This window comes from Coregonus lavaretus (genome assembly GCF_964263955.1).
Source record: "Coregonus lavaretus genome assembly, chromosome: 19".
NCBI lineage: Eukaryota > Metazoa > Chordata > Actinopteri > Salmoniformes > Salmonidae > Coregonus > Coregonus lavaretus.
This window is the reverse complement of record NC_140006.1, coordinates 42,375,789-42,445,648: the sequence shown is the minus strand read 5'-3', so window position 1 is coordinate 42,445,648 and position 69,860 is coordinate 42,375,789. Positions and strand designations below refer to the sequence as shown.

Here is a 69,860-nt window from a genome sequence, read left to right as displayed (position 1 = left end):
ATAAGCCTGGTCAAAAGCCAGGAGAGTGAGTCCATCATGGGCATAAAGTTCAATACTAGATTGAGATTTCAAGTTAGGATTGTGCTCATGCTGTATTTTGCATTGTCCTTTGCGAAAAAAATAATCGGTATACTCTGAACACATTGATAATATCAGATTAAAGATCAGAATTACATTTTATAACCTATACCTGACAGCCACGGTGATAGGTCTGGTAGGGGTAATACTTGTCTGATCAGCAGTGCAACAATATGGGACATGTGCTGAGGGTTAAAGCCACAGAAAATAGCTTTCAAGAACATTCCTATTGTGGATTTATTGTAGTCTAGTCTCGTTACAGCTTTAGCTGCTGGTTTGTTTCTGGGTGCTGAGATTAATTATAGTCGCATAACCTATTCCATGGAAGCCACACAAGCAAAGGTGTAGCCAGGACAAAAGCCCCTGGATGGAAAGACAACATACGGAACAGGGTTCTAGAAAACCCTGGATCACCTTTGGGGCTGCAAAGTCTCTACACTCTCTGGCTTTGGAGAGTCAATTCTTCCATATATTTGCTGCCATATATCTACAGTGACACATTGCAGAGTTACAGCATTCTTGTGTATGTGCGTGCGTGTGTGTGTGTGTGTGTGTGTGTGTGTGTGTGTGTGTGCGTGCGTGTGTGTTTGTGTGTGCGTGTCTGTTTGCATGTATGTGCGTGTGTGAACGATCGAGGTTGGATGGTATTTTCGGCCAATAATAGAAAACATACCGTTATACAGGCTGATTAGCATTACCAAACCTATATGGAAGTTTAGGGCTGACCTTTTTTGACTGGGTCTGTTTTTATTGATGCAATATGCCGGCATTTTTCCGAGCCGTAATGCAAAGTGCTCCAGCCTAGCGTGACCTGATTGTAGGTAACGACATGAGATGCTGTGTTTCCATTGATAACATATGGTGAAAACACTGTGGAATAACCTCTCCAGCTATGTGATTGTGTCTGTTGCACACTGCCAAAATGGTTCTGCCTCGAAAAACTAATTGCAGTGGCTGGAATTTAGTGACATTTACGGCCAGGGTTAATAGCATCAATGTTCATGGGCCAGGGTTAATAACATCAGTGTTCATGGGCCAGGGTTAATAGCATCAATGTTCATGGGCCAGGGTTAATAGCATCAATGTTCATGGGCCAGGGTTAATAGCATCAATGTTCATGGGCCAGGGTTAATAGCATCAATGTTCATGGGCCAGGGTTAATAGCATCAATGTTCATGGGCCAGGGTTAATAGCATCAATGTTCATGGGCCAGGGTTAATAGCATCAATGTTCATGGGCCAGGGTTAATAGCATCAATGTTCATGGGCCAGGGTTAATAGCATCAATGTTCATGGGCCAGGGTTAATAGCATCAATGTTCATGGGCCAGGGTTAATAGCATCAATGTTCATGGGCCAGGGTTAATAGCATCAATGTTCATGGGCCAGGGTTAATAGCATCAATGTTCATGGGCCAGGGTTAATAGCATCAATGTTCATGGGCCAGGGTTAATAGCATCAATGTTCATGGGCCAGGGTTAATAGCATCAATGTTCATGGGCCAGGGTTAATAGCATCAATGTTCATGGGCCAGGGTTAATAGCATCAATGTTCATGGGCCAGGGTTAATAGCATCAATGTTCATGGGCCAGGGTTAATAGCATCAATGTTCATGGGCCAGGGTTAATGGCATCAATGTTCATGGGCCAGGGTTAATAGCAGGCTTTATTAGAAGATTGCTTATTGGGAGCAACAAACGGTGAGCAGGCTTTATTTTATCTCTGTTATTTTACATCAATGTAGACCTTGTTGTACGGCTGCATCTCTATATCTTTCTTTCTGTCCCTCACTCACTTTCTCATTCCTCCTCTCTCTCTCTCTCTCTCTCTCTCTCTCTCTCTCTCTCTCTCTCTCTCTCTCTCTCTCTCTCTCTGTATCTCTCTCTCTCTCTCTCTGTATCTCTCTCTGTATATCTCTCTCTCTCTGTATTTCTCTCAATATATCTCAATTCAATTCAATTTAAGGGCTTTATTGGCATGGGAAACGTGTGTTAACATTGCCAAAGCAAGTGAAATAGATAATAAACAAAAGTGAAATAAACAATAAATATTAACAGTAAACATTACACTCAGAAGTTTCAAAAGAATAAAGACATTTCAAATGTCATATTATGTATATATACAGTGTTGTAACAATGTGCAAATAGTTAAAGTACAAATGGGAAAATAAATAAACATAAATATGGGTTGTAGTTACAATGGTGTTTGTTCTTCACTGGTTGCCCTTTTCTTGTGGCAACAGGTCACAAATCTTGCAGCTGTGATGGCTCTCTGTGTCTCTCTCTGTGTATCTCTCTCTCTCTCTCTACATTTACATTACATTTACATTTTTGTCATTTAGCAGACGCTCTTATCCAGAGCGACTTACAGTTAGTGAATACATATTTTTTTATACTGGCCCCCCGTGGGAAATGAACCCACAACCCTGGCGTTGCAAACGCCACGCTCTATCAACTGAGCTACATCCCTGCCGGCCATTCCCTCCCCTACCCTGGACGACGCTGGGCCAATTGTGCGCCGCCCATGAGTCTCCCGGTCGCGGCCGGCTGCGACAGAGCCTGGATACGAACCAGGATCTCTAGTGGCACAGTTAGCACTGCGATGCAGTGCCTTAGACCACTGCGCCACTCAGGAGCCTCACTGTATCTCTCTCTCTCTCTCTCTCTCTGTATCTCTCTCTGTATATCTCTCGATGTATCTCTCTCTCTGTGTGTGTCTCTCTCTCTCTCTCTGTGTCTCTCTCTGTATCTCTCTCTCTGTATCTCTCTCTCTCTCTCTCTCTCTCTCTGTGTATCTCTCTCTCTCTCTCTCTCTCTCTGTATCTCTCGCTCTGTATCTCTCTCTGTGTCTCTCTCTCGCTCTGTATCTCTCTCTCTCTGTGTGTCTCTCTCTCTCTCTGTGTGTGTCTCTCTCTGTATCTATCTCTCTCTCTCTCTGTATCTCTCTCTCACTCTCTCTGTATCTCTCTCTCTCTCTCTGTATCACTCTCTCTCTCTGTATCTCTCGCTCTGTATCTCTCTCTCTGTGTCTCTCTCTCGCTCTGTATCACTCTCTCTCTGTATCGCTCTCTCTCTCTCTGTGGTCTGTATATTTTATCATTTCATTGAGGATACCATCAACACCACAGGTCTTTCGGGGGTTGGAGGGTTTGTGTTTTGTCCTGAAGGTCATTCAATGTAATTAGAGAATCCAGTGGGTTCTGGTAATCTTTAATAGTTGATTCTAAGATTTGTATTTGATCATGTCTATGTTTTTGCTGTTAGTTCTTTGTTTTAGAGCTAAAAGGATTGAAGAAGTGTTTTATCCATACATCTCAGTTTTGGATAGATAACTCTTCGTGTTGTTGTTTGTTTAGTGTGTTCCAATTTTCCCAGAAGTAGTTAGATTCTATGGATTCTTCAATTACATTGAGCTGATTTCTGACGTGATGTTCCTTCTTTTTCCGTAGTGTATTTCTGTATTGTTTTAGTGATTCACCATTGTGAAGGCGTAGGCTCAGGTTTTCTGGGTCTCTATGTTTTTGGTTGGATAGGTTTCTCAATTTCTTTCTTAGGTTTTTGCATTCTTCATCAAACCATTTGTCATTGTTGTTACTTTTCTTCGGTTTTCTGTTAGAGATTTTTAGATTTGGAAGGGAAGCTGAGAGGTCAAATATACTGTTTAGGTTTTCTACTGCCAAGTTTACACCTTCACTATTACAGTGGAACGTTTTGTCCAGGAAGTTGTCTAAAAGGGATTGAATTTGTTGTTGCCTAATTGTTTTTTGGTAGGTTTCGACACTACTTTTCTTCCATTTAATATTATTCAGTTCCTTTGGCTTTGATGCCTCATGATTGAGTATTGCTCTGTTCAAGTAGACTGTGATTTTGCTGTGGTCTGATAGTGGTGTCAGTAGGCTGACTGTGAACGCTCTGAGAGACTCTGGGTTGAGGTCAGTGATGTCATGAGCCCTCTCACTCCACCGGGTTACCACCTTAATTTGTTTCCACTATCTTCCACTCTGCTCACCACTCTCTCTCTACTCAGCCTAACTAGCTCCACCTGTCCCTGCTCTGCTCGGCTCTAATTACTCTGCCAGCTGCGCTGCATTACCCACTAACCTCTCCCAGTATTTAAAGTCCTGTCTTTCAGCTCTCCTTTGTCAGATCGTCTGCAAAGCTCACACCCGGAACCTGTTTGCTCGCGCTTCTGGCTCACCCTTGTTTTGTGACCCCGGACCTGCCTGATTCTTGGATACTCTTCTGCCCCAGGAAAACCAGACCTGCTTTCTGCCATTACGACTCCTGACTACTCTTCGACCCCGGTAACTCTGACCAGCCTTCTGCCTTGCTACAACGTATTTGGATTTCCCTTGAACTGTACTTCTGCCTTGTTTCATCCGCCCCGTTGTGTCTGTGTTTCCTCCCCCCCAGGACTTCTGGACCACCAACCACCGGCGTCATCGGACGCATCGCTGCCACTGGGGGGGGGCACAGACCCAGCACATTGGACGGAATAACCCCTGGAGCCTTCACTCACTCCCTACTTCCCTTTTCCCTTAAGTTTTAATAAACTTTCTGGTGTGACGCAATTGTGGTCCTCTTGTCGTCTGTCTGAACCGTGACAGTACGATCTGACCATTATGGACTCAGCGCACACTTCCCCCGACATGGAAACCGAAGAACCTGAGCAACCCACCGCCATGCTACGCCTGGAACACACTGAGAGAGAGCTAGGCCGCATGAGCGGCGACATCACCTCTCTGCTTCAGGTCGGCCACCAACAGCATCAGCAGTTCCAGCAGCACCAGCAGCAGTCCCAGCAGCAGCAACAACAACTCGCCATGATCATCCAACTCCTCACCAACCTTACCCCAGCCAGTCTGCCCACCAGCCCTGCCTCCGAGTTACCTGCCCCGGTCATTGCAGCCGCTGCCCCGGAACCCAAGATTGGAAACCCCGAGCGGTTCAACGGCGATTCTACCCAGGTCCGGCCATTCCTGACTAGCTGCCGACTTCAGTTCTCCTTGCAGCCAAGGACCTTCGCCACGGAGGGGGCTAAGGTCGGGTATGCCATCACTCACCTGACGGGCCGAGCTCGACTCTGGGGAACAGCAGAGTTCGAACGTCAAACCCCCGCATGTGCAACCTTCGACCTGTTTGCTGAGGAGATGCTGAAGGTGTTTGACCTGGATTCACCAACCGCAGAGGCGTCTCGTGAACTGTTCAGTATTCGACAAGGCAGACGTACAGTCGCAGACCATTCCATCGACTTCCGAACCCTGGCAAGACGAAGTTCTTGGAACACACCATCGTTGGTGGACGCGTTCTTCCATAGCTTGGCTGACTATATCAAGGACGAGTTGGTCTCCCATGAACTGCCTTCCACTCTTGATGAAGCCATCGCACTGACTGTCCGGATCGACAGAAGGATACAGACCCGTCGTCGTGAGAGGGGGCGCCAAGGTCCACCAACTACCGGCATTCGGAGAGATCCGACTGGGCTCCTGTCAGCTACTGCCACTCACCCAAGTCAGCTTGATCAGTCTGAGCCTATGGAGATTGGGCGAGCCTCTCTCACTCCTGCAGAGCGCCAGCGCCGCTTCACCTCAAACCTCTGCCTCTATTGTGGAGGTGATGGACATCGTGTGGTAACCTGCCCTTTAAAAGCCGAAGCTCACCGGGCATAGGGGGAGTCCGGTTGAGCTCAATGACCATCCAGTCCTCCGACCGCAAACCCCTGCTGCAAGTTCACCTCCGCCTCTCTGACTCAACTCACACCCTGGCTGCTCTGGTGGATTCTGGCGCCGAAGCCAACATAATGGACATCAAGCTGGCACGCCAACTGGGACTGGAGAACCTCCGTTTGACACCTCCTATTCCTGCCCGGGCACTGGACGGACACTTACTCGGATCGGTCACTCATGTCACGGCCCCGGTCTTGATGGGTCTGTCCGGAAACCATCAAGAAACTATCCAGTTTCACCTGCTCCCCTCTCCAGGCCAACCCCTCATCCTGGGTTACCCATGGCTCCGCCGGCACAACCCTCAGCTCGACTGGGTGACCGGGGTGATCAGGGAGTGGGGAGAGGACTGCCACCGAACCTGCCTGCTTGCTGCCGCACTACCCCCTCGGTCAGTACCTACTAACTCCGCTCCTGACCTCTCCCATGTCCCAGAATGCTACCATGGTCTCAGAGAAGTGTTTAACAAAGCAAGAGCCACATCTCTGCCCCCTCACCGACCGTACGACTGTGCCATCGACCTCCTCCCTGGAACAGCCCCTCCAAGGGGCCGTCTTTATTCGTTGTCTGCTCCTGAAAGAAAGTCCATGGAGGATTACATCAATGACTCTCTGTCCACAGGATTGATCCGTTCATCTTCATCTCCGGCTGGTGCTGGCTTCTTCTTTGTGGGGAAGAGGGACGGATCTCTTCGCCCCTGCATCGACTACAGGGGACTCAACGACATCACAGTGAAAAACCGTTACCCTCTCCCTCTGCTCACCTCTGCTTTTGAGTTGCTCCAGGGAGCCACTGTTTTTACCAAGTTGGATCTCAGAAACGCTTACCACCTAGTGCGGATCCGGGAGGGAGATGAATGGAAGACCGCATTCAATACACCAACAGGCCACTACGAGTATCTGGTTATGCCTTTTGGCCTCACCAATGCTCCTGCTGTGTTCCAGGCTCTAGTGAATGATGTACTGCGGGACATGTTAAACAAGTTTGTCTTCGTTTACCTGGATGACATCTTAATCTACTCCAGAAACCTGTCTGAACACACCCGCCATGTCCAGCAAGTCCTTCATCGTCGGCAGAGAAATGTGAGTTTCACGTCAAGACAGTGGCCTTCCTGGGGTACATAGTGGCAGAGGGAAGTATCCAAATGGATCCTGCCAAAGTATCAGCAGTCACTTCATGGCCAGTTCCGGAGAACAGAAAGAAGCTGCAACAGTTTCTGGGGTTTGCTAACTTCTATAGAAAGTTTATCCGGAACTACAGTACCGTTGCTGCCCCTCTCACTGCTCTAACCAGCACCAAGCAACCCTTCACCTGGACCCCAGCAGCCGACAAGGCCTTCAGTACCCTCAAGGTAAGGTTCACCTCCGCTCCCATCCTCCAGATGCCTGATGTGGACCGGCAATTCATTGTGGAGGTGGACGCCTCGGATGTGGGAGTTGGTGCTGTGATTTCTCAGTGGGCTGCGGAGGATAGGAAGCTCCATCCCTGTGCCTTTTTCTCACGTCGGTTGTCCCCCTCTGAGTGCAATTACGACATAGGGAACCGAGAGCTGCTGGCTGTGAAGCTTGCCTTGGAGGAGTGGCGTCACTGGCTGGAGGGGTCCACCATTCCATTTCTCGTTTGGACCGATCATAAGAACTTGGAGTACATCCGCACGGCCAAACGGTTGAACTCCAGGCAGTCCCGCTGGGCCCTGTTCTTCACCAGGTTTAATTTCACTCTGTCATACCGGCCTGGATCACGCAACACCAAGCCAGACGCCCTCTCCCGTCAATTCCAGAAGGATGACAACCCCTCCAAGGATCCTGTGTCGATTCTGCCAAGTCCCTGCATCGTAGCAGCTCTGACCTGGGCTGTTGAGGAACAGGTGCTGGAAGCTCTCCGTAACCAGCCCGGTCCCAGCACTTGCCCAGCTGACCGCCTTTTTGTCCCCGAAAACCTGAGGTCCCAGGTCGTTCAGTGGGGACATGACTCCCGCCTAGCTTGTCACCCTGGCTCCACCCGCACTTACAACCTGCTCGCCCAGAGGTTCTGGTGGCCCTCTCTGAGAAAGGATGTACGGGAATTCGTCCAAGCCTGCCCCATCTGCAACCAACACAAGTCGTCCTGCCAGCCCCCAGCCGGATTGCTGCAGCCCCTGCCTGTGCCCAGACGTCCCTGGTCTCACATCGCCCTTGACTTTGTCACGGGGCTGCCCCCTTCAAGTGGCATGACCGTCATTCTCACCATAGTTGACCGATTCAGCAAGATGGCACACTTCATTCCCCTCCCCAAGCTCCCAACCGCCAAGGAGACCGCCCAGGTGGTCCTGGAACACGTCTTCCGGATCCACGGACTGCCAAAGGATGTAGTTTCTGACCGTGGTCCACAATTCTCCTCCGCTTTTTGGAAGGAGTTCTGTCACCTGCTGGGAGCCACAGTCAGTCTGACTTCCGGATTCCATCCCCAATCCAATGGGCAGTCAGAGCGGGCAAATCAGGAGCTCGAGAAGGCACTGCGATGCATGACTTCACGCAACCCCCACTCCTGGTCGCAGCAATTGACATGGGTGGAGTACGCACACAATTCTCTGACCTGCTCTGCCATCGGTATGTCCCCTTTCCAATGTGTTTATGGATACCAGCCTCCTCTATTTGCCAGCCAGGAAGGGGAGGTTACTTGCCCATCTGCACTTGCTTTTGCCCGTCGATGTCGCCGCACCTGGTCACAAGCCCGAGCCACACTCCTCAGATCCGTTGCCAGCTACACTACCGGGGCCAACCGTCGGAGAATCCCTGCTCCCACCTACCATGTTGGTCAAAGGGTGTGGTTGTCGTCAAGGAACCTGCCACTCAGGGTGGAGTCGCAAAAGCTGGCACCTCGGTTCATTGGCCCATTCCCTATCATAAGAGTGATTAGCCCAACTGCTGTCCGGCTCCAACTGCCTAATTCCATGAGGGTGCACCCCACTTTCCATGTGTCTAAGATTAAGCCCATTCATGAGAGTCCGCTGGTCCCTGCTGCGCCTTGTCCTCCTCCTCCACAGCTCGTCGATGGTGGTCTGGTTTACACCGTCCGCCGCCTGCTTCGGTCCAGACGGAGGGGTAGGGGTCTCCAGTACCTCATTGACTGGGAGGGCTATGGACCTGAGGAAAGGACCTGGGTGCCAGCTAGTCGGATTGTGGATAGGACTCTCATCACCGCCTTCCACCAACGGCATCCTGATCAACCTGCAATCCGTAGGGGCCGCCCCAGAGGGATCCCTAACCGTCCTGCCCGCTCGGCTTCCTGTCCTGTGCCTGATCCTGTCTCGGGACCTGTCCCATCTCCCGACCACGGCCCTCCGGCTTCCTCCGAGGATGAGGACGTTCGCTCGGACCGTTCGGAGGAGTTCTAGCCCTCCTCCGGCTCCCCTCCTCCCGCCCGGCGTGGTGTTGCTCTTGGGACTTCTGGGGCCGTCCCTTGGGGGGGGGGTTCTGTCATGAGCCCTCTCACTCCACCGGGTTACCACCTTAATTTGTTTCCACTATCTTCCACTCTGCTCACCACTCTCTCTCTACTCAGCCTAACTAGCTCCACCTGTCCCTGCTCTGCTCGGCTCTAATTACTCTGCCAGCTGCGCTGCATTACCCACTAACCTCTCCCAGTATTTAAAGTCCTGTCTTTCAGCTCTCCTTTGTCAGATCGTCTGCAAAGCTCACACCCGGAACCTGTTTGCTCGCGCTTCTGGCTCACCCTTGTTTTGTGACCCCGGACCTGCCTGATTCTTGGATACTCTTCTGCCCCAGGAAAACCAGACCTGCTTTCTGCCATTACGACTCCTGACTACTCTTCGACCCCGGTAACTCTGACCAGCCTTCTGCCTTGCTACAACGTATTTGGATTTCCCTTGAACTGTACTTCTGCCTTGTTTCATCCGCCCCGTTGTGTCTGTGTTTCCTCCCCCCCAGGACTTCTGGACCACCAACCACCGGCGTCATCGGACGCATCGCTGCCACTGGGGGGGGGCACAGACCCAGCACATTGGACGGAATAACCCCTGGAGCCTTCACTCACTCCCTACTTCCCTTTTCCCTTAAGTTTTAATAAACTTTCTGGTGTGACGCAATTGTGGTCCTCTTGTCGTCTGTCTGAACCGTGACAAGTGATAAAGTAGTCTACAGTACTACTGCCAAGAGATGAGCTATAGGTGTACCTACCATCTCTCTCTCTCTCTCTCGTTCTCTCTCTCTCGTTCTCTCTCTCTCTCGTTCTCTCTCTCTCTCTCTCTCTCTCTCTCTCTCTCCTGTCCTTCTCTCTGTCTCTCTCTCTCTACCTCTCTCTCTCTCTCTCCTGTCCTGCTCTCTCTCTCTCTCTCTCTCTCTTTTCTCTCTCTCGCTCTATATCTCTCTGTCTCTCTCTCTCTCTCTGTCTCTCTCTCTCTCCTGTCCTTCTCTCTGTCTCTCTCTCTCTACCTCTCTCTCTCTCCTGTCCTGCTCTCTCTCTCTCTCTCTCTCTTTTCTCTCTCTCGCTCTATATCTCTCTGTCTCTCTCTCTCTCTCTGTCTCTCTCTCTCTCTCTCTCTCTCGTGTGGGAAATATGTGTCTCTAATATGGTCATATATTTGGCAGGAGGTTAGGAAGTGCAGCTCAGTTTCCACCTCATTTTGTGGGCAGTGTGCACATAGCCTCTCTTCTCTTGAGAGCCATGTCTGCCCACGTTTGCCATTCTCTCTCAATTAAATTTCAATTCAATTTAAGGGCTTTATTGGAATGGGAAATGTATGTCCTGCTCTCTCTCTCTCTCTCTCCTGCTCTCTCTCTCTCTCTCCTGCTCTCTCTCTCTCTCTCTCCTGCTCTCTCTCTCTCTCTCTCTCTCTCTCTCTCTCTCTCTCTCTCTCTCTCTCTCTCTCTCTCCCGTGTCCTTCCCTCTCTCTCCCGTCTCTCTCTCTCCCGTCTCTCTCTCTCTCTCTCTCTCTCTCTCTCTCTCTCTCTCTCTCCCCTCCCCCCAGAGGTGAATGCAGACTATGGAGCTATTACTGAAATCCACATCGGTGAGATGTTATGTTTTCCCCATCCCTTACCCTGGAAAAGGTATCAACTCCTTACCCCCAATAAGATCCAGACACAGAATGAAAAAACAAGCAGGATCTGAACCAGAAACGAACTGGACCCAGAAATCGACCCGGACATTTCTAACACATCGGCCCATTTTTAGACAGGCCCAAATATGTTCCAGCCCATCTGGCATTTGCCCGAACTGCCATATGGCCAGTTCGTTTCTGGTTTGAACACCACAAATTCTATTTACAAACCAGATTATTCAATCAGTATGTGGTCCCCAGAGCTATAGAGGAAGCCAAGGAAAGCCAACGAGGTTTGAACAGCCAGATATTGTTTTTCCCATTTCTCAAGATCCCTTGGATGTGTTTGATGTCGGTGTGTGTGTGTGTGTGTGTGTGTGTGAGAGAGAGAGATAGAAAGTGTGTGTGTTCCATTTCATCCTAACTTAAAATGCATTTCCCAGAAGGAATAATAGAAACAATGGGTATCTGATCTTTGTTCACGGTCACAGGTCTGATCCTTGCTCATGGTCACAGGTCTGATCCTTGATCACGGTCACAGGTCTGATCCTTGATCACGGTCACAGGTCTGATCCTTGCTCATGGTCACAGGTCTGATCCTTGCTCATGGTCACAGGTCTGATCCTTGCTCATGGTCACAGGTCTGATCCTTGCTCATGGTCACAGGTCTGATCCTTGCTCATGGTCACAGGTCTGATCCTTGCTCACGGTCACAGGTCTGATCCTTGTTCACAGTCACAGGTCTGATCCTTGTTCACGGTCACAGGTCTGATCCTTGCTCACGGTGTTCACGGTCACAGGTCTGATCCTTGTTTATGGTCACAGGTCTGATCCTTGTTCACGGTCACAGGTCTGATCCTTGTTCACGGTCACAGGTCTGATCCTTGTTTATGGTCACAGGTCTGATCCTTGTTTATGGTCACAGGTCTGATCCTTGTTTATGGTCACAGGTCTGATCCTTGTTCATTGTCACAGGTCTGATCCTTGTTCATGATCACAGGTGCATTAGTAGGTTTCAAACAGCAAGATCATGAGAAGAATAGATACCCACATACTTGAATAGATACCCACATATTTGAATGGATACCCGCATATTTGAATAGATACCCACATATTTGAATGGATACCCGCATATTTGAATGGATACCCGCATATTTGAATGGATACCCGCATATTTGAATAGATACTCGCATATTTGAATGGATACCTGCATATTTGAATAGATACCCGCATATTTGAATAGATAGTTGTATTTTTTAATAGATAACCACATATTTGAATAGATAGTTGTATTTTTTAATAGATAACCACATATTTGAATGGATACCTGCATATTTGAATAGACACCCGCATATTTGAATAGATATTTGATGTCATGGTTCAGGTTTGACTGAGTTAAGTGTTTTTTATTACCGGCTGCTGGAGTTACAGTATATCATATTTCATGTGTAGTCATGTGACTCCCGAGTGGCGCAGTGGTCTAAGGCACTGCATCGCAGTGCTAGCTGTGCCACTAGAGATCCTGGTTCGAGTCCAGGCTCTGTCGCAGCCGGCCGCGACCGGGAGACCCATGGGCGGCGCACAATTGGTCCAGCGTCGTCCAAGGTAGGGGAGGGTTTGGCCGGCAGGGATGTGGGTTCGTTTACCACGGGGGGCCAGTGTGAATAAAAACAAAAAACATGTATGCATTCACTAACTGTAAGTCGCTCTGGATAAGAGCGTCTGCTAAAATGACTAAAATGTCAAATGTAGTCTATCTGACCAGATTCCAAACCAGGATGTGACAAAACCAGGATGAGTTAGTCCCAAGTACTATTGATTACTGTATGGATGCCACAAGACTGACCGAGAGGAGATATTAGAGAGGACGAACTAGTTGGGGATGACATGTGAAGTGCACCGACATACTGTAGCTGTAGGGAAACTTCAGCGTGAAGGAGGATGTAGTGTGCCCTTTATAGTAGTTAATAATGTAGTACTAATCTATTTTTTTCTCAAACAGCCCTAAAGATTAGTAGAAATAAAGTAGTCAAAAGTTTAGCATTTGGTCGCATATTCCTAGCACACAATGACTACATCAAGCTTGTGACTCTACAGACTTGTTGGATGCATTTGCAGTTCGTTTAAGGTTGTGTTTAAGACTATTTTGTACTCAATAGAAATGAATGGTAAATAATGTATTGTGTAATTTTGGAGTCACTTTTACTGTAAATAAGAATATAATATGTTTCTAAACACTTATACATTAATGTGGATGCTACCATGATTACGAATAATCCTGAATAAATCGTGAGGGTCAAAGATCATACCCCCAAGACATGCTAAAAAGGTTAGCATGTCTTGGGGGTATGATCTTTGAGTCTAAAAGGAAGAGCCAGGAGATAGGAGGAGCCACCCAGACCCCGACCTACCTGGAGGTGGCTCCATACTGCAGGGACCCCAAAGAGTGCCATCGCTGTTCCTGCTGGTTGGTGAGTACACAGACAATTGGCCAGTGTTAACTAGTGTTGATCTTTCAGTGTAACATGATTCAGGTGTTAAATTAACTTTGCAAGTGTTAAATTAACACTCAGTGGTTGTGATGAGTGTGACGGAAGGAGTCAGGCACAGGAGGGTAATCACCGAATACAGTGTTTTATTCCTTCGTTACACAAAATACGCTGGAATAGCGACAAACGAAAAAGGCACAGGGGAAACGATCTACCCTGGCAATACACTGTAACGGTATCTCCATACAATGCATAGGCACAGGGGAAATATCTACCCTGGCAACAAAATGGTACGAGTAGCTCCACCGAGCTACACTACTCTCACATTCAAACAATCACCCACAAGGACAAGGGGGCAGAGGGAACACTTATACACAGACTAATGAGGGATAAGGACCAGGTGTGTGTGATTGATAAGACAAGACAAATGGAGTGATGATAAATGGATCGGCAGTAGCTAGAAAGCAGGTGACGCCGAACGCCGAAACCTGCCCGAACAAGGAGGGGAGGCAGCCTCGGCGGAGGTCATGACAGTGGTGTAAAATAACCACAGTGTTGGTGTTAATAACCAGAGATTAACCAAAACCACACCCATCATTATTATATTTCCCAGCATGCTCTAATGCAGGTTGATTTCCTGAATTGTTTGTTTCAATACGTATGTTTTTGCATGTAATTTGATTGATTACTCTTAAGCTACTCAAATATAAATAACATAAATGTTTCTAAACTAATACAAACTGTTAGTTGGACTTATTGCACCTGTTACTGCGATGTTCCAGTTTAGATGGTTTAGTTAGTCTCATATCTAATTATTTCCAAAACTGGCAGTCATTCTGAATGCAGGTTGTGGGTGAATAAAAATGTATAATGTTGAATATCCCCACTCTGGCTGGATTCCAATAGGAATTATACGTCACTTGTGGCTTTCAGACCTGTGACTTGCAGACCTGATGTTGCCTGTAAACCATGAGTTTCAGGTCACTGTATTAGGGTAAAACTAGACTCCTCAAAATAATTATTGTACAATACAATACAATAAAATTCGAGCACACAGCCATGCAATCTCCATAGACAAACATTGGCAGTAGAATGGCCTTACTGAAGAGCTTAGTGACTTTCAACGTGGCACCGTCATAGGATGCCACCTTTCCAACAAGTCAGTTCGTAAAATTTCTGGAATCATCCAGGAGCAACAACATCCAGGAGCAAAGTGGTAGGCCACACATGCTCACAGAACGGGACCGCTGAGTGCTGAAGCGTGTAGTGCTTAAAAATCGTCTGTCCTCAGTTGTAACACTCACTACCGAGTTCCAAACTGCCTCTGGAAGCAACGTCAGCACAAGAACTGTTCGTTGGGAGCTTCATGAAATGGGTTTCCATGGCCTAACAGCCGCACACAAGCCTAAGATCACCATGCGGAATACCAAGCGTTTGGCTGGAGTGGTGTAAAGTTTGTCGCCATTGGACTCTAGAGCAATGGAAACGCTTTCTCTGGAGCGATGAATTACGCTCTACCATATGGCAGTCCGACGGACAAATCTGAGTTTGGCGGATGCCAGGAGAACGCTACTTGCCCAAATGCATAGTGCCAACTGTAAAGTTTGGTGGAGGAGGAATAATGGTCTGGGGCTGTTTTTCAAGGCTTGGGCGAGGCCCCTTAGTTCCAGTGAAGGGAAATCTTAACGCTACAGCATACAATTACATTCTAGACGATTCTGTGCTTCCAACTTCGTGGCAACAGTTTGGGGAAGGCCCTTTCCTGTTTCAGCATGACAATGCCCCCGTGCACAACGCGAGGTCCATACAGAAATGGTTTGTCGAGATCGATGTGGAAGAACTTGACTGGCCTGCACATAGCCCTGACCTCAACCCCATCGAACACCTTTGGGATGAATCGGAACGCCGACTGCAAGCCAGGCCTAATCGCCCAACATCAGTGCCCGACCTCACTAATGTTCTTGTGGCTGAATGGAAGCAAGTCCTCACAGCAATGTTCCAACATCTAGTGGAAAGCCTTCCCAGAAGAGTGGAGGCTGTTATAGCAGCAAAGGGGGGGCCAACTCCATATTAATGCCCATGATTTTGGAATGAGATGTTCGACGGGCAGGTGTCCACATGCTTTTGGTCATGTAGTGTATGTAAATAAGGCTTTACACTAAGCAAAGTGTTAATTTAACACTGACAAGTGTGGACCCGTATAGACACTGGAGCAGTGTTACATTTAACACTCATAGTGTCGATTCAACACTGGATAATTTTCTGTGTAGGAGACAACCATATACCAAGAAACAATCAAGACAGCCATATTGAAGCTTGGGTAAGTTTAGTAGGCATGAATGTTTACAATATGGAGTCTGAATGACTGTAAGTGATCCAGACCAATACATGTAAACTGTAAGGTTGTGCAAATAAATGTTTAGGAACGTTACTTCATGTTTTAACTTATTTAGAATGCTTCTATGGTCATCTTTGGTGTTAAATCTAGCGTTGGTCTTGCCATACTTTAGGTGTTGATAACCTTTTCCTGTCCGATCCATGGCTGCAATCATTCTTACATTACACTCTGATATACACTGAGTGGACAAAACATTAGGAACACCTGCTCTTTCCATGACCCAGACTGACCAGGTGAATCCAGGTGAAAGCTATGATCCCTTAATGATGTCACTTGTTGAATCCACTTCAATGTAGATGAAGGGGAGGAGACAGACTAAATAATTATTTTTAAGCCTGGAGACAATTGAGACATGGGATTGTGTATGTGTGCAATTCAGAGGGTGAACGGGCAAGACAAAAGAATGGCCTTTGAACGGAGTATGGTAGTAGGTGCCAGGCTGTCACGGTCGTTGAGAGACGGGTCAGACCAAGGTGCAGCGTGGTTTGCGTACATGTTTATTAAGACGAATAAACACTTGACAAAATAACAAAACAACGAAAACGTGAAGTTCTACGGGCTATACACACAACAAGCCGAACAGGAACACACACAAGATCCCTCAACTAAGGTAGGCAACGAGACAACGAGCGACAGCTGCCTCTGATTGGGAATCACACCCGGCCAAACATAGAAATATCAACCTAGATCTACAACGTAGAAATACAATAACATAGATCTCAACAGAAACTCACACCCTGACCCAACCAACAACAGTTCTCTAGATCAGGGCGTGACACAGGCGCACCGGTTTGAGTGTGTCAAGAACTGCAACGCTGCTAAGTTTTTCACGCTCAACAGTTTCCTGTGTGCATCAAGAATGGTCCACCACCCAAAGGACATCCAGCAAACTTGACACAACTGTGGGAAGCAGTGAAGTCAACATGGGCCAGCATCCCTGTGGAACGCTTTCGACACCTTGTAGTCCATAACCCCAACGAATTGAGGCTGTTCTGAGGGCAAAAGGGGGTGCAACTAAATACTAGGAAGGTGTTCCTAATGTTTTGTACACTAGGTGTATCGTTTTAGCTCTGGTCAAAATCTAGTCGTCTAGTTAATTAACAACTCAATCAATAAAATCTAGGCAACCAAATGGTCTTCGTCAGAAAGCACTCGATTTCTCTGCTTTCATACTAATGTAAATATTCTCAGACAGATGATATGCTGTACTTTGGAGCCCACCTTCAGAGCTTTCCTACGGCCAGAAGCTAGTCTGGTGTATTTATCTTTTAGTATGTCTCTCCTTAAGGGGTTCAGGCAAAGGCTTTGCTATGTCATCTCTATAGACCACATCCGGTTGTAACTGGATAGAAAACAGGCAGTCTTTTGTGTCACATACAGAATAATTGTCACTTTTGGGACTATTCCATTGGTTCCATTGTGCCAGGCAAGCTCAATCAAGTGCAGTTTCTGCAAGAAAACAATGACTATTTGAACCCAGGTCTGGGCTGGACTGTGAATAGGATCACGGATAATGACAGGCGAGCTCATCATCCAGACATAAAGGATGGAAAATAAAAGGTTTGAATCCAGACTTCACCCTGTAACTGAGTTGGACTCCCTCTACTCTATCCGACGGTTTCTGTTTGATGTCATGTCATGTAGACTCCATCCATAGCCAGAAGTCATCAGTGGGGTGGGAGATATATGAGGCATGTCTATCTGCTATGAGTGGGAAGGCCTTGCCGTTTTGCTGTTTCTGTTTCATTTAGATATTTATGAGCGGATACAGACACACTCTTTTCTCTCTTCCAAAGTAAATGCTTGGTGCTATAATTTTCCAGAACAGACAAGATCATGTTACTATGAATCAGATATGGGAGTAAAGTATCTATTTTTCATACTGATGGTTCCACCTCTCCCACCTGTGAAAAGCACAAAAATAAAAGCTTAAACTGATCTGCAAAATGAAGACTGCCAGTGCTTAAGTTATGCAACGCGTGATCGAGATGGCAGGTATTTCAGGAATCCTACTTTGAGAAAACATTCTCTCTCTCTCTCTCTCTCTCTCTCTCTCTCTCTCTCTCTCTCTCTCTCTCTCTCTCTCTCTCTCTCTCTCTCTCTCTCTCTCTCTCTCTCTCTCTCTCTCTCTCTCTCTCTCTCTCTCTCTCTCTCTCTCTCTCTCTCTCTCTCTCTCTCTCTCTCTCTCTCTCTCTCTCTCTCTCTCTCTCTCTCTACCCACCCACCCACAAACTCACACTCCTCTCAATGATGGGAAACACAGCTGAGTTATTCTCTAGGGTTGTTCAGTTTTTGTAACTGTTGTTATCTAGTGTTGTTGACTCATTTATTATGGACCTGTAACGTGTTGTGGTAATCCCTTTAGGGCCCAGTGGAGTTGGTCTGGGTGAGCTGAAGAGGAGACTCCTGCTCTCGGACCCTGACCACTTTGGTGTTACTGTTCCACGTGAGTTAACCATGTTAGGGCCCAGAGTTTTTCCCAACCTGAACCATGTTTCTCTATACTGTTCCTAAGGCAAGGATCCAGGTTTGAATGGAGAGCTGATCCTAGAATGGTGTTTAGGCCAGGGTATTTTAAATGCGGGTCTATTTCTTCCCCGCAGTGTTTTTTTCTTCTTTCTTTTCTTTTTCTTACAACATTTTACTCCACAATATAATTTACAACGTTCTCCCTTTTAGACAAGATGGAGGGAGCAGGAGTCCGATAGGCTAGAGCATCACTTTGTCTCAAGGCAAACGTTTGAAATGGACGTTGTCAAAGTCAAAAGTAGATATTTCTTGATGGGAGAAAAGGTAGCCAAAGATCTTCACTGATGATGCTGTTCACGCATTCCAATAAATAGGCAGTGATCACCATATGGTTAAAGACAGGAGCAGTATCTTTTTGTTACTACATTAGTAAGGTATAACTTAACCCTGTTAAGTAAGGTGTTAAACTTCTTAGATGTAAAGTCCCCTAAACCTGCGTGGTTCTGATACTGGTTACGACCGACATTTCTGATCGAAACGGCTTGCATTGAGCGATAGCCCTGGTAGTATATTTTCTGAGCCAGTGTGATGCACATGCCTGCAATCCTTACATCGTAACGCAGCAGGAGAGAGTGGTTTCATCACTGTAGCACATTCAGAGATGGATTTATAGCCATGAATCTAAATTAATTCATAGATTTTAAACAAAAAACACTTTCTGTTTGTCATAGACGGACACGATTAATAAATGAGATAAAAGGTGAGTTCCTAACGGGTTCAGGAAGTCATGCTAGAGCTCTGTGAGACGTTTACAGTGACGTGGGCAGACGTTCTGATCAAGAGACCTTTAGAAAACATACACATTTGTAGGTGAAATCTTATAGTTAGTCGTTTTAAAATGTGCTTATACTATATTTAGAAAGCATATAAGTAACTTCAAGCCTTACTCATACAGTTTTGTTGAACAGGAAATACATCATATTTTTGTATCATATTTGTCCTGTGTACTTGAGCGTGTGTCCTCAAGAGTGACTACACCTCAGCCATTTGTAACTATTTTTTACCAGAAAAGGTGAGATTTTAACCTTAGAGCATGCAGCAATACTGTTTATGGCCCTCTCATGATAAATAATTACTTTTGGGGATTACGTAGATTACATTTAATGACATTTAGTTACATTTAACTGGTTTAACCAACAATGCATAATTGCATGCTAGGTGCAATGCTACCACGTGATGGGAAAGAATTTAAGCATCTTATTAGTTGGCATTCCATTTCACAAGATCCTAGGATAAGCCACATTCGGGCCTCTAGTCGTTGAACAATAAAGCACGCAGGTGGTTCTCATTTAAAGTGCAACATGGGAGATTAGATTAAATGCTACCTTTCCAAGATGTTTGGAACAGTCAGGCCTCCTGCTGTATGTTAGCCAGAGAGGACTAGTGATCCTGATATTCCAATGTTTTCATGGTATTACTATCCCTAATCCTGAACCAGGACAGGAGATTAAGAAAGGAGGGGAAATGTGGTAATGCCCTGAGACGGATTCCCATTTTCCCATCCTCTTTTAGTTACCACTGGCACTGTAGCATGTAACTATAAGGGTTGATAGTTCATTAAAACCAAACCTGGTAGCAAGCTTCAGGAAGCAATATGTTTTCCTAATCAGGAATTACATGTTATTAAACCTTAAAGGTACAGTACCAGTGTTCAAAGCTGTCATCAAGGCAAAGGGTGGCTATTTGAAGAATTTCAAATATAAAACATATTTTGATTTGTTTAAAACTTTTTGGTTACTACAGGATTCCATCCATATGTGTTATTTCATAGTTTTGATGTCTTCACTATTATTCTACAATGTAAAAAAAAAAAAAAGTAAAAAAAAAGAAAAACCCTTGAATGAGTAGGTGTGTCCAAACTTTTGACTGGTAGTATACATTCCGGAAGTTAAAGGGATAGTTCAGCGATTTTACATATTTTGTTTCTTTATCTTGAAAGTGGTCTATGGACAAGGAGTGACTGCAATCCACACTTGTTTCCATCAAACTAGCCACTTTTGCAATATTAGCATTTTGTCAATCAAGTCAATCTCCCCCATTTAGCATGCATAAAAGTATCCCTTTTAAAGTTGATATTTGTTTGTCTCAATTTTAAATAGTGGCCTATATCTGTCTGGTTTTGTGTCTTAGGTTTATAGAGTATGGGGAGTACAGAGGGAACTACTACGAGACCAGTCTGGAGTCGATGCACAAGGGGTGCTTCTGGATTTGCAGCCTTGTGTGAGTGACAGGCCAGCAGGCCAATCACAATCCAAGACCAGTAAATGACAGGTCAAGGAGCCAATGAATTTGATTTATTTGGTCTTCAGTTTTCAACACCACAGACAGCGTTCAAACCGTATGGTGTTTTAGTGAAGCCACCATCGATCGGGGAGCTACGTTTTAGCCCGAAGGAAAGCTACATTCTTCTCCACCGAAGAGGAGACAGTAATGTCGAGGCTGGATGAAACAGTTTTAATTAGTCCATTTTTGGGGGGTAACATTTTATAACAACATGCAGTAATAAACTATCATACTAATCATTATTTCATTACTGTTATTTCATTATAAATCATTACTTCTCTTGTCCTAGAAAGCTAGTTATTCACACATTTATAAACAACTTTTAAATGATTTATTAATCATTCATAAGATCCTTTATAAGATGTTAAGTATCCTTATAAACCACTTGCTAATCATAAGTCAAGTATTTTTGCAGTCCCTGATCTAAAGAGACTAGATCAGCAACAATGTGAGAGTAATGATTAATACACGGTGAGCAAACCGTTTGTAAATCCCTTAGAAATGTTTTATTAGTGAACGTTATTATAAAGTGTTAAAACATTTTAACCTGTGTTTGAATGGAATACTTACTTTATGTTTTTGCTGCAATGTAGTTTTCGTACGTTTCATCATTGAGGTGTAGGGGAACACTGAAAAAGGTCACCTGTTCTCACTTGTAGGGCACACACACACACACACACACACACACACACACACACACACACACACACACACACAGACACACACAGACACATACACACACACACACACACACACACACACACACAGACAAACACACACACACACACACACACACACAGACACACACACAGACACACACACACACACACACACACACACAGACACACACACAGACACACACACACACACACACACACACACACAGACACACACAGACACACACACACACACACACACACACAGACACACACACACACACTCACACACCATCAAACATGTTTGTGTCCCAGGTCTTGTAACATGGCAGCATGAGGTGGTGAGGTCACACTTGGTTGACCCTCTGACTTACATGTGACATTTAAGAGTAACCAGTGTCCAAAAGGTCACAAGTAAAATGGATGCTGGGTGGGCTGCATGTATGTTCCAGAAGAACATACCTGTTTGCCAGCATGGGTATGTGTGTGTGTGTGTGTGTGTGTGTGTGTGTGTGTGTGTGTGTGCTCGTGTTTGTGTGTATGGGTGGGGCAAGGGGCCTTGGTGGGTGTTGTCAGGTCACTCTCACAACTCCCATCTGCATTCTCATTCAGTTTGTGACCAATACACCCCTATTAAAACATAGGGTCACATCTGGGTTGGACCGGGGTCTAAGGTTGCCCAATGTCAAGCACCAGGGCCGATCACCATTTAACTATACATTATATGCCTCCATCCTTAACCCTTATGTGATGCTGGTATTTATTGGACACTGTAGTGCGAAGTTTCAACAGTGGCGGGTTTATTTCACAACTAACGGCAGGCTCACCTGACAGTGATAAAAGTAACGTTTTTTTGTTGGAAAGAACCATACTACCATTCTTCAAAATCATGAGCTACAATTGTTCTACAGGTGAGAATTCAGCTGTACACTTAGAAAAAAGGGTTCCAAATGGGTAGGACAACCCTTTTTGGTTCCAGGTAGAACTCTTTTGGGTTCCATGTAGAACTATTTTGGGTTCCATGTAGAACCCTCTGTAGAAAGGGTTCTACCTGGAATCAAAAAGGGTTCTTCAAAGGGTTCTCCTATGGGGACAGCCGAAGAAACCTTATTGATTCTAGGTAGCACCTTTTTTACTAAGAGTGTATAATTTATGAATTCAGAATTCACACATTTACTTCCTGTTTCTCACAGGAAGAGGACTTTGCCAGCAGCATAAAACCTTGCATCCCACTGCTGGCTTGCCTCTGAAGCTAAGCAGGGTTGGTCCCTGGATGGGAGACCAGATGCTGCTGGAAGTGGTGTTGGAGGGCCAGTAGGAGGCACTCTTTCCTCTGGTCTAAAAAAATATCCCAATGCCCCAGGGCAGTGATTAGGGACATTGCCATGTGTATGGTGCCGTCTTTTGGATGCGACGTTAAACGGGTGTCCTGACTCTCTGTGGTCACTAAAGATCACATGGCACTTATCGTAAGAGTAGGGGTGTTAACCCCTGTGTCCCGGCTAAATTCCCAATCTGGCCCTCATACCATCATGGCCACCAAATCCTCCCCAGCTTCCAATTGGCTCATTCATCCCTCCTCCTCTCCACTGTAACTATTCCCCATGTCGTTGCTGTAAATGAGAATGTGTTCTCAGTCAACTTACCTGGTAAAATAAGGGTTAATAATTTGAAGATACAGTGGGGAAAAAAAGTATTTAGTCAGCTACCAATTGTGCAAGTTCTCCCACTTAAAAAGATGAGAGAGGCCTGTAATTTGCATCATAGGTACATGTCAACTATGACAGACAAAATGAGGAAAAAAAATCCAGAAAATCACATTGTAGGATTTTTAATGAATTTATTTGCAAATTATGGTGGAAAATAAGTATTTGGTCAATAACAAAAGTTTCTCAATACTTTGTTATATACCCTTCGTTGGCAATGACACATGTCAAACGTTTTCTGTAAGTCTTCACAAGGTTTTCACACACTGTTGCTGGTATTTTGGCCCATTCCTCCATGCAGATCTCCTCTAGAGCAGTGATGTTTTGGGGCTGTCGCTGGGCAACACAGACTTTCAACTCCCTCCAAAGATTTTCTATGGGGTTGAGATCTGGAGACTGGCTAAGCCACTCCAGGACCTTGAAATGCTTCTTACGAAGCCACTCCTTCGTTGCCCGGGCGGTGTGTTTGGGATCATTGTCATGCTGAAAGACCCAGCCATGTTTCATCTTCAATGCCCTTGCTGATGGAAGGAGGTTTTCACTCAAAATCTCACGATACATGGCCCCATTCATTCTTTCCTTTACACGGATCAGTCGTCCTGGTCCCATTGCAGAAAAACAGCCCCAAAGCATGATGTTTCCACCCCCATGCTTCACAGTAGGTATGGTGTTCTTTGGATGCAACTCATCATTCTTTGTCCTCCAAACACGACAAGTTGAGTTTTTACCAAAAAGTTATATTTTGGTTTCATCTGACCATATGACATTCTCCCAATCCTCTTCTGGATCATCCAAATGCACTCTAGCAAACTTCAGATGGGCCTGGACATGTACTGGCTTAAGCAGGGGGACACATCTAGCACTGCAGGATTTGAGTCCCTGGCGGCGTAGTGTTTTACTGATGGTAGGCTTTGTTACTTTGGTCCCAGCTCTCTGCAGGTCATTCACTAGGTTCCCCCGTGTGGTTCTGGGATTTTTGCTCACCGTTCTTGTGATCATTTTGACCCCACGGGGTGAGATCTTGCGTGGAGCCCCAGATCGAGGGAGATTATCAGTGGTCTTGTATGTCTTCCATTTCCTAATAATTGCTCCCACAGTTGATTTCTTCAAACCAAGCTGCTTACCTATTGCAGATTCAGTCTTCCCAGCCTGGTGCAGGTCTACAATTTTGTTTCTGGTGTCCTTTGACAGCTCTTTGGTCTTGGCCATAGTGGAGTTTGGAGTGTGACTGTTTGAGGATGTGGACAGGTGTATTTTATACCGATAACAAGTTCAAACAGGTGCCATTAATACAGGTAACGAGTGGCGGACAGAGGAGCCTCTTAAAGAAGAAGTTACAGGTCTGTGAGAGCCAGAAATCTTGCTTGTTTGTAGGTGACCAAATACTTATTTTCCACCATAATTTGCAAATAAATTCATAAAAAATCCTACAATGTGATTTTCTGGATTTTTTTTTCTAATTTTGTCTGTCATAATTGACGTGTACCTATGATGAGAATTACAGGCCTCTCTCATCTTTTTAAGTGGGAGAACTTGCACAATTGGTGGCTGACTAAATACTTTTTTTCCCCACTGTATGATTGGCTCGGCAGAAGAAGAAACCAGATGGTTGGCTCGGCAGTAGCCATGGACAGCCAGTAAGGCCACCTATTGGAGGAGGTCATCAACGGTGACGACGCCATGGCATTCAACAAGCTGAAGGCGGAGCTGGAAAAGCTTGAGTCGGAGGAGCCTCAGTGGACCAGTCAGTCTGGACAGAACACAGAGCGCTTGTGCTGAACATTCTAAGAGCCTGGACATACATGTCTGATTCATTCTCTAGGATGGACCTGAAGCGTACTGCAGCTGGCTCTGATATTTTATTTTCACATTGTCCATTCCAGCACGGTTTCAGCTACTTTGATGGATGACTAGCCAGTACAACTACTAGGCTTAGCCCTGTAGTGGGAACCAGCCAACAGAGACTGATGAAACGCAGGGAGAGCGCATTGCGCATCCATTCTATCCTTCATAAGTAAAAAAAATAATACAATAAATAAAAATAAGACTGATAAATTGTAGATGGCCTCCAACTGTTGTTAATCAACATTGAGAGTGGTTACATTTATCCAGCCCCATTCCTCAGCTGTTTACCAAAAAAAGTGGCGGGGTGACCACTTTGTTGCTGTTTGAATCCTAGATTTGCACCTTTAAACTGGACTAAGACTCTCCTGACAAAACAAAGGACACATGTCATGGAACACAGTCACACCCCTGGAAGGAGTACAGAACTGTAAGGGGAAACACTCAAAGCAGAACAAATAATGTACCACATACTCTGATTCATTCGGCTAAATGTGAAATACTATAATGGTTATGTATGTGCAGTGTGTAGACAGCTTTCATAAGAAATAACTAGTCCAGCTTTACATTTACGTCATTTAGCAGACGCTCTTATCCAGAGCGACTTACAGTTAGTGAGTGCATACATTATTTTATTTTTCATACTGGCCCCCCGTGGGAATTGAACCCACAACCCTGGCGTTACAAACACCATGCTCTATCAACTGAGCTACATCCCTGCCGGGCATTCCCTCCCCTACCCTGGACGACGCTGGGCCAATTATGCGCCGCCCCATGGGTCTCCCGGTCGCGGCCGGCTACGACAGAGCCTGGATTCAAACCAGGATCTCTAGTGGCACAGCTAGCACTGCGATGCAGTGCCTTAGACCACTGCGCCACTCAGGAGGCATTAGTCACAGCTTCAGGTTAGTCACAGAGCATGGCTCTTAAAGAACTATAGGAATCCAGATCCCTATGACTCCTGTCTGACCATAGTATTTATACGGCCAAAACAGTGCTATCGGTCCCTGTCGCCTGTGTGCCAGATTTTATTTTCTTGAAGTTGGCATTTCTACGTTGGCAACAAGGGTCGAAACATTACAAATCTCCAAAAACTTGTGGCCACACAGACCTTCTCCCCGCCAAGTTACAAACACAAGCGTGTAATTACTTTGACAGCTGCACTACCTCAATTAAACTGTAATGTATCCCAGAGCAAATATTACCCAGAGACTCACTACATACAGTTGAATTCGGAAGTTTACATACACTTAGGTTGGAGACATTAAAACTCATTTTTCAACCACTCCACAAATTTCTTGTTAACAAACTATAGTTTTGGCAAGTCGGTTAGGACGTCTACTTTGTGCATGACACAATAAATTTTTCCAACAATTGTTTACAGACAGATTATTTCACTTATAATTCACTGTATCACAATTCCAGTGGGTCAGAAGTTTACATACACTAAGTTCACTGTGCCTTTAAACAGCTTGGAAAATTCCAGAAAATGATGTCATGGCTTTAGAAGCTTCTGATAGGCTAATTGACATAATTTGAGTCAATTGGAGGTGTACCTGTGGATGTATTTTAAGGCCTACCTTCAAACTCAGTGCCTCTTTGCTTGACATCATGGGAAAATCAAAAGAAATCAGCCAAGACCTCAGAAAAATAATGGTAGACCTCCACAAGTCTGGTTCATCCTTGGGAGCAATTTTCAAACGCCTGAAGGTACCACGTTCATTTGTACAAACAATAGTACGCAAGTATAAACACCATGGGACCACGCAGCCGTCATACCGCTCAGGAAGGAGACGTGTTCTGTCTCCTAGAGGATGAACGTACTTTGGTGCGAAAAGTGCAAATCAATCCCAGAACAACAGCAAAGGACCTTGTGAAGATGCTGGAGGAAACAGGTACAAAAGTATCTATATCCACAGTAAAACAAGTCCTATATCGACATAACCTGAAAGGTCACTCAGCAAGGAAGAAGCCACTGCTCCAAAACCACCATAAAAAAGCCAGACTACGGTTTGCAACTGCACATGGGGACAAAGATCGTACTTTTTGGAGAAATGTCCTCTGGTCTGATGAAACAAAAATAGAACTGTTTGGCCATAATGACCATCGTTATGTTTGGAGGAAAAAGGGGAAGGCTTGCAAGCCGAAGAACAACATCCCAACCGTGAAGCACGGGGGTGGCAGCATCATGCTGTGGGGGTACTTTGCTGCAGGAGGGACTGGTGCACTTCACAAAATAGATGGCATCATGAGGAAGGAAAATGATGTGGATATTGTTTTCACAGCTAATGATGGGAATGACATAGATCATACAACACGCCCAGTAAATCTTTATGTAATTCCATTTAATGAATGCATTCCTTTGAGTACAGGGGAATTTCCTTCCTCTTTTGGACTATGCAGTCAATTGGGTGTGAAAGAGCGTAAATGTGTCCATCATGTCTTCAAGAGGAAACCGGCGTGATGAGAAGTGAAGGTAGTTATGTGTTTCCCGGGGATTCAGGGCGCTAGAGCGTTATTAGAGAACACACTAAGAGACGAGGTGGAATTAGACTGAGCAGACCAAATCACTGACGTTACTTTACAGCAGGCTATAATTGGTCAAGCTCACTTGGGAGTTAGTAATTTATTAATTGTATTTGATTGTTTGATGAAAATATGGCTGAATCGTCCAGAAGCATTGAAATACATGTTTTAGAAAACATCTAAAAAATCATTATATTTTGACTTCTAGAGAAATACAACATATTATGAGTCTGTTTTCGGCACTTTCAGTAACATCACAATTAATAAACATTAAAAGCGTGGTCCAAGTTGTTTAACAGTATGGGTGGGTTCATTTAGGAAATGACATGCAAGGTCTAAGGGTGCATGAGGGGAGTAGAATTTTCAAAGAGAGAGGGAAGTTACGAGAGGAATACTTTATTCAGAGGTCATATCAATCCTGGAGTTTTAGGTTGGAAAATGGCAACTATTCCCATGGGCAATGATGTGTTAGTGTGAACTAGGGAACAAGTTGTTACAGGCTTTACTGTTGGACTGATTTGATTATGAAATAGTGGCTTATTGTTCATATTCGACTGTCCAATTCATGTAGACTTTAGGATGCTGTCTGTTGCGGCAAGACACCAGCCATGGATCCATCCAGCGTGGGCAATATACTTTTAAAAACCGCACCGAGCATCCACAGGCACCCTCTGACAAGAGTGTAACGATTCAATGAAAATCCTTCTATTCTGTGTTTACAGTGGCTTGCAGTTCACCTATGATCCATTTTAGAGAAGTACGATGAAGGAATGTCCAGGGTAACACTTCACTTAAAGCATCCAGGTATAATGCTTTATAACTTGTTATAAGCATGTATGAGCCTTTATAATGCCTCATAAAGTAGACTGATCATAATAACCATCGATTTGCACAATCAAATCGATTCACAACTTTAGTTAAATATACAGTTAAATATACACTGACATGATTGATTCCTAATTTGTAAACTAACAATATTTCACAAGCTAAACGTATACGATGTCATGTGGTTGTCCCACCTAGCTATCTTAAGATGAACGCACTAACTGTAAGTCGCTCTGGATAAGACCGTCTGCTTAATGACTAAAATGTCAAATGTAACAATTTTATTTGAGGATAGAAATCCTAAATATAGCTGCGAGCAGCCATGAACGGGGTTCACATGATGACAGAAAGGACAGAAGATCAGTTGGATAACAAAACAAGCGCTCTTAGCAATCAGTGAACGCATTACCATGCTTATCTCTCAATACCACAAGGATGACGCAAGTGAGGTTTAGGCTAGTGCTGTAAATTGGATGCAATAATGATAATGATGCAGGTAATCATTCTTAAAGTCATTACTTCATGTATTGAGTTTATATACCAACTCAGGGGTCAATTTGACTAATGGTTTATGGTAAGATTTGTTCAATATTTTCAGCATTAGTGTATTGGACTTTATTTTGTCTAAATCTGTTTGTGTAAATAAATCTCAGGTGGTACACTCAACATTAGAGTTCCAAAATACTTCAATACACTCTCACAGTGTCACGACTTCCGCCGAGGCTGCCTCCCCTCCTTGTTCGGGCAGGCTTCGGCGTTCGTCGTCACCGGCTTACTAACCACTGCCGCTCCATATATCATCATTCCATTTGTCTTGTCTTGTCAATTACACACACCTGGTTCATATCCCCTCATTAGTCCGTGTATAAGTGTTCCCTCTGCCCCCCTTGTCCTTGTGGGTGATTGTTTTATGTGAGTTGAGTGTAGCTCGGTGGAGCTACCCGTACCTTGTATTGCCGGGGTAGATTGTTCCCGTGCCTGTATTTTTGTTGGAGCTACCCGTACCTTGTATTGCCAGGGTAGATTATTCCCCTGTGCCTGTATTTTGTTGTCGCTATCCAGCGTATTTTGTGTAACGACAGAATAAACTCTGTATTCTGTGATTTACCCTCCTGCGCCTGACTCCTTCTAATCACACTCATCACACACAGCTGTAATACGCTGACCGTGCAAGCGGCAGGACTTCCGGGTTCTAATTTTCCCAAATAAAATATCCACTTTTCACTACGTGAAGGCCACATAATAGGGCAACAATATGTGATTATACAGATATACTAATCACAATATTTTACGTGGTTCGTTTGCATCATTTAAATCTAACATTAATTTGCATGAGACAAAGTCCACTTGATCAATAGTTATTGCTCTAGTATCCTATGGTGCCATTGGTGCCAATCACATCTATAGTGCCACCAACTGGTCTGGTGCAACCATCTGAGGTTGCAGTGACTTTACATTCACACAGCTTCATATACATAAGGTTTAAATACACACATTTCATGGCCCCATGTCCATCGGTTCAGTTTTTATAGCCCTGGTGTGATATGGTGCCATCTAGCGGTGTAGCGTAGCCGACTTTGAATGCAGCAACTAATCAATCTCAAATTCATTAGAGGCTAATTAATTGAGTCTACAGTATACAGTGAGGGAAAAAAAGTATTTGATCCCCTGCTGATTTTGTACGTTTGCCCACTGACAAAGACATGATCAGTCTATAATTTTAATAGTAGGTTTATTTGAACAGTGAGAGACAGAATAACAACAACAAAATTCCAGAAAAACGCATGTCAAAAATTGTATCAATTGATTTGCATTTTAATGAGGGAAATAAGTATTTGACCCCTCTGCAAAACATGACTTAGTACTTGGTGGCAAAACCCTTGTTGGCAATCACAGAGGTCAGACGTTTCTAGTAGTTGGCCACCAGGTTTGCACACATCTCAGGAGGGATTTTGTCCCACTCCTCTTTGCAGATCTTCTCCAAGTCATTAAGGTTTTGAGGCTGACGTTTGGCAACTCGAACCTTCAGCTCCCTCCACAGATTTTCTATGGAATTAAGGTCTGGAGACTGGCTAGGCCACTCCAGGACCTTAATGTGCTTCTTCTTGAGCCACTCCTTTGTTGCCTTGGCCGTGTGTTTTGGGTCATTGTCATGCTGGAATACCCATCCACGACCCATTTTCAATGCCCTGGCTGAGGGAAGGAGGTTCTCACCCAATATTTGACGGTACATGGCCCCGTCCATCGTCCCTTTGATACGGTGAAGTTGTCCTGTCCCCTTAGCAGAAAAACACCCCCAAAGCATAATGTTTCCACCTCCATGTTTGACGGTGGGGATGGTGTTCTTGAGGTCATAGGCAGCATTCCTCCTCCTCCAAACACGGCGAGTTGAGTTGATGCCAAAGAGCTCGATTTTGGTCTCATCTGACCACAACACTTTCACCCAGTTCTCCTCTGAATCATTCAGATGTTCATTGGCAAACTTCAGACGGGCCTGTATATGTGCTTTCTTGAGCAGGGGGACCTTGCGGGCGCTGCAGGATTTCAGTCCTTCACGGCGTAGTGTGTTACCAATTGTTTTCTTGGTGACTATGGTCCCAGCTGCCTTGAGATCATTGACAAGATCCTCCTGTGTAGTTCTGGGCTGATTCCTCACCGTTCTCATGATCATTGCAACTCCACGAGGTGAGATCTTGCATGGAGCCCCAGGCCAAGGGAGATTGACAGTTCTTTTGTGTTTCTTCCATTTGCGAATAATCGCACCAACTGTTGACACCTTCTCACCAAGCTGCTTGGCGATGGTCTTGTAGCCCATTCCAGCCTTGTGTAGGTCTACAATCTTGTCCCTGACATCCTTGGAGAGCTCTTGGTCTTGGCCATGGTGGAGAGTTTGGAATCTGATTGATTGATTGCTTCTGTGGACAGGTGTCTTTTATACAGGTAACAAGCTGAAATTAGGAGCACTCCCTTTAAGAGTGTGCTCCTACTCTCAGCTTGTTACCTGTATAAAAGACACCTGGGAGCCAGAAATCTTTCTGATTGAGAGGGGGTCAAATACTTATTTCCCTCATTAAAATGCAAATCAATTTATAACATTTTTTACATGCGTTTCTCTGGATTTTTTTGTTGTTATTCTGTCTCTCACTGTTCAAATAAACCTACCATTCAAATTATAGACTGATCATTTATTTGTCAGTGGGCAAACATACAAAATCAGCAGGGGATCAAATACTTTTTCCCTCACTGTATACCAAATCTGGAGTCAATCTGATTTATGGTTCATGAGAAGATTTTTGTAAGTATCTTTCCATTAGCATATGAGCTAACGTGCATCTATAGGTACAGTGCGGCCATATTTGAATGCAGCAACAATTTTGGAGTGGATTTACAGTGGTTTAAATATACATGTAAATAGACACATAAAATCTCATGTTTTATTTGTCAATAACTCAGCCATCTTTTGACCAATCCCTTAGCAAATTCAGTATAATTTGGTCCTATGGTTCATGAGAAGATTAGTTAAGTATTTCTAGCATATTAGCGTATGTGCTAATATGCCTCTACTGGTATAGTGTGGCCATCTTTGAATGCATCTATGTTATTTTCTCAAACTCTTTAGGGACTATTGTGATCAGTCCAAAGACCAAATTTGGAGTGAATCGGACAGACTTTTTATGATCATTTTAAGCATTAGCATTACATAGTCAAAGAAGTGAATTGTTAATAGTTTCCTTATTTTTAAGATATTAATGGCAAACTTAACATGGTTCATCATGGTAATGTCTGTGATGACCCTAAAAAGTTTCAAGTTGATAGGCAATTGTGAAGTGGATTTAAACGGACAAGTAAAATCTGATTTCCCAATTTATCGATAACTCAGCCATTTCTTAAACAATTTCTCAAACTAAGTTAAGAGCTGCACCATGGGCCTACATACCGCATTTGGTGTTATTTGGACATATGTTTTAATGAGAATACGTTTTTCAAAGGTTTTCCAACATTTCCAAGAAGGAGGAAAATCTATCCTGACGGACCTTATCGGTCCTTGAGGCAAATTTGTTCAGCATGAGGAAATACACCTACATACAACATTTCAAGTCTCTAGGTCAAACGGGGCGGCGGATATGAGGGTTTAAGCGAGACTGCTTCTAACAGCGCCACCTATAGGCCAATCGGCGCCATTCTTTTTGACCAAGTTACTCATGGCCTCTAGTTTCTGTGTGCCAAATTAGAAAAAAAAATAAGTGAATCTATGCTTGAGTTATTTGACCATGTTAAGGAAAAATTTTATCTGAGAATAACAAGCAAGCAGTAAAATCTGATTTAAAAAACAACACCTAATGGCACAATGTGGACTGTGAAGAGACACACACACACGCATACGCACACACACACTAACACTCTACACACACACACACTAACACTCTACACACTAAATGCTGTGGTATTGTGGATTTTATATTGTACATTTGTAATAAGAGAGTAATAATGTAATTATGTCTTGTTTGATGCATTGTGTTATGTATGATGTAGGCTTTGTTGTGTTTTATTGTGATGTAATTATTTTAACCCTGTTTGGACCCCCGGGATTCTAATATATACATACTAAAGCAATAGGTTTCACAGCAAGAATAGAGTGCAATTGGACATGTTACAATTTGATTCATTTTTAGAATTTACATTCAACTCACCCTGACCCTGTTGACACAATAATGGAACCGTGTCCGAGCAGGATAGGTCTGAAACGCTCTCAAAACACACCGGCGGTTCGAGAGAGAAGGGAAACCAACCTGATCCGTTTTATTGTTGAACATAACATTTCCAAGCTACCTAAACGAGACAAAGTCAATTCCCAATGTTTTTATTCTACAGGTCCCCAAGCTACTGAATGAAGAAAGAGCAGTCTAATGGATCACTGAGGGACATGACTTTATGAGCTGTGATGCCATGTCCTGTAATATTCTCAGACTACCGCTAAGGAATGCATGTGTGGAATTCATGGTACCTGATGGGAGATGCTGCATGTGTTTTTCCAGCTTTGAGACGTTCAAACCGAACCTCCCCTGTTGCTGCTGAATTCTGTGTGTGGTTGAGTGTCCTGGGAAGAGTACATTAGTGAACCTATATCTTGATGTGTGCTACTAAGCTGCCGTGTGTAGGACGAGTAGTGCAGAGACACTGACGTTGTAGCGTGTTGCTAATCTGGTGTTTAAAGGGGTTTACAACTACACTGAACAAAAATATAAACGCAACATGCAACAATTTCAAAGATTTTACTGAGTTACAGTTCATATAAGGAAATCTGTCAATTGAAATAAATTCATTAGGTCCTAATCTATGGATTTCACATGGCTAGGAATACAGATATGCATCTGTTGGCCTCAGGATCTCATCACAGTATCTCTGTGCATTCAAATTGCCATTGATAAAATGCAATTGTGTTCGTTGTCCGTAGCTTATGCCTGCCCATACCATAACCCCACCGCCACCATGGAGCACTCTGTCCACAACATTGACATCAGCAAACCGCTCACCCACACAACGCCATACACGTGGTCTGCGGTTGTGAGGCCGGTTGAGCGTACTGTCAAATTCTCTAAAACAACGTTGGGGGCGGCTTATGGTAGAGAAATGAACATAAAATTCTCTGGCAACAGCTCTTGTGGACATTCCTGCAGTCAGCATGCCAATTGCACGCTCCCTCAAAACTTGAGACATCTGTGTCATTGTGTTCTGTGACAAAACTGCACATTTCAGAGTGGCCTTTTATTGTCTCCAGCACAAGGTGCACCTGTGTAATGATCATGCTATTTATTTAATCAGCATTTATATTTTTTTCAGTGTATATTATAGCGTAAAACTGCAGTGGAAGGTATGCACTGTCTGCAATACAGACTCGAGATTGAGAACAACACATTCTCTCCTTGTGTTGGGAGTATTTGGAGGCACATATTTGACTGTTTTTCATTTGAGGGATTACTGTAAAAGTTAAGTGTCCAACATTGTGCTGGGCACAGAGCCTGAAGGTTGTCATAAAGTAACAGTCAAAAGTCTCTGTCAGTTTTTATCAGTCCCACAGCTGACTATCAATTATAGTGCTGTTTCATTTTTTTGCACACTTCCATATATATATTTTTCTCTCTCTGTGTCCTTCTCTCTCTCTCTCTGTGTCCTTCTCTCTCTCTCGGTCTGTGTCCTTCTCTCTCTCTCTCTCTCTCGGTCTGTGTCCTTCTCTCTCTCTCTCGGTCTGTGTCCTTCTCTCTCTCGGTCTGTGTCCTTCTCTCTCTCTCTCTCTCTCGGTCTGTGTCCTTCTCTCTCTCTCGCTCTCTCGGTCTGTGTCCTTCTCTCTCTCTCACTCTCTCGGTCTGTGTCCTCTCTCTCTCTCTCTCTCTCTCTCTCTCTCTCTCTCTCTCTCTCTCTCTCTCTCTCTCTCTCTCTCTCTCTCTCTCTCAGTTGTTTAGGGTGGGGTGCACTGATGTTGTAAAACAAAATATATTTTCAAATGTCTGGTAACACTTGAAGTTACTCTTATACCTGTCCACTGCTGTTACATAGTACTTTAGGAACAATCCCCTATTGGTCTTACCACAACCGCTCAACTCTATTGCTATGTAATTACTGTGGGACTATGTAACATGTTACAAGTTGTTACTAGTGCAATTACAGTGTTACTACACTTGATGTCAAGTTTTCTGTAAAATGGTTTGTTTTCTACTGCCTTCCTTTTGAATCCCTAACGTAACTAACTCACTCTTATGATGAGCTACGTTGACATCCAGTTATACACCCAGTTAGAGTTAATATAAAACACTGCGGTTTCAGTGGGCATTAGAAACCATGTCATTGCACCTATACATTTCCAGAATCCCTTGGTAAAAACGTATATTATCTGCTGACATGGCAGTTGTGGAAACGACACGGTTTCATGATCCTCATGAAGTAAATATCGGGGGCATGTGTCAGACAACTAAGCTATTCTCTAATTCATTAGAGGCTAATTCATTGAGTCTATATACCTCATCTGGAGTCAATCTGACTTATGGTTCATGAGAAGAAGATTTTTTAATGTATTTTTAGCATTAGCACATCTATAGGTACACTGCGGCCACATTTGAATGCAGCAAAAAATATTTATATATACACTACCGGTCAAAAGTTTTAGAACACCTACTCATTCAAGGGTTTTCCTTTATTTTTACTATTTTCTACATTGTAGAATAATAGTGAAGACATCAAAACTATGAAATAACACATATGGGATAATGTAGTAACCAAAAAAGTATTAAACAAATCAAAATATAAAATATAAAAATCAGATTCTTCAAATTGCCACCCTTTGCCTTGATGACAGCTTTGCACACTCTTGGCATTCTCTCAACCAGCTTCACCTGGAATGCTTTTCCAACAGTCTTGAAGAAGTTCCCACATATGCTGAGCACTTGTTGGCTGCTTTTCCTTCACTCTGCGGTCCGACTCATTCCAAACCATCTCAATTGGGTTGAGGTCGGGGGATTGTGGAGGCCAGGTCATCTGATGCAGCACTCCATCACTCTCCTACTTGGTAAAATAGCCCTTACACAGCCTGGAGGATGATAGTCCCACTAAGTCCCACTAAGCCCAAACCAGATGGGATGGCGTATCGCTGCAGAATGCTGTGGTAGCCATGCTGGTTAAGTGTGAATTGAATTCTAAATAAATCACAGACAGTGTCACCAGCAAAGCACCCCCACACCATAACACCTCCTCCTCCTCCATGCTTTACGGTGGGAAATACACATGCGGAGATCATCCGTTCACCCACACTACGTCTCACAAAGACACGGCGGTTGGAAACAAAAATCTCAAATTTGGACACCAGACCAAAGGACACATTTCCACCGGTCTAATGTAAATTGCTTGTGTTTCTTGGCACAAGCAAGTCTCTTCTTCTTATTGTGACACTCTGGCTCTATGGACGTTTAATATTGAGCCAGGGTTGTTAATTTTCATGTGTTTGGGTGTATTTCATTTGGTGGTGTTGGGGATGGGTGAGTTTCATTTTGTTTGTGTCATGTGGTGATTGGTCGATGACTCCCAATCGGAGGTAACGAGTGTCAGCTGTCGGCTCGTTATCTCTGATTGGGAGCCATATATATTCTGTGTGTTTTCTCCTTTGGGTTGTGGGTTATTGTTTCTTTGTTGCTGTTAGTCTTATTTCAGTATAGAACTTCACGTATCGTCTTTTGTTGTTTTTTCGTGGTTGCTTTATAATAAAGTCATCATGTTCACTCACAACGCTGCGCATTGGTCTCCTCCTTCAGACGATCGTGACAGAATAACCCACCACAAAAGGACCAAGCGGCGTAACAAGCGGCAACAGGACCTACCTACGCAGGATTTCTGGACGCCTCCTAAGGATTTTTGGACATGGGAGGAGATTCGGGCTGGAAAGGGTCCTTGGGCACAACCGGAGGAATATCACCGCCCTCGTGAAGAGCTGGAGGCAGCTGCAGCCGAGAGGAGGTGGTATGAGGAGGAATATCACCGCCCTCGTGAAGAGCTGGAGGCAGCTGCAGCCGAGAGGAGGTGGTATGAAGAGGAAGCGCGGAGTCGAGGCTGGAAGCCCGTGGTTACTCCCCAAAAATTTTTTTGGGGGGGGCACATGGCTTGGGCGCCTGGGCAGCAGGAGGCTGCCACAGGTAGAGCTGGAGAGAAGGCTATCGGATTACGGGAGCCATTGGCGAGTAGAGGGAGGGAAGTTGTTGTGGCACGGCATGAGAGACTGAAGTGTGTTCCCAGTCTGGTCCGGTCCGTTCTTGATCCCCAGTTAAGGCCAGTGGTGGGTGTTCCCGGTACGGACCGGTCTGTTCCTACTCCACGCACCAGGTCCACGATGTGCGTCGCCAGCCCGGCCCGGCCTGTTCCGGCCACTCGCACCAGGGATAAGGTGCGCGTCGCCAGCCCAGCCCGGCCTGTTCCTGCTCCACGCACGAATCCTACGGGGTGCGTCACCAGTCGGCCAGAGTCTGCCGTCTGCCCAACGGTGCCTGAACTGGCCGTCTGCCCAACGGCGCCTGAACTGCCCGTCGGCCCTATGGCGTCTGAACTGCCCGTCTGTCAAGCGCTGCATAAGCCGCCCGTCTGCCATGAGCCTTCAGAGCCGTCCGCCAGATCGGAGCCGCTAGTGCCTTCCGCCAGACAGGAGCCGCTAGAGCCTTCCGCCAGACAGAATCATACACCTGCTATGGAATCAGCAGGAGCCGACGCAACCCATACTAGACTGGAAGCTCAGGTTCGGGACCAGAAAGAGCAGCTCCTGCAGATGGGAGCCGCCCTGCTGGAGGTGATGACTGCAATCCGAGGCTGGGGTCCGCCTCCACCGCCAGCCTCCCAGCCAGCACCATCAGCCAGCCATGAGCAGCCAGATCTGTCAACCAGCCATGAGCAGCCAGATCCGTCAGCCAGCCATGAGCAGCCAGACCCGTCAGCCAGCCATGAGCAGCCAGATCCGTCAGCCAGCCATGAGCAGCCAGATCCGTCAGCCAGCCATGAGCAGCCAGATCCGTCAGCCAGCCATGAGCAGCCAGATCCGTCAGCCAGCCATGAGCAGCCAGACCCGTCAGCCAGCCATGAGCAGCCAGATCCGTCAGCCAGCCATGAGCAGCCAGATCCGTCAGCCAGCCATGAGCAGCCAGATCCGTCAGCCAGCCTTGAGCAGCCAGATCCGTCAGCCAGCCATGAGCAGCCAGATCCGTCAGCCAGCCATGAGCAGCCAGACCCGTCAGCCAGCCATGAGCAGCCAGACCCGTCAGCCAGCCATGAGCAGCCAGATCCGTCAGCCAGCCATGAGCAGCCAGATCCGTCAGCCAGCCAGGATCCGCCAGAGCCGTCCAGCCAGGATCCGCCAGAGCCGTCCAGCCAGGATCCGCCAGAGCCGTCCAGCCAGGATCCGCCAGAGCCGTCCAGCCAGGATCCGCCAGAGCCGTCCCGCCAGGATCCGCCAGAGCCGTCCAGCCTGGATCCGCCAGAGCCGTCCCGCCAGGATCCGCCAGAGCCGTCCCGCCAGGATCCGCCAGAGCCGTCCCGCCAGGATCCGCCAGAGTTGTCCCGCCAGGATCCGCCAGAGCCGTCCAGCCAGGATCCGCCAGAGCCGTCCCGCCAGGATCCGCCAGAGCCGTCCAGCCTGGATCCGCCAGAGCCGTCCCGCCAGGATCCGCCAGAGCCGTCCCGCCAGGATCCGCCAGAGCCGTCCCGCCAGGATCCGCCAGAGCCAGCCAGCCAGGATCCTCCATCTAGTCAGGTGCTGCCCCTTAGCCCGGTGCTGCCCATTAGTCCGGTGCTGCCCCTTAGTCCTGTACTGCCCTTTAGTCCGGTACTGCCCCGTAGTCCGGTGCTGCCCCTTGTCCCGGTGCTGCCCCTTATCCCGGTGCTGCCCCTTATCCCGGTGCTGCCCCTTAGGCCGATGCTGCCCCTTAGTCCGGGGTTGCCCCTTAGTCCAGGTGGGGTTAGGTGGAGGGTGGTCATTGGGAGGAGGCTACCGAAGCAGGTTGTGACTGTGGTGGGGTGGGGATCACGACCGGGGCCAGAGCCGCCACCATGGACAGACGCCCACCCAGACCCTCCCCTAGTCCTGATGTTGGTGCGCCCGGAGTTCGCACCTTTAGGGGGGGGTACTGTGACACTCTGGCTCTATGGACGTTTAATATTGAGCCAGGGTTGTTAATTTTCATGTGTTTGGGTGTATTTCATTTGGTGGTGTTGGGGATGGGTGAGTTTCATTTTGTTTGTGTCATGTGGTGATTGGTCGATGACTCCCAATCGGAGGTAACGAGTGTCAGCTGTCGGCTCGTTATCTCTGATTGGGAGCCATATATATTCTGTGTGTTTTCTCCTTTGGGTTGTGGGTTATTGTTTCTTTGTTGCTGTTAGTCTTATTTCAGTATAGAACTTCACGTATCGTCTTTTGTTGTTTTTTCGTGGTTGCTTTATAATAAAGTAATCATGTTCACTCACAACGCTGCGCATTGGTCTCCTCCTTCAGACGATCGTGACACTTATTGGTGTCATTTAGTAGTGGTTTCTTTGCATCAATTCGACCATGAAGGCCTGATTCACACAGTCTCCTCTGAACAGTTGATGTTGATATGTGTCTGTTACTTGAACTCTGTGAAGCATTTATTTGGGCTGCAATTTCTGAGGCTGGTAACTTTAATGAACTTATCCTCTGCAGCAGAGGTAAGTCTGGGTCTTCCGTTCCTGTGGCGGTCCTCATGAGAGCCAGTTTCATCATAGCGCTTAATGGTTTTTGCGACTGCACTTGAAGAAACTTTCAAAGTTCTTGAAATGTTCCGTATTGACTGAACTTCATGTCTTAAAGTAATGATGGACTGTCGTTTCTCTTTGCTTATTTGAGCTGTTCTTGCCATAATATGGACTTGGTCTTTTACCAAAAATCTTCTGTATACCTCCCCCCTACCTTGTCACAACACAACTGATTGGCTCAAACAAATTAAGAAGGAAAGAAATTCCACAAATTAACTTTTAAGAAGGCACACCTGTTAATTGAAAGGCATTCCAGGTGACTACCTCATGAAGCTGGTTGAGAGAATGCCAAGAGTGTGCAAAGCTGTCATCAAGGCAAAGGGTGGCTATTTGAAGAATCTCAAATATAAAATATATTTTGATTTGTTTAACACTTTTTTTGGTTTCTACATGATTCTATATGTGTTATTTCATCGTTTTGATGTCTTCACTGTTATTCTACAATGTAGAAAATAGTAAAAAATAAAGAAAAACCCTTGAATGAGTAGGTGTTCTAAAACCTTTGACCGGTAGTGTGTATATATATATATATCGGGTGCATGCTTCAGACGACCTAAGCATCAGAACATTGGGACATCAAATAGCCTACATTAACTCTTACAAACATAAAGAAAAAGCTCAAAAGTAAAGTGCCCAAAATGTGCTGATCCCAGTCACAATCCATACCCATTACTTCATCTATTGGCGTTCTTGTTACATATTATTATATTATTATTATTCCTAGTCTGGGTACTCCTGGAATAAAGTAAACAGCTCCCTCCACCGAGCAGAGAGATGTCTCCACTTTTAATTGGATGCTGAAAAGTGCTAGGGACAGCCAGTTAGACGCAAGAGAGCAGGTTACTTGAACTCCCCAAAGAAGCCTAAGCAGCTTCAACATGTTCATCCCATCCTCCTCTACAGACAACACCCTCTCATTGGTAAAGTCAAGACTGACATCAGTGTCTGGTTCCTAAAAGGTCTGGTTCTAAGGGCTCCTCCAGATGGGCTGTCGTTTGGCTCGATGGCTTAAGTTCTGAGCGCAGAGACTTTGGGTTACTTCTCTGCTCATATCCATCACAGTGTGGATGGGGAAGTTGCTGCACCTATTCGGATTTCAACTTCTGCAGTTGCGCCTGATGTTGTTTGGGCTAAAACAAGCAATCGAAAGATGAACATGATTGTTGTCAAGAGGTCAAATCAACACAATATTTTGGAGGAGCACAGGAGTGAGGAGGAGAGAAACAGTGTGGACTGTCTGGTAACAGATGGACAGTATACAGACTTACTATGCCAAGAGGCAATAGAAGACAACCCTGTTGTAGACAGGAGGTATGGGTAAGCACATTTTCTCTTATTTTTGTCAAATACAGCGCAACTTACTAAAGGTACAAGTAAAACCCACATTGATGAGATGCATTTTCAAACATCTTCAGTGCAGTCCCATATTTGCATTTTTTTTTAAATACAAAAAACAGTGTTGATATTTTATTAAGTATATAGAAAATTGGCTGTAATCTGTAATGCTGTGAAAATAGTGTCATATGTAAAATAAAAACTAAGATAGATATATAGTAACATGAATTATTCAGATTGAGGGGAAATGACATATATCATGATCAAACGTTTGAATTGATTGGGAGAACCAGGTTATATGTGCAGGACAAGAACACCTCTTTAATTAATAAGGAACCTGACCCACACATCCCCATCAGGGAGAGACAACTTTGGGAAGCTTCCGCAGCCCAACAGTGACACCTACAGATCATGTCACCAACAACACATCCTCATGATTAAATCCTGAAAGGGAAAACATTAACTATGACTGTATTACAGTAAAAGTTGCTTATTATGATTTGATTGGTATAAAAAGACCAATTAGGATTTCTCTCATTTTGATGCCAGATGGGCTGGTCCATTTTTTGCCCAGTTTGCCTGTCTACATTGGGGGTTTTACACAAAATGATCATTATTTGGCTAATAATGTGGGCCTGAAGAAAAAAAACGGGCCGGTGTGGAGGTCTTGATACGTAAAAATGTATGCACACATGACTGTAAGTCGCTTTGGATAAAAGCGTCTGCAAAATGGCATATTATTGTTATTATTATTATTATTGAGGATTATTTTTTTTGCCCGTGTAAAAAATGCCCGGGCTGATGTGTGGTCCTAGTCCGTCCCTGAACTATCAGGTTTAGCAACTCTATCCTTGCAATAAACTATGAAATGATGACAAGTCCTCTCCCATAAGAGAAGTATGCGTTGTTATATCATATATCACCTCACCACAGGTCTCGTCTGGGCGGGGTCAAAGTTCGCTACAAGCGGCAGGCACTGCAGGACATGGCGAGGCCGCTGAAGCAGTGGCTGTACACACACAGGGATAACCCCTACCCCACCAAGACAGAGAAGGTCCTGCTCGCCCTGGGGTCACACATGACTTTAGTACAGGTGAGCTGAGACATGACTTTAGTATAGGGGAGCTGAGACATGACTTTAGTATAGGGGAGCTGAGACATGACTTTAGTACAGGTGAGCTGAGACATGACTTTAGTATAGGGGAGCTGAGACATGACTTTAGTATAGGGGAACTGAGACATGACTTTAGTACAGGGGAACTGAGACATGACTTTAGTATAGGGGAGCTGAGACATGACTTTAGTACAGGGGAACTGAGATATGACTTTAGTACAGGGGAACTGAGATATGACTTTAGTATAGGGGAGCTGAGACATGACTTTAGTACAGGGGAACTGAGACATGACTTTAGTATAGGGGAGCTGAGACATGACTTTAGTACAGGGGAGCTGAGACATGACTTTAGTATAGGGGAGCTGAGACATGACTTTAGTACAGGGGAGCTGAGACATGACTTTAGTACAGGGGAGCTGAGACATGACTTTAGTATAGGGGAGCTGAGACATGACTTTAGTACAGGGGAGCTGAGACATGACTTTAGTACAGGGGAGCTGAGACATGACTTTAGTATAGGGGAGCTGAGACATGACTTTAGTACAGGTGAGCTGAGACATGACTTTAGTACAGGGGAGCTGAGACATGACTTTAGTATAGGGGAGCTGAGACATGACTTTAGTATAGGGGAGCTGAGACATGACTTTAGTATAGGGGAACTGAGACATGACTTTAGTATAGGGGAACTGAGACATGACTTTAGTACAGGGGAACTGAGACATGACTTTAGTATAGGGGAGCTGAGACATGACTTTAGTATAGGGGAGCTGAGACATGACTTTAGTATAGGGGAACTGAGACATGACTTTAGTATAGGGGAGCTGAGACATGACTTTAGTATAGGGGAGCTGAGACATGACTTTAGTATAGGGGAACTGAGACATGACTTTAGTATAGGGGAGCTGAGGCAAAGCCCTCAAAGCAGAGGTATGGGCTAGTAATTCATGGTTCTTATGGATTAACCATGGAAGTAGAAACCAGTCAGTGAAAAATGTAGCTGACCGGTTGAAGTTCTGAAATACACATAGAATTCCTGTTTTCCTTTCTTTATGTTTATGCTGCAGGTGTCTAACTGGTTTGCCAATGCCCGGCGGAGGCTGAAGAACACAGTGAGGCAGCCAGACCTGAGTTGGGCTCTACGGATCAAACTCTACAACAAATACATTCAGGGCAACGCTGAGAGACTGAGTGTCAGCAGTGATGACACCAACTCTGAGGGTAAGAGGGGCTGCGGGTAGACTAAGCAAAGGTTAGAGCTGGGGATGTAATTCCAACAAATATGCATCACACATAACAACACTGCAAGTGTGAAATCAACTCTAAAAGTGTTCATCGTAACACTCACAAACTAATGTCCCGTACCACACAGAGTTAATGTATTACTTTAGAAAATGTTAGGTTTTTAACACTTTTACAGAGTTTCTGCAACTCTGTAAAAAAAAAGTTGACAATTAACACTGGCAAATAATGTTATACAAAATCAACTGTCTGTGTAATTTTGTTAAGTAATAGAGTTGATTACCTTTTAACAAATAAAATCTTATTTTTCACATGCTTCGTAGACAACAGGTGTAGACTAACAGTGAAATGCTTACTTAAGAGTCCTTTTCCAACAATGCAGAGTTAAAGATAAGATAGAAAATAAATAAAGACCAGAGTGTCTTTGTGTCTGCAGAGAGTAAACTAAAAAAGTAATGTGAGATCTCAAAAATGGAAGAGACAAGTGGAAGGGGGGAAAAAGTAAGGAACTTGTCTGTCGGCCCTGCATTAAAGACCAAGATCGGTTAAAGAAAATTGTGATAAATAAAAAAGTATCCCAGTTTAATTTAAGGACCAAAAAATTGACAGCTGTGCCATATACAGTGAGGGAAAAAAGTATTTGATCCCCTGCTGATTTTGTACGTTTGCCCACTGACAAACACATGATCAGTCTATAATTTTAATGGTTGGTTTATTTGAACAGTGAGAGACAGAATAATAACAAAAAAATCCAAAACAACGCATGTCAAAAATGTTATAAATTTATTTGCATTTTAATGAGGGAAATAAGTATTTGACCCCTCTGCAAAACATGACTTAGTACTTGGTGGCAAAACCCTTGTTGGCAATCACAGAGGTCAGACGTTTCTTGTAGTTGGCCACCAGGTTTGCACACATCTCAGGAGGGATTTTGTCCCACTCCTCTTTGCAGATCTTCTCCAAGTCATTAAGGTTTCGAGGCTGACGTTTGGCAACTCGAACCTTCAGCTCCCTCCACAGATTTTCTATGGAATTAAGGTCTGGAGACTGGCTAGGCCACTCCAGGACCTTAATGTGCTTCTTCTTGAGCCGCTCCTTTGTTGCCTTGGCCGTGTGTTTTGGGTCATTGTCATGCTGGAAAACCCATCCACGACCCATTTTCAATGCCCTGGCTGAGGGAAGGAGCTTCTCACCCAAGATTTGACGGTACATGGCCCCGTCCATCGTCCCTTTGATGCGGTAAAGTTGTCCTGTCCCCTTAGCAGAAAAACACCCCCAAAGCATAATGTTTCCACCTCCATGTTTGACGGTGGGGATGGTGTTCTTGGGGTCATAGGCAACATTCCTCCTCCTCCAAACACGGCGAGTTGAGTTGATGCCAAAGAGCTCGATTTTGGTCTCATCTGACCACAACACTTTCACCCAGTTCTCCTCTGAATCATTCAGATGTTCATTGGCAAACTTCAGACGGGCATGTATATGTGCTTTCTTGAGCAGGGGGACCTTGCGGGCGCTGCAGGATTTCAGTCCTTCACGGCGTAGTGTGTTACCAATTGTTTTCTTGGTGACTATGGTCCCAGCTGCCTTGAGATCATTGACAAGATCCTCCTGTGTAGTTCTGGGCTGATTCCTCACCGTTCTCATGATCATTGCAACTCCACGAGGTGAGATCTTGCATGGAGCCCCAGGACGAGGGAGATTGACAGTTCTTTTGTGTTTCTTCCATTTGCGAATAATCGCACCAACTGTTGTCACCTTCTCACCAAGCTGCTTGGCGATGGTCTTGTAGCCCATTCCAGCCTTGTGTAGGTCTACAATCTTGTCGCTGACATCCTTGAAAAGCTCTTTGGTCTTGGCCATGGTGGAGAGTTTGGAATCTGATAGATTGATTGCTTCTGTGGACAGGTGTCTTTTATACAGGTAACAAACTGAGATTAGGAGCACTCCCTTTAAGAGTGTGCTCCTAATCTCAGCTCGTTACCTGTATAAAAGACACCTGGGAGCCAGAAATCTTTCTGATTGAGAGGGGGTAAAATACTTACAGTGGGGGAAAAAAGTATTTAGTTAGCCACCAATTGTGCAAGTTCTCCCACTTAAAAAGATGAGAGAGGCCTGTAATTTTCATCATAGGTACACGTCAACTATGACAGACAAAATGAGATTTTTTTTCTCCAGAAAATCACATTGTAGGATTTTTTATGAATTTATTTGCAAATTATGGTGGAAAATAAGTATTTGGTCAATAACAAAAGTTTCTCAATACTTTGTTATATACCCTTTGTTGGCAATGACACAGGTCAAACGTTTTCTGTAAGTCTTCACAAGGTTTTCACACACTGTTGCTGGTATTTTAGCCAATTCCTCCATGCAGATCTCCTCTAGAGCAGTGATGTTTTGGGGCTGTCGCTGGGCAACATGGACTTTCAACTCCCTCCAAAGATTTTCTATGGGGTTGAGATCTGGAGACTGGCTAGGCCACTCCAGGACCTTGAAATGCTTCTTACGAAGCCACTCCTTCGTTGCCCGGGCGGTGTGTTTGGGATCATTGTCATGCTGAAAGATCCAGCCACGTTTCATCTTCAATACCCTTGCTGATGGAAGGAGGTTTTCACTCAAAATCTCACGATACATCGCCCCATTCATTCTTTCCTTTACACGGATCAGTCGTCCTGGTCCCTTTGCAGAAAAACAGCCCCAAAGCATGATGTTTCCACCCCCATGCTTCACAGTAGGTATGGTGTTCTCTGGATGCAACTCAGCATTCTTTGTCCTCCAAACACGACGAGTTGAGTTTTTACCAAAAAGTTCTATTTTGGTTTCATCTGACCAAATGACATTCTCCCAATCCTCTTCTGGATCATCCAAATGCACTCTAGCAAACTTCAGACGGGCCTGGACATGTACTGGCTTAAGCAGGGGGACACGTCTGGCACTGCAGGATTTGAGTCCCTGGCGGCGTAGTGTGTTACTGATGGTAGGCTTTGTTACTTTGGTCCAAGCTCTCTGCAGGTCATTCACTAGGTCCCCCCGTGTGGTTCTGGGATTTTTGCTCACCGTTCTTGTGATCATTTTGACCCCACGGGGTGAGATCTTGCATGGAGCCCCAGATCGAGGGAGATTATCAGTGGTCTCGTATAATAATAATAATAATATGCCATTTAGCAGACGCCTTTATCCAAAGCGACTTACAGTCATGCGTGCATACATTTTTGTGTATGGGTGGTCCCGGGGATCGAACCCACTACCTTTGCGTTACAAGCGCCGTGCTCTACCAGCTGAGCTACAGAGGACCGTATGTCTTCCATTTCCTAATAATTGCTCCCACAGTTGATTTCTTCAAACCAAGCTGCTTACCTATTGCAGATTCAGTCTTCCCAGCCTGGTGCAGGTCTACAATTTTGTTTCTGGTGTCCTTTGACAGCTCTTTGGTCTTGGCCATAGTGGAGTTTGGAGTGTGACTGTTTGAGGTTGTGGACAGGTGTCTTTTATACTGATAACAAGTTCAAACAGGTGCCATTAATACAGGTAACGAGTGGAGGACAGAGGAGCCTCTTAAAGAAGAAGTTACAGGTCTGTGAGAGCCAGAAATCTTGCTTGTTTGTAGGTGACCAAATACTTATTTTCCACCATAATTTGCAAAAAAAATTCATTAAAAATCCTACAATGTGATTTTCTGGGAAAAAAATTCTCAATTTGTCTGTCATAGTTGACGTGTACATATGATGAAAATTACAGGCCTCTCTCATCTTTTTAAGTGGGAGAACTTGCACAATTGATGGCTGACTAAATAATATTTTTCCCCACTGTATTTCCCTCATTAAAATGCAAATCAATTTATAACATTTTTGACATGCGTTTTTCTGGATTTTTGTGTTGTTATTCTGTCTCTCACTGTTCAAATAAACCTACCATTAACATTATAGACTGATCATGTCTTTGTCAGTGGGCAAACGTACAAAATCAGCAGGGGATCAAATACTTTTTTCCCTCACTGTAGATTGCTAACTAGTTGGGAAGAGATTTTTCGATGTACCGATTCCATGGCACATGGTTAATGAACTGATATGCAAAACAACACCGGATTCAAAACTAAAAATGTTTCTATTTAAATTATTATACAAAATTCTTGCAACCAATAGAATGTTATATACAGTATCAGTAAAACGTTTGGACACACCTACTCATTCAAGGTTTTTTCTTTATTTTTACTATTTTCTACATAGTAGAATAATAGTGAAGACATCAAAACTATGAACTAACACATATGGAATCATGTAGAAACCAAAAAAGTGTTAAACAAATCAAAATATATTTTATATTTGAGATTCTTGAAATAGCCACCCTTTGCCTTGATGACAGCTTTGCACACTCTTGGCATTCTCTCAACCAGCTTCACCTGGAATGCTTTTCCAACAGTCTTGAAGGAGTTCCCACATATGCTGAGCACTTGTTGGCTGCTTTTCCTCCACTCTGCGGTCCAACTCATCCCAAACCATCTCAATTGGGTTGAGGTCGGGTGATTGTGGAGGCCAGGTCATCTGATGCAGCACTCCATCACTCTCCTTCTTGGTAAAACAGCCCTTACACAGCCTGGAAGTGTGTTGGGTCATTGTCCTGTTGAAAAACAAGTGAAAGACTCACTAAGCGCAAACCAGATGGGATGACGTATCACTGCAGAATGCTGTGGTAGCCATGCTGGTTAAGTGTGCCTTGAATTCTAAATAAATCACAGACAGTGTCACCAGCAAAGCACCCCCACACTATAACACCTCCTCCTCCATGCTTCACGGTGGGAACCACACATACGGAGATCATCCGTTCAGCTACTCTGCGTCTCACAAGGACATGGCGGTTGGAACCAAAAATCTCAAATTTGGACAGATTTCCACCGGTCTAATGTCCATTGCTTGTGTTTCTTGGCCCAAGCAAGTCTCTTCTTCTTATTGGTGTCCTTTAGTAGTGGTTTCTTTGCAGCAATTCGACCATGAAGGCCTGATTCACTCAGTCTCCTCTGAACAGTTGATGTTGAGATGTGTCTGTTACTTGAACTCGGTGAAGCATTTATTTGGGCTGCAATCTGAGGTGCAGTTAGCTGTAATGAACGTATTCTAACTCTTCCTTTCCTGTGGCGGTCCTCATGAGAGCCAGTTTCATCATAGCGCTTGATGGTTTTTGCGACTGCGCTTGAAGAAACGTTCATAGTTCTTGACATTTTCCTGATTGACTGACCTTTATGTCTTAAAGTAATGATGGACTGTCGTTTTTCTTTGCTTATTTGAGCTGTTCTTGCCATAATATGCACTTGGTCTTTTACCAAATAGGGCTATCTTCTGTATACCAGCCCTACCTTGTCACAACACAACTGATTGGCTCAAACACATTAAGAAGGAAAGAAATTCCACAAATAAACTTTTAAAAAGGCACACCTGTTAATTGAAATACATTCCAGGTGACTAGCTCATGAAACTGGTTGAGAGAATGCCAAGAGTGTGCAAAGCTGTCATCAAGGCAAAGGGTGGCTATTTGAAGAATCTCAAATATAAAATATATTTTGATTTGTTTAACACTTTTTTGGTTACTACATGATTCCATATGTGTTATTTCATAGTTTTGATGTCTTCACTATTATTCTACTATGTAGAAAATAGTAAGAATAAAGAAAAACCCTTGAATGAGTAGGTGTGTCCAAACTTTTGATCGGTAGTGTATATGGGGGGATTGGAAATGATGCAGACAATTACATTGAATCTACAATCTATCTGCACTATTAAAGCTGATCTACCCCCCCCCCCCAAAAAAAAAAAATAATAATAATAATAAAGATTTCAGCCTCTTTTGGAGACCAGTTGATGGGGACCAATGTATTTTTTTTGGTTTACCCCATGTTGCAGATGACGAGTGTCCCTTACAAACCCCAGCTAGCCAATCAGAGCTCTCCAGGCCCTCCCTCGAGAGTGTCATCAAACAGGAGAAAAGGACTGATCCCGCCTACAGTGCTGACTACATCGCTCCACCCCCCAAGTACAAGAGCAGCTTGCTGAAACGGTACCTTAACGACACCCTACGACACGTAATGGCGACCACTGATGACGTCACAAAGTCCCGCCTCAGGAACCACTCAGGGTCATTCAGCTCCAACGAGTGTGACGATTACCTTGTCTCGCCCTCTTCCTCTGAGGCAGAGACACACTTTGTCTACCCTATGTGTAAGAGATCAAACATTCCTCATTATATTGTGACACTTTACTTGAAACTCTACAAAACACTGCCATAAGCACGACCTAAGAGACGGCATATGCAGACATACCAGCTAATGTATGTTTATATCGACTGGACACGGTCGTGGTTCACTCTCTTGGCATAACGCTAACCACCTAGCTTACTTCAAATCAAAGTTTATTGGTCGGGTACACACATTTGCAGAGCGAAATGCTTCTAGGGTTAACGTTTGCCGTTTTAGGTTGGCTAAACTTCTGTACCTTGAGTTGGTCTTATCTGTCAATGTTGAAAGCTTTAACAATACACAAATAGGTACCTGTTTTAACACCTGGGTGCCCTTCAGGACCTTAAGATAAGAGAACTGCCCTTAATCAGGTTGACATGAAGTTAGGTGAACTGCCCTTAATCAGGTTGACCTGAAGTTGGGAGAACTGCCCTTCATTGGTTTGACCTGAAGTTGGGAGAACTGCCCTTAATCAGGTTGACCTGAAGTTAGGTGAACTGCCCTTAATCAGGTTGACCTGAAGTTGGGAGAACTGCCCTTAATCAGGTTGACCTGAAGTTAGGTGAACTGCCCTTCATTGGTTTGACCTGAAGTTGGGAGAACTGCCCTTAATCAGGTTGACCTGAAGTTAGGTGAACTGCCCTTAATCAGGTTGACCTGAAGTTGGGAGAACTGCCCTTAATCAGGTTGACCTGAAGTTGGGAGAACTGCCCTTCATTGGTTTGACCTGAAGTTGGGAGAACTGCCCTTAATCAGGTTGACCTGAAGTTAGGTGAACTGCCCTTAATCAGGTTGACCTGAAGTTGGGAGAACTGCCCTTAATCAGGTTGACCTGAAGTTAGGTGAACTGCCCTTAATCAGGTTGACCTGAAGTTGGGAGAACTGCCCTTCATTGGTTTGACCTGAAGTTGGGAGAACTGCCCTTAAATCAGGTTGACCTGAAGTTAGGTGAACTGCCCTTAATCAGGTTGACCTGAAGTTGGGAGAACTGCCCTTAATCAGGTTGACCTGAAGTTAGGTGAACTGCCCTTAATCAGGTTGACCTGAAGTTAGGTGAACTGCCCTTAATCAGGTTGACCTGAAGTTAGGAGAACTGCCCTTAATCAGGTTGACCTGAAGTTGGGTGAACTGCCCTTAATCAGGTTGACAACTCTAAACTCCTCAAAAGGTCCTGGAGCGAAAGCAACAGCTAATAAGAACTTGTGCTGACATCTAAATCCCTTAAAAAATCCTTGATCTTGTTTTGCCAAAGACGGAGTAGTAGACTACTTAATCAGTGATTTCCATGATCCATATTCTAGAATGTAGTAGACTACTTCATCAGTGATTTCCATGATCCATATTCTAGAATGTAGTAGACTACTTCATCAGTGATTTCCATGATCCATATTCTAGAATGTAGTAGACTACTTCATCAGTGATTTCCATGATCCATGTTCTAGAATATAGTAGACTACTTCATCAGTGATTTCCATGATCCATATTCTAGAATGTAGTAGACTACTTCATCAGTGATTTCCATGATCCATATTCTAGAATGTAGTAGACTACTTCATCGGTGATTTCCATGATCCATATTCTAGAATATAGTAGACTACTTCATCGGTGATTTCCATGATCCATATTCTAGAATATAGTAGACTACTTCATCTGTGATTTCCATGATCCATATTCTAGAATGTAGTAGACTACTTCATCAGTGATTTCCATGATCCATATTCTAGAATGTAGTAGACTACTTCATCAGTGATTTCCATGATCCATATTCTAGAATGTAGTAGACTACTTCATCAGTGATTTCCATGATCCATATTCTAGAATGTAGTAGACTACTTCATCAGTGATTTCCATGATCCATATTCTAGAATATAGTAGACTACTTCATCTGTGATTTCCATGATCCATATTCTAGAATATAGTAGACTACTTCATCGGTGATTTCCATGATCCATATTCTAGAATGTAGTAGACTACTTCATCAGTGATTTCCATGATCCATATTCTAGAATGTAGTAGACTACTTCATCAGTGATTTCCATGATCCATATTCTAGAATATAGTAGACTACTTCATCAGTGATTTCCATGATCCATATTCTAGAATGTAGTAGACTACTTCATCAGTGATTTCCATGATCCATATTCTAGAATGTAGTAGACTACTTCATCAGTGATTTCCATGATCCATATTCTAGAATATAGTAGACTACTTCATCAGTGATTTCCATGATCCATATTCTAGAATGTAGTAGACTACTTCATCAGTGATTTCCATGATCCATATTCTAGAATATAGTAGACTACTTCATCGGTGATTTCCATGATCCATATTCTAGAATATAGTAGACTACTTCATCGGTGATTTCCATCATCCATATTCTAGAATGTAGTAGACTACTTCATCAGTGATTTCCATGATCCATATTCTAGAATGTAGTAGACTACTTCATCAGTGATTTCCATGATCCATATTCTAGAATATAGTAGACTACTTCATCAGTGATTTCCATGATCCATATTCTAGAATGTAGTAGACTACTTCATCTGTGATTTCCATGATCCATATTCTAGAATGTAGTAGACTACTTCATCAGTGATTTCCATGATCCATATTCTAGAATATAGTAGACTACTTCATCAGTGATTTCCATGATCCATATTCTAGAATGTAGTAGACTACTTCATCAGTGATTTCCATGATCCATATTCTAGAATATAGTAGACTACTTCATCAGTGATTTCCATGATCCATATTCTAGAATATAGTAGACTACTTCATCAGTGATTTCCATGATCCATATTCTAGAATGTAGTAGACTACTTCATCAGTGATTTCCATGATCCATATTCTGGAATGTAGTAGACTACTTCATCAGTGATTTCCATGATCCATATTCTAGAATGTAGTAGACTACTTCATCAGTGATTTCCATGATCCATATTCTAGAATGTAGTAGACTACTTCATCAGTGATTTCCATGATCCATATTCTAGAATGTAGTAGACTACTTCATCTGTGATTTCCATGATCCATATTCTAGAATGTAGTAGACTACTTCATCAGTGATTTCCATGATCCATATTCTAGAATGTAGTAGACTACTTCATCAGTGATTTCCATGATCCATATTCTAGAATGTAGTAGACTACTTCATCAGTGATTTCCATGATCCATATTCTAGAATATAGTAGACTACTTCATCAGTGATTTCCATGATCCATATTCTAGAATGTAGTAGACTACTTCATCAGTGATTTCCATGATCCATATTCTAGAATGTAGTAGACTACTTCATCGGTGATTTCCATGATCCATATTCTAGAATATAGTAGACTACTTCATCGGTGATTTCCATGATCCATATTCTAGAATATAGTAGACTACTTCATCTGTGATTTCCATGATCCATATTCTAGAATGTAGTAGACTACTTCATCAGTGATTTCCATGATCCATATTCTAGAATGTAGTAGACTACTTCATCAGTGATTTCCATGATCCATATTCTAGAATGTAGTAGACTACTTCATCAGTGATTTCCATGATCCATATTCTAGAATGTAGTAGACTACTTCATCAGTGATTTCCATGATCCATATTCTAGAATATAGTAGACTACTTCATCGGTGATTTCCATGATCCATATTCTAGAATATAGTAGACTACTTCATCGGTGATTTCCATGATCCATATTCTAGAATGTAGTAGACTACTTCATCAGTGATTTCCATGATCCATATTCTAGAATGTAGTAGACTACTTCATCAGTGATTTCCATGATCCATATTCTAGAATATAGTAGACTACTTCATCAGTGATTTCCATGATCCATATTCTAGAATGTAGTAGACTACTTCATCAGTGATTTCCATGATCCATATTCTAGAATGTAGTAGACTACTTCATCAGTGATTTCCATGATCCATATTCTAGAATATAGTAGACTACTTCATCAGTGATTTCCATGATCCATATTCTAGAATGTAGTAGACTACTTCATCAGTGATTTCCATGATCCATATTCTAGAATATAGTAGACTACTTCATCGGTGATTTCCATGATCCATATTCTAGAATATAGTAGACTACTTCATCGGTGATTTCCATCATCCATATTCTAGAATGTAGTAGACTACTTCATCAGTGATTTCCATGATCCATATTCTAGAATGTAGTAGACTACTTCATCAGTGATTTCCATGATCCATATTCTAGAATATAGTAGACTACTTCATCAGTGATTTCCATGATCCATATTCTAGAATGTAGTAGACTACTTCATCTGTGATTTCCATGATCCATATTCTAGAATGTAGTAGACTACTTCATCAGTGATTTCCATGATCCATATTCTAGAATGTAGTAGACTACTTCATCAGTGATTTCCATGATCCATATTCTAGAATATAGTAGACTACTTCATCAGTGATTTCCATGATCCATATTCTAGAATATAGTAGACTACTTCATCAGTGATTTCCATGATCCATATTCTAGAATGTAGTAGACTACTTCATCAGTGATTTCCATGATCCATATTCTGGAATGTAGTAGACTACTTCATCAGTGATTTCCATGATCCATATTCTAGAATGTAGTAGACTACTTCATCAGTGATTTCCATGATCCATATTCTAGAATGTAGTAGACTACTTCATCAGTGATTTCCATGATCCATATTCTAGAATGTAGTAGACTACTTCATCAGTGATTTCCATGATCCATATTCTAGAATGTAGTAGACTACTTCATCAGTGATTTCCATGATCCATATTCTAGAATGTAGTAGACTACTTCATCAGTGATTTCCATGATCCATATTCTAGAATGTAGTAGACTACTTCATCAGTGATTTCCATGATCCATATTCTAGAATGTAGTAGACTACTTCATCAGTGATTTCCATGATCCATATTCTAGAATGTAGTAGACTACTTCATCTGTGATTTCCATGATCCATATTCTAGAATATAGTAGACTACTTCATCAGTGATTTCCATGATCCATATTCTAGAATGTAGTAGACTACTTCATCAGTGATTTCCATGATCCATATTCTAGAATGTAGTAGACTACTTCATCAGTGATTTCCATGATCCATATTCTAGAATGTAGTAGACTACTTCATCAGTGATTTCCATGATCCATATTCTAGAATGTAGTAGACTACTTCATCAGTGATTTCCATGATCCATATTCTAGAATGTAGTAGACTACTTCATCTGTGATTTCCATGATCCATATTCTAGAATGTACACAGTAACTGTTTGGAGTATTTCGGGGCTGCTTAGAGTGGGAATGGAAAGAGTAAAATAGTAAATATGCCTATCTGGGACATGCTAATTAGTGCTGTTTCTTGGTTGTTCAATATGACGGCAGGTCATCAAACACGCTAAATCTGCCTGCCAAGTGAAAGTTTTCAGAAAGCGTCTCTCTACACACTGGGGAAGTTGACATTGAAATATGCTGTTAAACTATAACAATTAATGAATGAATGAATGAATGAATGAATGAGATTTTATTTTCGTGTCAAATCGCCAGTTGGCAACCCGTCCCTTATGGGATTAATTGACACATGAACAAACATTACAATAATTCACTGTGATAATTAAATGATCATTCTTCTTCCGGTGTTCTCTGCATTGCGCATCGCATAAAGAGTGAAAAAATGTAAGGTAAAAATCTATACATAATAGTAGATAAGGTTATCCAAACAATAATTATATCCCTAGAGCAGTAAAATAATATACATACATACAGTTGAAGTCGGAAGTTTACATACACTTAAGTTGGAGTCAATAAAACTCATTTTTCAACCACTCCACAAATTTCTTGTTAACAAACTATAGTTTTGGCAAGTCGGTTAGGACATCTACTTTGTGGATGACACAGGTAATTTTTCCAACAATTGTTTACAGACAGATTATTTCACTTATAATTCACTGTATCACAATTCCAGTTTACATACACTAAGTTGACTATGCCTTTAAACAGCTTGGAAAATTCCAGAAAATGATGTCATGGCTTTAGAAGCTTCTGATAGGCTAATGGACATAATTTGAGTCAATTGGAGGTGTATCTGTGGATGTATTTCAAGGCCTACCTTCAAACTCAGTGCCTCTTTGCTTGACATCATGGGAAAATCAAAAGAAATCAGCCAAGATCTCAGAAAAAAAATTGTAGACCTCCACAAGTCTGGTTCATCCTTGGGAGCAATTTAAAAACGCCTGAAGGTACCGCGTTCATCTGTACAAACAATAGTACGCAAGTATAAACACCATGGGACCACGCAGCCGTCATACCGCTCAGGAAGGAGACGTGTTCTGTCTCCTAGAAATGAACGTACTTTGGTGCGAAAAGTGCAAATCAATCCCAGAACAACAGCAAAGGACCTTGTGAAGATGCTGGAGGAAACAGGTACAAAAGTAACTATATCCACAGTAAAATGAGTCCTATATCGACATAACCTGAAAGGCCACTCAGCAAGGAAGAAGCCACTACTCCAAAACCACCATAAAAAAGCCAGACTACGGTTTGCAACTGCACATGGGGACAAAGATCGTACTTTTTGGAGAAATGTCCTCTGGTCTGATTAAACAAAAATAGAACTGTTTGGCCATAATGACCATTGTTATGTTTGGAGGAAATATGGGGCAGCTTGCAAGCCGAAGAACATCATCCCAACCGTGAAGCAAGGGGGTGGCAGCATCATGCTGTGGGGGTGCTTTGCTGCAGGAGGGTCTGGTGCACTTCACAAAATAGATGGCATCATGAAGAAGGAAAATTATGTGGATATATTGAAGCAACATCTCAAGACATCAGTCAGGAAGTTAAAGCTTGGTCGCAAATGGGTCTTCCAAATGGACAATGACCCCAAGCATACTTCCAAAGTTGTGGCAAAATGGCTTAAGGACAACAAAGTCAAGGTATTGGAGTGGCCATCACAAAGCCCTGACCTCAATCCTATAGATGTGTGGGCAGAACTGAAAAAGCGTGTGCGAGCATGGAGGTCTACAAACCTGACTCAGTTACACCAGCTCTGTCAGGAGGAATGGGCCAAAATTCACCTAACTTATTGTGGGAAGCTTGTGGAAGGCTACCCGAAACCTTTGACCCAAGTTAAACAATTTAAAGGCAATGATACCAAATACTAATTGAGTGTATGTAAACGTCTGACCCACTGGGAATGTGATGAAAGAAATAAAAGCTTAAATAAATCATTCTCTCTACTATTATTTTAACATTTCACATGCTTAAAATAAAGTGGTGATCCTAACTGACACCACACGTGTTTGCTTATTTTTTTTCTTTAAGCAATGGCTTTTTTCTGGCCACTCTTCTGTAAAGCCCAGCTATGTGGAGTGTATGGCTTAAAGTGGTCCTATGGACAGATACTCCAATCTCCGCTGTGGAGTTTTGCAGCTCCTATCTTTGGTCTCTTTGTTGCCTCTCTGATTAATGCCCTCCTTGCCTGGTCCGTGAGTTTTGGTGGGCGGCCCTTTCTTGGCAGGTTTGTTGTGGTGCCATATTCTTTCAATTTTTTAATAATGGGTTTTATTGGTGATCTGTGGGATGTTCAACGTTTCTGCAATTTTTTTTATAACCCAACCCTGATCTGTACTTCTCCACAACTTTGTCCCTGACCTGTTTGGAGAGCTCCTTGGTCTTCATGGTGCCGCTTGCTTGGTGGTGCCCCTTGCTTAGTGGTGTTGCAGACTCTGGGGCCTTTCAGAACAGGTGTATATATACTGAGATCATGTGACACTTAGATTGCACACAGGTGGACTTTATTTAACTAATTATGTGACTTCTGAAGGTAATTGGTTGCACCAGATCTTATTTAGGGGCTTCATAGCAAAGGGGGTGAATACATACATTTACATTTTAGTCATTTAGCAGACGCTCTTATCCAGAGCGACTTACAGTTAGTGAATACATATATATATATATTTTTTTATACTTGCCCCCCCGTGGGAATCGAACCCACAACCCTGGCGTTGCAAACGCCATGCTCTATCAACTGAGCTACATCCCTGCCGGCCATTCCCTCCCCTACCCTGGACGACGCTGGGCCAATTGTGCGCCGCCCCATGGGTCTCCCGGTCGCGGCCGGCTGCGACAGAGCCTGGATTCGAACCAGGATCTCTAGTGGCACAGTTTGCACTGCGATGCAGTGCCTTAGACCACTGCGCCACTCAGGAGCTGACTCAGTTGCACACACCACTTTTCCGTGATTTATTTTTTAGAATTTTTTGAAACAAGTAATTTTTTTCATTTCACTTCACCAATTTGGACTATTTTGTGTATGTTCATTACATGAAATCCAAATAAAAATCAATTTAAATTACAGGTTGTAATGCAACAAAATCGGAAAAACGCCAAGGGGGATGAATACTTTTGCAAGGCACTGTACACACGTGCCATTTACCACACAGAAGCTAAATATTTTTACATTTTAATTATAGCTAGCCCTTTTTCTTTTATTCCAAGCTTTATCTAAATATTCCGCAAACGGAAATACACAATGGACAAAAAAACGATTTGAGTTTCTCCTCATGGCTCAGCCACATAATTCCAGGGTATATCTGGTGTGCTGTCTGAAATTAGAGCAAGCGTATATCGTGGTAGAAAGGGCAATAGAGGATATAATGAGTTTCATTCTCTATTTCTTCCAGGTCACGATAGTTACATAGTCTTTCCTCTTCCATTTCACCACAATACCGGCCTGTTTCAATACGCAGAGGCAATATCCCTGATCTTACCTGTGCACATAGCGATCTCTTGCTTTTAGGTAAGTTATAAATAATATATACCGCTCACACACAAATTCACCCTTAATCAAACAAAAGGTTCTCAATTGAGGTTTATGATTAATCTCCTCCACCCATTTTTTTTCATATTGCATCAACAGTTGTTTTTTTAATCATTTCTATGTCTCTCTTAATTTGGTTGTCATACAGATGTTCACAGTCAGACTGTTGAAAAAGGTCAGACATTTCAGTTGCCCAGGCTCCCCCTATGGATAGATCCCATTGAAAAACGTTATTATATTCTGGCAGTTGGCATATCCAACAGTCTATTCTGGCAGTTGGCATATCCAACAGTCTATTCTGGCAGTTGGCATATCCAACAGTCTATTCCAAAGTCTCACCATACACGCTTTCCATTCTCACCTCACAGGGTTCCCAGCCCGTGTCCCCAGTTATTGCAAGTATAGGTGCAAACTTGTGGACACCTAAAAAGTAACGTACTGCTCTGTTATGGATATAACAAGTGGTCTTCCCAGCCAGTGTCCAATAAAACTTAGTGGATTCATGTTTCATAGCCAGGACGGAGTCAGGAAAAATGATCTAGACAACCTTTTGTTGCCTGGCTACCCAAACTCCTTGCTCCGGCAAAGAGCTACGCCACGCCCACAGACGTTAGTTTCTTCTCCGCAATGAGTCTGGATCTGAGTACCTCCCTGACAATTTCTAGAACGCAAACACATTCTAACCGGTCCCAGAAACCGATGGGTTGGGCCAGAGCCAAAACAAACCTGGGTAAAGCGGCATTTTGAAAATCCGTCATTGGCTTTGATACTCTGATTTGGTTAGAGATTATCCAATCGCTGATTACTTTGTTTAGTACAACACCCCTCATTTTCATTACAAACGACTTCAACGATGGCAGTCTCAGACTGAAGTATGTAGCGAACATAGAGCTGAAGGAAATAATTTAGTTTGAGTCCAGAGGCAAACTTTTTACACCTAGTTCAGGGATGGGTAACTTTTGTAGGGCTGCGGACCAATTTCACACAACAACAAAAAATATATACTGTGTATATACAGTACCAGTCAAAAGTTTGGACACACCTACTCATTCAAGGGTTTTTCTTTATTTGTCCTATTTTTTACATTGTAGAATAATAGTGAAGACATCAAAACTATGAAATAACACATATGGAATCATGTAGTAACAAAATAAGTGTTAAACAAATCAAAATATATTTTATATTTGAGATTCTTCAAATAGCCACCCTTTGCCTTGATGACAGCTTTGCACACTATTGGCATTCTCTCAACCAGCTTCACCTGGAATGCTTTTCCAACAGTCTTGAAGGAGTTCCCACATATGCTGAGCACTTGTTGGCTGCTTTTCCTTCACTCTGCCGTCCAACTCATCCCAAACCATCTCAATTGGGTTGAGGTCAGGGGATTGTGGAGGCCAGGTCATCTGATGCAGCACTCCATCACTCTCCTTCTTGGTCAAATAGCCCTTACACAGCCTGGAGGTGTGTTGGGTCATTGTCCTGTTGAAAAGCAAATGATAGTCCCACTAAGCCCAAACCAGATGGGATGGCGTATCGCTGCAGAATGCTGTGGTAGCCATGCTGGTTAAGCTGGTTGAGAGAATGCCAAGAGTGTTCAAAGGTGTCATCAAGGCAAAGGGTGGCTATTTGAAGAATCTCAAATATAAAATATATTTTGATTTGTTTAACACTTTTGTGGTTACTACATGATTTCATATGTGTTATTTCATAGTTTTGATGTCTTCACTATTATTCTACAATGTAAAAAATACTAAAAATAAAGAAAAACCCTTGAATGAGTAGGTGTGTCCAAACTTTTGACTGGTAGTGTATATACAATATTGTTATTCTTTAGGAACTCAGTCGGGGTCTCAACTTCCTGTTGAGAGTTAGAATAATAGAATACACAAGGTGCAATTTCGAAATGTGGTTGTGCATCAGCTGTCACTCAATTAGCCCATGTCAACAAAAACATTTTAGATTAGTAAGTTAGTCTAGCGGCCAGCTATCTAAACTGACCGGGGTGGGGCCCATTGATCATCAGTTATCATATTAAAAACTGCAAACATTTGTCTCAACCCTATGGCAAATGTGTAGAATTGCAGGAAATTAGCTATAAAACTGCAAATCTTTCTCTCCGCCACACGGCAAAATGAGTAGAATTGCAACAAACTTGCTTTAAAACATCAACATTTTCTCTACGCCCCATGGCAAAATGTGCAGAATTGCAAGAAATGAACTTTAAAACATACATATCTTTTAATCTTCGCTGTCACGAGCGGGGTCGCTAAAAGGTTTTGCAGGTACGCAGACCCACGAGGCACTGCGGCCCCTCGTGATGAGTTCCGTGTTTTTTGTGGCACCCACCCCCATCGACGTTGCCCATCCCTGACCTAGTTTGTTTGAAAATGAAAACAGCAGTCCCTTGCTTTCTGAGACCCTAGATGAGTAGTTCTATCTGTGTCTCTCAATCAGCAACTGATTTAGAATTTTAGAACCAGGTGATCTGTCTATCTGCCAATCACTGTCTGACTAACTTTTGAGGGGATGTGAAAACTATCAGCTACTGCATCCCCTTGAAGACCAGGGTTGTGCAAAACTACTTTACGAGTTCATGAATTAAGTGGACTTCCATGATCAGAATTGACATTTTATTTTCAGAATAAGCCAAGGTATTTCGTATTTGTTTCCCAGGTCAGAATTGGTCAGAGAGACGCTAACATGCTTTTACAGGTCTTGTAAAAAACACTATTTCAGGAAAACAAATCAAGAATTCTTGTAAAACATAAATGACGCAGAGACAAACACAGCACAGTTCAATTTGCCCATAATGATTTACATGTACATTTTGATTTAGTGCTGAGTTTTCCAGAAAAATTACTATTTTCCTTGGAAAAACATCAAATGTCAGAACCACCAAAAAAGATTAGAGACATTCAGTAGCAAAATGTGAAAGAGTTCAAATGATTTATTGTCTATCTATTGTTGCTCTTGGCCCGGGCCCTTGTTATAGAAATCGGAGTCTGAGATGTTTCAGGCAGCGAATATTGAAAGCGGCATTTTGTGTACTCGCAATTTTCTTGCTCATAGCTCCCTGAAGAGAAATAGCTCTTGACCCGCCTGACTCGACTCAACATAACAGAGAGCCCGTTCTGCTGTGTTCACATGAAAAATGTGTGTACAAACATGCAAATTACACACAATTTCTTACATAAAAATCTACGATAACACCCAAACAGTACACAAAGTGTGTTTGGTAGATTGACAAACCAACATTTGAGCTCATATTTTCTGTATGATTTAAGTTTCAACCTGGGGCGTGTTCATTGCACCAATTCTGTTGCGAAACGTTTCTTAAAAGTAACGTGAGGGAAATATGTCCCGAGTGGCGCAGTGGTCTAAGGCACTGCATCGCAGTGCTAGCTGTGCCACTAGAGATCCTGGTTCGTAATCCAGGCTCTGTCGTAGCCGGCCGCGACCGGGAGACCCATGGGGCGGTGCGCAATTGGCCCAGCGTCGTCCAGGGTAGGGGAGGGAATGGCCGGCAGGGATGTAGCTTAGTTGATAGAAAATGGCGTTTGCAACGCCAGGGTTCTGGGTTTGATTCCCACAGGGGGTATGAACAAAAATAATGTATGCACTAACTGTAAGTCGCTCTGGATAAGAGCGTCTGCTAAATGACTAAAATGTAACTGAATTTGTCCAATAGAAACTCTAGTTTTGCTCTGTTTGCTTTCGTTTGGTTCTTAAAAACGGTAAACGTTTCCGTAACGAATACACCCCTGGCAACAACCCTGTTCTAACTGTTCAACAACACTGTTCCAAAAGCACTTCAAATCCAAAGAACCCAAGGTGAGATGACCATCAATATGGTGGATTTAAGGTGAGTTTAGGGCATGAAAGGAACCAAAAACACCCAGAAGGTGAGACGCTGTCTCTAAAGATCCATAGAGGATCTTATTACAGTACATGTCGCTCATTCACACAATACTCCCATGCACATTTCTATGATCTACGATGTACTGCAGTTCAAACATAAAGGCAGAGGGAGGAATGAAAAACAGTGAAATAACTTTATGGATGCAAATGAACTCTGGAGATCTGGAAACAGAGCGGTAGTGTTCATGACACTGCACAGATATCGTATTTTTCCGTCTCAAAAGGCACAGGAGAAACATACTTGCATTTGTTTTGGCCGGAGTGCCTATGAGCAGCTAGACTAGGGTACTTCAGTGAGTTAAGGCCCCCTGGCGCAGTTAAAATGCACATGCGCGCGCACACATACACACACACACACGCACACACACACACACACACACACACACACACACACACACGCACACATATATATGCAAATACTGTAATGCACACAGAAATTCTATGGAAAACCTGAATGGAAAACACAATGTAAACAAACACTCACAGAGATATGAAAATAAATATATAGTACAGGTTCCGGAAAACTCGATCACCAGTTTCCAGACTTTTCAATACATTGAATTTGGACTTTTTTTTCTCTCTGTTTTCAGACAAGATGGACAATGCATCAACTAGATGTGACAGGTGAGAGTATGTTTCTTTGTTTATGGATCCCTTCTACGTCTGCATGTCTTATAGTGAGTCTGCACAAGAATGCAGACATATTCACTTAACCGTCCAGCATAAAGATTTTGTATCATTCATTAACATGTTATAATGTGACATTTCCTTGCGGCACACCCACATTGGCATGAGTAAATAATGACGGTCTTGGCAAGATGCATTTCTGTTGATGCATGCGGTTGTCTGTAAGTAGAAAGTCTCCCTGTTGTGACGATTTCATCTTGAGGAGTGTACCGTACAGTCTCCTTTATTATGTCGTTCGCAGTGATGGGAAGAGTGAAAGAGGCCAGAGGAGGGAGGACGCAGAGTGGAGGGAGATCCACGCTGCCATGGCTCTGTCTAACTTGGCCCAGGGGCAGAGCTGCGCCACAGGGCCCACCACCAGCAGCTGCGCCACAGGGCCCACTCCCACCAGCTGCGCCACAGGGCCCACCCCCACCTGCTGCGCCACAGGGCCCACTACCACCAGCTGCGCCACAGGGCGCACCACCACCAGTTGCATCATCCAAAAGTCTTCCCACATCGCCGAGATAAAGACTGTCAAAGTGGTCCTGCCAAACAGTGTCTAGACCGCTCCGAGGTGAAGTTTCCCTCTAGGCACAGATCTAGGATCTGCTTCCCCTCCCCCCAATCCTATCCTTAATAATTTATATTATACGTTTTTACATCCTACAACGTTAAATTGTAGTACTTCTTTTTTTTTGTACTGCGATGGAGTTGATTTTCAAGACTTAACACAAGTGTAGAGTGAATGCAATAAAAACCAGTGTTGGCCAACTTGGCAGAGTTACATACTCTGTGAAAGTGTTTTAACACTTTCGATTTTGCTGTGAGAGAAATCTGAAAGGACAAATTGTTACCTTGATGTAAATGTAAATATCAGATAAATAGCGTTGTAGCAGTATTGTAAAATAAAGTGCTATCGAAGTCATGAAAGAATATATAGCAGCACATTTCAGAGCAAAAATAGAACTGAGGATTTTACAATACTAAAGACCAGTTTTGGAAACCCCTCCTTTGGTAGTCTCACCTCATGGTCTGGCTAGGGAGTAAAGGCGTCCACATGCTTCCCAGCCGAAACAGTTTCTGCATATATCATACAACATTTTGTGACGTTTTTGTTTGTTTTGGAAATCTGCTTTACGGGAACATAGAGACCAGCCGAAGTTAAGGGAGCCGAAGTCTACGCCCCTTCGTCCGTGATTGGTCAACTGTAGGGATTCTTTAATTAAGTCTTTGCTGTCATTCAACGAGAGACGACTCATTTACATGCACATTTTGTCATTGATAAATACTGCACCAAACATCTTAGGTAGATGTAAAATAGCGCGACTAAGATCTCCACGGCAAATACGGCAAAAATTAATGACAGATTTCTTGAGTTATCTTAGATTAATTCCAAACTATTTTTAGGAAGTGTATACTGGCTACAGCGTCTCAAAATGGACAAACAGTACCATTGTCGCTTTTAAGTGAGTATGCGAGCACACTCGTTCGGTTCGCCTAGCCGACTTCAGCTAGCCACCAGCCGAACTGAAGCATGTCCAAGTAACCAAATGACTTTAAATCTGCTTAAAAGGTGGAGCAGAGACGATGTTGTGCCAGCCTGATTCTTGCTTCTTTGGAATGCTGCTGGCTATGAATTATTCTTCCAAGAAGCCAGAAGCCTACAAAATAAGCTACATTAAGCCAGAAGATTCTGTGGCCTAAATGCAAAGCGCTATGTCTGGAAAAAAACAGGCACAGCTCATCACCCGTCTAACACCATCCCTACTGTGAAGCATGGTGGTGGCAGCACCATGCTATGGGGATGCTTTTCAGCAGCATGGACTTGGAGTCTGGTAAGAGTAAAAAATGTAACAATGAATAGAGCCAAATACAGGCAAATACAGGCAAATCCTTGATGAGAACCTGCTTCAGAGTGCAAATTACCTTAGACTGGGGGCAAAGATTTACGTTCCAACGGGACAATGACACCAAGCATGCAGCCAAAAGCAACGCTGGAATGGCTTAAGAACAAGAATGTGAAAGTCCTTGAGTGGCCCAGCCAAAGGCCAGACCTCAATCCCATTGAAAATCTGTGGAAAGAATTGAAGATTGCTGTTCACTGCTGCTTCCCATCTAACTTAACAGAACTTGAGAAAATCTGCAAGGAAGAATAGGAGAAAATCCCCAAATCCAGATGTGCAAAGCTGATACAGACATACCCAATTCGATTCAAAGCAGTAATCGTCGCCAAAGGTGATTCTAAAAAGTATTGACTCAGGGGTGTGAATACTTATGTAAATGAGATATAGGAATACATTTTCAATACATTTGCTAAAATCTCTTTTTTTTTTTTTTTTTTTACTTTGTCATTATGGGCTATGTGTGTAGATGGGTGAGACAAAAAAATATATTTAATATATTTTTAATTCAGGCTGTAACACAACAAAATGTGGAATAAGTCAAGGGGTATGAATACTTTCTGAAGGCACTATTCAGTACATGGTTAACAAGTCTTATCCATTCACCACTTCATGCCTTACAGTATTTCTATCGGTTTGTAGATGTTTGAGCATTACATTAAAAAAAGGAAGTATATTTTCTATTGTAACCATGAGATACAGTGGGGGAAAAAAAGTATTTAGTCAGCCACCAATTGTGCAAGTTCTCCCACTTAAAAAGATGAGAGAGGCCTGTAATTTTCATCATAGGTACATGTCAACTATGACAGACAAATTGAGAATTTTTTTTCCAGAAAATCACATTGTAGGATTCTTAATGAATTTATTTGCAAATTATGGTGGAAAATAAGTATTTGGTCACCTACAAACAAGCAAGATTCCTGGTCTCACAGACCTGTAACTTCTTCTTTAAGAGGCTCCTCTGTCCTCCACTCGTTACCTGTATTAATGGCACCTGTTTGAATTTGTTATCAGTATAAAAGACACCTGTCCACAACCTCAAACAGTCACACTCCAAACTCCACTATGGCCAAGACCAAAGAGCTGTCAAAGGACACCAGAAACAAAATTGTAGACCTGCACCAGGCTGGGAAGACTGAATCTGCAATAGGTAAGCAGCTTGGTTTGAAGAAATCAACTATGGGAGCAATTATTAGGAAATGGAAGACATACAAGACCACTGATAATCTCCCTCGATCTGGGGCTCCACGCAAGATCTCACCCCGTGGGGTCAAAATGATCACAAGAACGGTGAGCAAAAATCCCAGAACCACACGGGGGGACCTAGTGAATGACCTGCAGAGAGCTGGGACCAAAGTAACAAAGCCTACCATCAGTAACACACTACGCCGCCAGGGACTCAAATTCTGCAGTGCCAGATGTGTCCCACTGCTTAAGCCAGTACATGTCCAGGCCCGTCTGAAGTTTGCTAGAGTGCATTTGGATGATCCAGAAGAGGATTGGGAGAATGTCATATGGTCAGATGAAACCAAAATAGAACTTTTTGGTAAAAACTCAACTCGTCGTGTTTGGAGGACAAAGAATGCTGAGTTGCATCCAAAGAACACCATACCTACTGTGAAGCATGGAGGTGGAAACATCATGCTTTGGGGCTGTTTTTCTGCAAAGGGACCAGGACGACTGATCCGTGTAAAGGAAAGAATGAATAGGGCCATGTATCGTGAGATTTTGAGTGAAAACCTCCTTCCATCAGCAAGGGCATTGAAGATTAAACGTGGCTGGGTCTTTCAGCATGACAATGATCCCAAACACACCGCCCGGGCAACGAAGGAGTGGCTTCGTAAGAAGCATTTCAAGGTCCTGGAGTGGCCTAGCCAGTCTCCAGATCTCAACCCCATAGAAAATCTTTGGAGGGAGTTGAAAGTCCATGTTGCCCAGCGACAGCCCCAAAACATCACTGCTCTAGAGGAGATCTGCATGGAGGAATTGTCACGGTTCAGACAGACGACAAGAGGACCACAATTGCGTCACACCAGAAAGTTTATTAAAACTTAAGGGAAAAGGGAAGTAGGGAGTGAGTGAAGGCTCCAGGGGTTACTGGGAATAACAGGGATTCCGTCCAATGTGCTGGGTCTGTGCCCCCCCCCAGTGGCAGCGATGCGTCCGATGACGCCGGTGGTTGGTGGTCCAGAAGTCCGGGATCGAAGAGTAGTCAGGAGTCGTAATGGCAGAAAGCAGGTCTGGTTTTCCTGGGGCAGAAGAGTATCCAAGAATCAGGCAGGTCCGGGGTCACAAAACAAGGGTGAGCCAGAAGCGCGAGCAAACAGGTTCCGGGTGTGAGCTTTGCAGACGATCTGACAAAGGAGAGCTGAAAGACAGGGCTTTAAACACTGGGAGAGGTTAGTGGGTAATGCAGCGCAGCTGGCAGAGTAATTAGAGCCGAGCAGAGCAGGGACAGGTGGAGCTAGTTAGGCTGAGTAGAGAGAGAGTGGTGAGCAGAGTGGAAGATAGTGGAAACAAATTAAGGTGGTAACCCGGTGGAGTGAGAGGGCTCATGACAGAACCCCCCCCCCAAGGGACGGCCCCAGAAGTCCCAAGAGCAACACCACGCCGGGCGGGAGGAGGGGAGCCGGAGGAGGGCTAGAACTCCTCCGAACGGTCCGAGCGAACGTCCTCATCCTCGGAGGAAGCCGGAGGGCCGTGGTCGGGAGATGGGACAGGTCCCGAGACAGGATCAGGCACAGGACAGGAAGCCGAGCGGGCAGGACGGTTAGGGATCCCTCTGGGGCGGCCCCTACGGATTGCAGGTTGATCAGGATGCCGTTGGTGGAAGGCGGTGATGAGAGTCCTATCCACAATCCGACTAGCTGGCACCCAGGTCCTTTCCTCAGGTCCATAGCCCTCCCAGTCAATGAGGTACTGGAGACCCCTACCCCTCCGTCTGGACCGAAGCAGGCGGCGGACGGTGTAAACCAGACCACCATCGACGAGCTGTGGAGGAGGAGGACAAGGCGCAGCAGGGACCAGCGGACTCTCATGAATGGGCTTAATCTTAGACACATGGAAAGTGGGGTGCACCCTCATGGAATTAGGCAGTTGGAGCCGGACAGCAGTTGGGCTAATCACTCTTATGATAGGGAATGGGCCAATGAACCGAGGTGCCAGCTTTTGCGACTCCACCCTGAGTGGCAGGTTCTTTGACGACAACCACACCCTTTGACCAACATGGTAGGTGGGAGCAGGGATTCTCCGACGGTTGGCCCCGGTAGTGTAGCTGGCAACGGATCTGAGGAGTGTGGCTCGGGCTTGTGACCAGGTGCGGCGACATCGACGGGCAAAAGCAAGTGCAGATGGGCAAGTAACCTCCCCTTCCTGGCTGGCAAATAGAGGAGGCTGGTATCCATAAACACATTGGAAAGGGGACATACCGATGGCAGAGCAGGTCAGAGAATTGTGTGCGTACTCCACCCATGTCAATTGCTGCGACCAGGAGTGGGGGTTGCGTGAAGTCATGCATCGCAGTGCCTTCTCGAGCTCCTGATTTGCCCGCTCTGACTGCCCATTGGATTGGGGATGGAATCCGGAAGTCAGACTGACTGTGGCTCCCAGCAGGTGACAGAACTCCTTCCAAAAAGCGGAGGAGAATTGTGGACCACGGTCAGAAACTACATCCTTTGGCAGTCCGTGGATCCGGAAGACGTGTTCCAGGACCACCTGGGCGGTCTCCTTGGCGGTTGGGAGCTTGGGGAGGGGAATGAAGTGTGCCATCTTGCTGAATCGGTCAACTATGGTGAGAATGACGGTCATGCCACTTGAAGGGGGCAGCCCCGTGACAAAGTCAAGGGCGATGTGAGACCAGGGACGTCTGGGCACAGGCAGGGGCTGCAGCAATCCGGCTGGGGGCTGGCAGGACGACTTGTGTTGGTTGCAGATGGGGCAGGCTTGGACGAATTCCCGTACATCCTTTCTCAGAGAGGGCCACCAGAACCTCTGGGCGAGCAGGTTGTAAGTGCGGGTGGAGCCAGGGTGACAAGCTAGGCGGGAGTCATGTCCCCACTGAACGACCTGGGACCTCAGGTTTTCGGGGACAAAAAGGCGGTCAGCTGGGCAAGTGCTGGGACCTGGCTGGTTACGGAGAGCTTCCAGCACCTGTTCCTCAACAGCCCAGGTCAGAGCTGCTACGATGCAGGGACTTGGCAGAATCGACACAGGATCCTTGGAGGGGTTGTCATCCTTCTGGAATTGACGGGAGAGGGCGTCTGGCTTGGTGTTGCGTGATCCAGGCCGGTATGACAGAGTGAAATTAAACCTGGTGAAGAACAGGGCCCAGCGGGACTGCCTGGAGTTCAACCGTTTGGCCGTGCGGATGTACTCCAAGTTCTTATGATCGGTCCAAACGAGAAATGGAATGGTGGACCCCTCCAGCCAGTGACGCCACTCCTCCAAGGCAAGCTTCACAGCCAGCAGCTCTCGGTTCCCTATGTCGTAATTGCACTCAGAGGGGGACAACCGACGTGAGAAAAAGGCACAGGGATGGAGCTTCCTATCCTCCGCAGCCCACTGAGAAATCACAGCACCAACTCCCACATCCGAGGCGTCCACCTCCACAATGAATTGCCGGTCCACATCAGGCATCTGGAGGATGGGAGCGGAGGTGAACCTTACCTTGAGGGTACTGAAGGCCTTGTCGGCTGCTGGGGTCCAGGTGAAGGGTTGCTTGGTGCTGGTTAGAGCAGTGAGAGGGGCAGCAACGGTACTGTAGTTCCGGATAAACTTTCTATAGAAGTTAGCAAACCCCAGAAACTGTTGCAGCTTCTTTCTGTTCTCCGGAACTGGCCATGAAGTGACTGCTGATACTTTGGCAGGATCCATTTGGATACTTCCCTCTGCCACTATGTACCCCAGGAAGGCCACTGTCTTGACGTGAAACTCACATTTCTCTGCCTTGGCGTAGAGGGAATTCTCCAGAAGACGATGAAGGACTTGCTGGACATGGCGGGTGTGTTCAGACAGGTTTCTGGAGTAGATTAAGATGTCATCCAGGTAAACGAAGACAAACTTGTTTAACATGTCCCGCAGTACATCATTCACTAGAGCCTGGAACACAGCAGGAGCATTGGTGAGGCCAAAAGGCATAACCAGATACTCGTAGTGGCCTGTTGGTGTATTGAATGCGGTCTTCCATTCATCTCCCTCCCGGATCCGCACTAGGTGGTAAGCGTTTCTGAGATCCAACTTGGTAAAAACAGTGGCTCC

General features: G+C 44.2%; 1 protein-coding gene across 1 annotated transcript; it reads left to right on the top strand.

Moving 5' to 3' along the window:
• Nucleotides 1-13,186: 13,186 nt before the first annotated feature.
• Nucleotides 13,187-63,266, top strand: LOC311146322 (homeobox protein Mohawk-like; the record flags this gene model as incomplete). The annotated part of the gene is made up of 7 exons (XM_084182811.1): nucleotides 13,187-13,305; nucleotides 20,385-20,474; nucleotides 41,662-41,821; nucleotides 42,907-43,060; nucleotides 48,973-49,287; nucleotides 62,625-62,658; nucleotides 62,963-63,266. The coding sequence occupies 7 exons, from the start codon at nucleotides 13,187-13,189 to the stop codon at nucleotides 63,264-63,266; spliced, it is 1,176 nt and encodes a 391-aa protein (XP_084038937.1).
• Nucleotides 63,267-69,860: the final 6,594 nt, after the last annotated feature.